Here is a 72,089-nt window from a genome sequence, read left to right on the forward strand (position 1 = left end):
CGTCGAAGGGCCAGGATTCTTCTTGTAAAGCGTCGCCCAGGGATATCTAGTTTGCAGTGGCAAGGGTGTCCTATCTTATACCAAAAGGAAGGGAGGGACTAGCTTTATGACCACTCCTCTGGGAGGGCCAGGGTAGGGGGTGATTACACCCACTTCACTTTGTCCAGTTTCACGCAGAGCAGGGGCAAGTAGCCCCTGAACCGGTTTGAGCTGGCATATGCACAGAGGAGCCTACTGCTCCCCCAGTGCAGGACTTCAAAGCACTCTAGAAGTGCACCCACCCAGCCCCAATATACTAAATCCTGTCTGGAAGGTGGTGACACCTCCCTGTGTCAGGATGCCTATTGTTGGGCCTCCTCCACTGCGAGTTTCAGTCAGCAGCAGGAGGACAGCCCAGTGTCTGTGCTGGTGTCATCCATTTTGTGATGCCAGGACTCTTTCAGATTTCTACTGTGTTTCCACAGTGGGTACATGTCGTCCCCTCTAGAAGGGTGGGATCATACTCCCACACCAGTTACTGGTGTGGGGGTATGATTCCAAGTTGTTTGACACCAAACACGACATGTTTTGATGCAGTCATTCCAAAGTTAGCATTTACTGGTAGGTTTTAATGCACTTAAGAGTATATGGTTTAACCGCATCCACAAACACCCACAGAGAATAGACTCTGCCAGCTGCAGAGGGGTCCTGCTCATGCAGAGGCACCCCCTCACATTGTAAACCAAGCACCCTGCCCTCAGGATTGATAGGGCCTGCCTTAGGGGTGACTGATAGGTTTATATGTGTGTGTATGGTGAGATATAGGAACCTATACCTCAGTGAGGAGTGCTAACACTAGCTCACCCAGGCTGCAGTAGCAGGCCTGTGGTGTCAGATTTAGTCTGCTTCCCAGGGGTGGCATAATACATGCTTCAGCCACTGGTAGGCCTGTGAAGTACCTATGCCCTTGGTACCTAAGGTACCATATACTAGGGGCTCATAAGGTACCACAGTATCCAATCACTAGTTCATCTAGTATGCACACCAAGTCATTTAAGGGAGTAAGCAGATAGGCTGGGGTCCTGGATAGTAGGATCCCAGCCAGACTAGTCAAAAACCATTCAAACACCAGGAAAAAAGTGGGGGCAACCATGCAGTCAGATTCCACCTTCCTACATAACACCCCCCCACCCGAAATGAAAGGAGATATGGCTAACCTTGTCTAGATAAGCCTTTATTTCCTGAGTGGCCATATAAAGAAGAACCTGCCCTAGTATGGTTGCTCCCTGTCTCATGGCCCACTTGGGAAATCCTACACCAAGGGGTTCTAGAGTTTATCCAAAGTCTAGGGAAATTACCTGTATTGTGTTTTGGTACAGAAGTAGGCTGGTGGGGTGTCTGAATCTGGAAGTGAGGCCCTATTTGGGGTGGTCTAAACTTCCTCAGAACACTGGCCACCGTGGAAGCCTTTCGGTCCATGACTGTCATGTCTGGCCCTAAGGGTCAACCTATGGCTGCCTACAGCTGGGGGTTGGGTCCCTCTGGTTGGAGCAGTGGAGGGCATTGGAATGTTTGGGGCAATTATGTCCCAGGTTTCCCTGTGCACAACAGAGTCCATCTGTGGGATACCTATACCTAGGGGTAAGGGGGATCCCTCAGTATGTAGAAGAATATTCACCTGGCTAGAAGAACACAAGTTACTTACCTGTAACTTTGGTTCCCCAGTATTGGTAACTTTCATAGATTCTCATGCTTTGTATCATTCCCCGTCATCGGAATGGGAGCCTCGGTAAATAAAAAAATATATCATAACCATAGAAACAAAAGAGAAAATAGGCTTAGGCCTCATCTCATTTTGTAGTATATCACCCTCTTTGTGTAAAAGAGCCCAAACTTTTGCCAGGACCAATCAGCATAGCCTCACCCTTTGGAACCTTCCTGAGAGAGCTCAGAGCCTCAGATTTTTGTAGCCGTTGTGCAAACAGCCACTACCTCAGTAAACCGGCAGAGCTTTCCCAGGGGAGGTGGGTGGGCGCATGAGAATCTATGAAAGTTACCAATACTGGGGAACCAAAGTTACAGGTAAGTAACTTGTTTTCTTACCCCAGTATTGGAACTTTCATAGATTCTCATGCTTTGTATCAGAATAGTTAGCAGTAAATCACAAAAGCACATTTTGGTAGACACTTGGCCTTACATAACCATCTCAGTTTACAGTAAAAACTAGTACAAGGTAATCAAGAAATAACAATCATTACTGAACCAAATGTGCTTACCAGGATGGAGGGATTGTAGGGAAAGCTCACCTCTCAATGAAAAAGATTCCTGAGGACTGCTTGACCAACAGCAGCGTCATCTCGTCCCACCGATTCCAGGCAGTAGTGTTTCGTGAAGGTGTGTACACTGCTCCACGTTGCTGCCCTGCAAATGTCTTTGATAGCAACTCCAGCAAAAAGAGCCACTGAAGACGCCATCGCTCTTGTAGAATGAGCACGGGCCCTTCTGTCCAAAGGTTTGCCCGCAGCCTGATGACAGAATTGAATTGCACTGGAGATCCAGCGGGAAATGCCACTCTTAGCGAGAGGCAATCCCTTCTGTGGTGCACTGTAAGAAACAAATAACTGTGTAGACTTCCTGAAAGATTGTGTGCGCTCGAGATAGAATTTCAGACATCTCTGGACATCCAAAGAATGCAATGTTCGTTCCGCCTGGGTAGAAGGACGTGGAAAAAAGGAATTCAAAATCAAGGGTTCATTCAGATGAAAATCCGAAGGCACCTTCGGGATGAATTTTGGGTTGGTTCTCAATATTAGCACATCCTTTTTGAACTGAAGAAATGGCTCCACTATGGACAGAGCCTGGAGTTCACTAACCCTCCTAGCCGATGTCAACGCTAAGAGGAGGGCTAGCTTCCAAGAGAGGAACTTCAAGTCCGCCCTGTGAATTGGCTAAAAGGGAGCTTTCATGAGCTGAGCCAGTACTAGGTTGAGTTGCCAGATCGGTGGAGGTGCTCGGACCGGAGGATACATCCGAAACAACCCTTTAAGGAACTGTTTTACAATCCTCGCGGACCATAGAGATGGCCCCGATGTCTTTCGTCGAAAACGAGATATGGCAGCCCGATGTACCTTGACAGAAGAGTGCGCCAGACCAGATTTAGCCAGCGACAGGATGTAAGGTAAAACCTGATGTGGCAGGGATTTATAAGGATGGAGTTTATTCCTCTGGCACCACAGACAAAACCTCTTCCATTTTGCCCTGTATGTCTTATTAGTGCTTGGCGCCCGCGCCTGAGACAAAACATCCCTGCACTCCCTGGAGAGATTCAGATGACGGAATTCTCTGTATTCAGGAGCCACGCTGTCAAGTGTAGTGACTTCGGATCCGGATGGAGCACCTGTCCCTGATCCCGCGACAACAGAGATGGAATCAGCGGCAAGTGAATTGGGCGATCCTGGGAGAGAAGCAGGAGTTCGGTGAACCAGAACTGCCGGGCCCACGCTGGAGCAATGAGAATCATCTTGCACGGTTCCGCCTTGACCTTCCTGAGAACTCGAGGAATGAGGGGAATGGGAGGAAAAGCGTAGCAAAATGCGCCGAACCAAGCAATCGAAAGGGCATTCCCCAGAGATCCTCGATGGGGAACCCTGCTTGCGTAAAACCGACATTTGGCGTTCTCCAGGGACGCAAATAGGTCTATGGTCGGAGTGCCCCATATCTCGAACACTCCCTCCAGCGTGGCTTGGTCTAATTCCCACTCGTGAGTCACTTCCATCTGACGACTCAGAGCATCCGCCGTGATGTTGAGGCATCCTGCTAGGTGCTCGGCTTGTAGGTTGATCTTGTGAGAAATTGCAAAATCCCAGATCGTCTGAGCTTCCTTGGACAGAGTTCGCGATCTTGTTCCCCCTTGCTTGTTGATGTAGTGCATGGCCGTCGTATTGTCCGTCCGGACCAGCACTGCACGATTCTGAATTCTGGGAAGGAACGCCAGCAAGGCTAAGCGAATGGCCATCAGCTCCAAGAGGTTGATGTGGTTTAGGCTCTGTGCTGGACTCCAGTGACCGCTGATTTGAAGCTCCTGGAGTACCGCTCCCCAGCCTTCTAAGGAGGCATCTGTGGTCACCACCATAGGAGACGGTGGAGTCCGGAATGTTAATCCTACTGCGATGTTCTCCTTTACCAGCCACCACTCGCAGGCCTTGCGCATACCTGGTGTTACCCACACCTTGTCGTTGAATGACCCTTCTGCCTGGCGCCATTGTTTGTCTAACTCCTCCTGCAGAGGACGCATATGAAGCCTGCAATGAGGTATTAATGGTATGCAGGATATCGATCCGAGTAAGGACTTGTACAGGCGAACCGACAAATATTTCCTCTGCAGCACTTGACGAGCGGAGGTGATCAGCTTGCTTTGACGCTCCTCCGACGGACGAGCGGTGCATAGTGTCGTGTCCAGAATAGCTCCAAGGAACTTTTGCGACCTGGAGGGTATCAGCACCGACTTGGACCTGTTGAGCTGAAGACCCAAGTGGGCGAACAATTGAATGCAAGTTGAAACGGCTTGAGAAGTTGCCTTGAGCGATGAAGCCTTGACGAGCCAGTTGTCCAAGTATGGGAACGCTTCTAGGGATTGCTTTCTGAGAAAAGCAGCGACTGGTGCCAGCATCTTCGTGAATATCCGAGGTGCAGACCGAAGGCCAAACGGAAGCACTTTGAACTGGAAATGGCTCTTGCCTACTGTGAAGCGTAGATATTGCCTGTGAGCTGGGTGGATTGGAACGTGGAAGTACGCATCCTCTAAATCCAGGGACGCCAAAAAATCGCCCGGATTCAGTAGACGGAGAATATCCTGGAGAGTGACCATCCTGAAGGAGAGCTTGATGAGATAGGTGTTGAGCTCCCTTAGGTCTAGAATAGGACGCCACGTATCTGCCGTGTTCCGAACCAGGAAGAACCTGGAAAAGAAACCCCTGCCCCTCTGTGAAAGAAGCACCGGTTCTATTGCCCCCTTGATGAATAGTTGGTGGGCTTCGAGATGTAACAGTCGGAGATGTTTTGAGGAACGGGCGTCCGGAGCTCTCGTTGGAGGAAGATCTTGGAATTCCAACGTATGGCCACTCTGAACAATATTCAAAACCCACCGGTCCGATGTTATACGGACCCAGCTGTCCAGACAATAGGAGATCCTGCCCCCAACCGGTGTCTTTGGTAGGGGAGGAACAGTAGTCAGAGCCAGGAGGCCGCTATTGCCTCTTGGCATTGTCTCACCCCTGACGATTCTGACGTCCTCTCTGGGACCGACGAGAGAAAGACGCCGATTGACCTTGGCGTTGGTTCGAGTACTGAGCCTTGTATGATTGTCCTGACTGCGTTGAATACTGACGCTGGTCGCCTCTGTAAGAAGTGAACCCTCATCCACGAGCTCCTCTGAATGGAACCTTCCGATAATTTAAGGATCCCAAGGACTTTGCTGTGTCTGTGTCCTTCTTGATGCTCTGCAGGGCCTCATCGACATGCTTGCCAAAAAGCATTTCCCCGTCAAATGGACGGTCCAGGATCTTATTTTGGACCTCCTGACGGAACCAGGTTGCCTTTAACCAGCCTTGACGGCGCAAGACCGCTGACCCTGCCAAAGCCCTGAAAGCGGTAGAGGCTATGTCCATAACACAGTCAGATCTCAGAGGAACATCTCTCTCCTTCCATGAGGACTTGCTTGGCCTCCTCCTGATTAGAGTCTGGTAGTAGATCCATAAACGGCTCCATGTCGCACCACATTTGGCGGTCGTACCTGCCTAGAATGGCTAATGAATTTGCTGCCCGAACCATCAAACTGGCCATGGTGGAAAATCTCTTCCCTACATTGTCCAGCCGCCTGCCATCCTTATCCGGAGGCGTATTCAAAGGTGTTGAAGGATTCTTGGACTTGCTCTGTGCGGCCTGAGATATCACAGAGTCAGGCTTTGGTTGTCCAAGAAGACATGCAGGACTGCCCTCAGGGGCCTTGTATTTCTTCTCCAGCCGGGGAAGAACCGGGATGACAGTGGCCGGGTTCTGCATAATCTTGATTCCCTCATCCCACACATGCTCAATGATGGGAATTGACCTGACGGACTTTTTGTATTGTGCCTTAAAGTCATATAGAAAACAGTCCGACTGTTCCACTGTGAGAGGCAGACCAAATCTTTTGGATGCACGCTCCATAAGATTATGGAACCCCCCAATATCTGCCAGAGGCGACACGTTCGTGTCCCACCCTGCAGCATCCGGATTTTGCATTCAAGTATCATCAAGATCCACATCCGGATCCCCTGGATCAGTTAGTGGGACCACGTGCACCTCATCCTCTTCATCTGTATCAAGATCCTGTGTATCTTCATTGGTAGGTTCCGGATACGAAGTCTGAGGAACCACTACTGGTACCACCACTGGTGAGGTACGCGGTATATTTGTAGGGGGAGGTGGCAAGTCCACTGACGGCCCTCGCGGAACCACTGATGTAGATGGATGCACTGGTTGAACGTCAGGGCGTGATGGAAATCGAGCTCTGAAGTCCTGCAACATCATCTGCAAGTCCGTAACCAGAGCAACTGGTATAGCTATCATGTCCTGTCTCAAAGTGCGAGGACGTACTTCCTGCTGAACATATTGTTGTTCCTCCTGCTCATCTTGTCCATAATAATCCTCAGTATCAGTCTCTTGCTGCTTTACATGCAGATCTGAGGGACTGTAGGCATCCCCATACTGCTCAACCTCATCCTCCTCCTCCGACTCATCTAGCAGCATAGATGGTGGTAAAGGCGTAACCCGCCTAGGTGATGTCATCTCAGGTGTAATTTTCAACCTCTGTATAGAAAAAACGGAAATTTGAGCCGTCGACGGTCCCGTCGACGGAGTAGTCGTCGAAGGAATCCCAAGCGTCGACGAAATGGACGATGAAATCGTCGACAGCACGGTAGTCTTCGTCGACGGAGTGTGAATCGTCGTCGACAATAAGGTCGTCGACGATGCTTGAATCGTCGTCGACGGTAGGACCGTCGACGGAGCCTTTTTCTTCGTCGACGGCAAGCTCGTCGACGGAGCTTTCTTCATCGTCGACGGGACAACTGTCGATGGTCTCGTCGACGAACTCGTCGTCATCAGCATCGACGACAACGTCGCCGTCGTTGTCATCGTCGTCGTGGTCTTCGTTGTCGAAACTGCCGTCGGCAGGAGCTTCATGGAAACCGTCGTCGACGACGAGAATGAAGCTATCGTTGACGAGGAAACAGGAGCAGACATCGGGACGAAACCAAGGAAACAGTTTTCACCGTGGAAATCGTCGTCAACGTACCTGCTTTAATCACCATCGACGGACGCTGTTTCTTCACAGGAGCCATCTGTGGAGTTCCTGCAGAGTGTTTCTTAGCAGGCTTTTCCTTCTGGGATGGAGGAGAAGATATAGAAACCTCCTTTTTGTCCCTAGAGGCTGTGTCCACACCAGCAGCCTGTCCCTGCCTCTCCTTTTCACTTCCGTGAGGAGATTTCATGGGACCAGCCTCCTCAGACCTTTCAGAGATCCCGTGAGGGGCTTTGACAGGGGGTTCTGCCGAGATGGAGGGAGATGACCTACCCCTCTTCTTTGATCTCCTGGAGGAAGTGCCAGAAATCGAATCTTCCTCATCTGAAGAGAGAACCTCCTTCCTGGTCTTCAGCTTTTGCAGCCATGTCAGCAATCGACCCTCTCTGTCCCGCAAAGTCTTAGTAGATAAGGTCCGACAAATCTTGCAGTCTGTGGCCTTGTGTTCAGGGTATAAGCAGTAAATACAACTCTCATGCTTATCCTCAATGAAAAGTCTCTTCTTTCCACAAGAAGCACAGGGCCTGAATAAGGCTTTCTTTTCCTTTTCTGACATAATGCCACTATAGATGTTAAAATGTAAATTTCTGAAAGAAACGTTTGAGAAAACTGAGCAGAGCTCAGTGGAGACACGCTAGCACAACGTGCGGTAGAAAAATCTGAGGCTCTGAGCTCTCTCAGGAAGGTTCCAAAGGGTGAGGCTATGCTGATTGGTCCTGGCAAAAGTTTGGGCTCTTTTACACAAAGAGGGTGATATACTACAAAATTAGATGAGGCCTAAGCCTATTTCCTCTTTTGTTTCTATGGTTATGATATATTTTTTTATTTACAGAGGCTCCCATTCCGACGACGGGGAATGATACAAAGCATGAGAATCTATGAAAGTTCCAATACTGGGGTAACTATTCTGCTGAGTGTCCCTAATCTGTTGATGAGGGGGTTCCTCTGAACAGGGGCCCACTAAGGGTCCACTGACCTCCCTGACCTTTGCAGCCCTGGGCTGACTGAGGCAGGGTAGAGAGGGGCAGGATACCTGTTCCAGACTTGGTACCACCTTGGAAGGATCCCCTGCCATCAAAGCTGTGGCCAGGACAGGCCTGACCACTTCTGGGGCAGTTACTTCACAAGGGGTAGGATCAGTTCCCTTAGAAAGCTGACCCTTACCTATAGTCTGGTGGGGGGAGGACTGTTCCTCACCCCCTATGCTCTGTTTGTGTGGAGTGATCCATTGTTTCAGGCTTCACTCCCCTTAATTTCTCCTGGGGTGCAGGTGAGGCCCTCAGGGTCTCATCCACTCTCTCAGGGATTCCTAACATTCTTAAATGGGCATTGTGATCTACCTCAGCCCAGGCTGAGATTTCCAGATCATTCCCAAATAGGCAATCTACAGGCAAGGTTGGGGACACTGTCACTCTCTGTGGGCCAGTGACCCCTCCCCAGCTGAGATTTACCACTGCCATGGGATGGTCTGTCCTAATTCCATCAATATTGTTCACCTGGTACCTAAACTCAGGTAAAAGCTGATCTAGGGGCACTAGTCTCCTTGTTACCATGGTGACACTAGCCCCTGTAGGCCACAGCCTTCTGACCATTGATCATGGGTTCTTGTCTGTACCTGCCCAAAAGATTGGGACTCATGGTAAAGCTGGCAAACCCCATGCCACCATCACAGACTAGAGTTGCTTGTGTAGGGGACCTGGTTAGGCCAGAGTCCACCTGAGTTCCCCAAGTAAACCCAACTAAGTTTTTGGGAGCACTCCCACCACCTGGGGGATTACTACTGGTAGTAACAGGAGGTGTTGGAGCTGCACTGGGAGGAACATTTTCTTTATTGCCATTCTTTGGACAGCTGGAGTCAGTTTTCCAGTGGCCAGGTTGCTTGCACACATGGCAATATGGTTTCTTATTGGAAGAGGAAGGATTTTGGGGCCCACCCCCAGAACTGGATTTTTGGGGCCCTTCAGAGGACTTTTCTGTTTTATTATCCCCACCTCTCTCTTTGGGATTAGTGGAATCTTTCTTCTGGTCACCACCTTGGTTCTTGGGCCTCACACTGCTTCTGACCCATTTGTCTCCCTTCTTTACCAATTCTTGGGGAGAGGTCAGATCAGAGTCCACCAGGTACTGGTGTAAGAGCTGGTCTTGACAATTGTTAGACCCGGCCTTGTGGCATGGCCATCCCTGACCCCTGGCCACACCCCCTGACCCGTACACCTCATTCAGTCCCCAGTACACGGCCTAGCCGGTCCTGCCCACCAGGACCCACACACACCTGACCCGGACTTCCCTGTCCGTGCCCTCCATCTCCCAGCACCACCGGGCCCGCGTGCCCACTTCCTGCACCTACGATGGCCGCCCGGCCCCAGCACAACCCCGGCCTAGAGGCGCCACCCCGGCTGGGGAACATCGCGCTCCCATAGAGTGAGAGAGGGAGGAGCAGTTTCCATCACACCTCTGACCTCCCCTCGGGAGATGGGTTTCGATCGGTCCTCTGGCCTCCCTGAGGGCTGGCTCCACGTCTGCTGGGTGTCTGGGACTCCTCCTGACCTGACCCTGAAAGGATCAAAGGACGACATGGCAGGAAGCTCCAACGAGCGACCCCCAGGTGCTAAGACCCCTGCCTACACAGACTCCGGACATCAAAGAGGAGTTGACCTACATCAATGGGTGCTCTGGGGCTATCTGGCAGATTCGACTCTGGAACGACGAGAGCCCTGCTGACGTGGTCGCGGCTCCCTTGCAACCTTGAAACACCTGAGCCCTGCTGAGTGACTCACGGCTCCCCTGAAGATCGTAAGACCTCCGAACTTGTGCTTGAGCCCTGCTGAGTGACTCGCGGCTTCCCTGAAGATCGTAAGACCTCCGAACTTGTGCTTGAGCCCTGCTGAGTGACTCGCGGCTCCCCTGAAGATCGTAAGACCTCCGAACTTGTGCTTGAGCCCTGCTCCATCCCTTGAGGACATTCTACTGTTATGCAGTGTTGCACTACCTACACTAGTTTTTGGCCTACTGATCCTAGCTTGAGCTGTAGCAAGCGTGTGCTATCCCTTCACAAACAGCTCTAAGTTCAGTAGAACTTATTGATACTAAGCTTCACTTTTATACTTACCTTCAGTACCTTTAGTGGTTTTCAGTTAGTAATTCAAATAGAGATTTTCTGGTAAAACAATGGCAAGCTGGAATCCCACACGCTGCCCACCAATGTGAGAAGTAGGCCTGGCATATGCTGGTCACTAGTTATAGTGGCCACCTTGCACCAGTCCAATTCGACTCTTATGGTAGATAGGTTTAAGACAACCTTTTAAAGAAAGTTATCCTAGTGGTAGCTGTGGAGAGCAGCCTTCAGGCTAAGTCTCTGAGGAATGTAAAGCAGCTTGTTTTACCTTATAATCTCTTGAATTACCAAATGAAAGGACACCACACAGGTATATATATCAAATATATATGTATTTATTTCTAGACACTCTACTAATCTCTTTATGAGATTAGAAGTCAGGAACACATTAAAAATCAACATTTCACAATAAGCTAAGCACAAATATGGCTGGGGCCCTAGGGGCGTACCAGACCATATACTAAAAAAGAGGTTTAGGAAAGTCAACTTGCGGAGGGACAAGGCCTAGGGCCTGTAGAATCGCTGGGGTTTCACTAATGCAGCAAAAGCAGGTAAGTAAAAGACCCACGGGAGACGCGTTCAGTGCGAGAACATAGCCGCGGGTTCCCTATGGATTTCAATGTAGCAAGTCGCGGTTGGATTTTTAAAGTTTTAGGGTACTTCGAGGAAATCTACAAGCAAGCCACTTACAAGGTAAGTAATTCGAGGGCCAACACACATTAGGGCACTGAAGTGCACGAGTTACCTCACCCAGGGAAGCCGGGCGCATAGGTGTCTTTTGGTGTCGGGTCGCGTCGCTGTTTTCTATGGAAGCCAAAGAAGATTTGCTGCTTGCGAAGACTGAAAAAGTGTCCGGTGGAATCCAAGGCTAGATTCAAGATTCAAGATGAATATGACCTGAAAGCAGATGGAAAAAATATGAAAAAAAGGGTGTCTCTACCTATAAATTTCAGAACGTACAATGTATCGTCTTTTTAGTACATCAACACTTGGACTAAGACAGCAAAAGGGAAATACAGACAATAAGATTCAAAACATAATCGAGAACAAATTTATAAGAGTTTTACTTTTAAATTAGATCAATTTTGAAAAGATAAATTCAGTGCATTGGCTGATTTGCTATAGATACAGAGAAAAATTTCAAATAACAATAAACATGCTTAACGGGGTCCCAGACGTACTCAAACACACACTGACTTACTCACTCATACCGGAATCATTCCAAACCAGAAGGGACAGTGTTCACAGTCAATTGCCAGTGGCCAGGAAGATGGATGCCCACGGAAGTCGGGTGATTTCAGGTGATCAAGGGTGTTTTGACTCTTCACTCACGAGGACCAGGAGGCATTGACGATAACCAGCCGCTGGATTCGAAGTGTACCACGATGTCTGCAGCTTACTGAGGTGTCGGCAACCGGATTGGAGCCAACCAGCCTTGGCAACAGCAAGTCTCGTGGAAAGTGAATAAAGTCAATGGTGCAGACCAGCAAGGTCTGAGGGACTCACCCAGTGAGGATAAGTGAGGGCATGCGTGGAGCAATCAGGAGAGCCCTTTGGTTTGATCAGGAAGTCTTCAGGGGACCCACAAGCCAACAGGCAAGGGATCGCAAAGATACCTCGTGAGGAAATGCTTCACAGGAGCCCACGGTCACTCGGGATGGGGTAGGCCTCTGATTTTCGCTGCAAAACCTGCTGGAGGCTTGGGCCACAATGGTCCAATGCACAACTTCGCAGAGCGTCGTGAAGGGGTTGCACTCGACAATAGTGCACGGTACACGGGTATTGCTGTTCCTCGTCACTCGTGGGGTCCACTCGCCTCAATTCTACTGGAGACTCACAATGCTAGTCGAGAAGTCAGGAAATCCACTTCTGGGGCTGCAGGGACTTCGGACTCCGGCGGGAAAGTTTGCGACCGTTGATTAGAGTTTTTGGTGCCTGCCAAGCAGGGGAGTCACTCCTTGACTCCAAGGGAGATTCTTCCGTCTTCCAAAGGTAGTGAAACGTCGAAGGGCCAGGATTCTTCTTGTAAAGCGTCGTCCAGGGATATCTAGTTTGCAATGGCAAGGGTTCCCTATCTTATACTAAAAGGAAGGGAGGGACTAGCTTTATGACCACTCCTCTGGGAGGGTCAGGGTAGGGGGTGGCTACACCCACTTCCCGTAGTCCAGTGTCGCACCAGAGCAGGGACATGTAGCCCCTGAATTGGTTTGAGCTGGCATATGCACAGAGGAGCCTACTGCTCCCCCAGTGCTGGACTTCAAAGCACTCTAGGAGTGCACCCACCCAGCCCCAATACACTAAATCCTGTCTGGAAGGTGGTGACCCCCCCCTGTGACATGATGCCTATTGTTGGGCCTCCTCCACTGTGAGTTAGTCATTAGCAGGAGGGCAGCCCAGTGTCTGTGCTGGTGGCATCCATTTTGTGATGCCAGGGCTCTTTCAGATATCTACCGTGTTTCCATAGTGGGTACATGTCGTCCCCTCTAGAAGGGTGGGATCATACTCCCACACCAGTTACTGGTGTGGGGGTATGATTCCAAGTTGTTTGACACAACATGTTTTGATGCAGTCATTCCAAAGTTAGCATTTACCGGTAGGTTATAATGCACTTAAGAGTATATGGTTTAACCGCATCCACAAACAGCCACAGAGAATAGACTCTGCCAGCTGCAGAGGCACCCCCTCACATTGTAAACCAGGCACCCTGCCCTCAGGATTGATAGGGCCTGCCTTAGGGGTGACTGATAGGTTTATATGTGTGTGTATGGTGAGATATAGGAACCTATACCTCAGTGAGGAGTGCTAACACTACCTCACCCAGGCTGCAGTAGCAGGCATGTGGTGTCAGATTTAGTTTGCTTCCCAGGGGTGGCATAATACATGCTTCAGCCCCTGGTAGGCCTGTAAAGTACCTATGCCCTTGGTAACTAAGGTACCATATACTAGAGGCTCATAAGGTACCACAGTAGCCAATCACTAGTGCATCTAGTATGCACACCATGTCATTTAAGGGAGTAAGCAGATTGGCTGGGATCCTGCTATCCAGGACCCCAGCCTGACTAGTCAAAAACCATTCAAACACCAGGAAAAAAGTGGGGGCAACCATGCAGTCAGATTCCACCTTCCTACACCCTCTCACATAAAAACCAAGCACTCTGCCTTCAGGATTGTTAAGGCCTGCCATAGGAGTGACTTATAGGTTTTATATGTGTGTGCAATGGTAGTGATATAGGTAGCCTATACCACTGTAAGGGGTGCAAGCACCACCTTACCCAGGCTGCAGTAGCAGACCTGTGGTGTCATTTTGGAGTGCTTCTCAGGGGTGGCATAATAAATGCTTCAGCCCCTGGTAGGTCTGAGGTACCTATGCCCTAGGTATATAGTATACCATATACTAGAGGCTTATAAGGCACTCCAGAATCCAATTAGAAATGTACCTAATGTACATGGAAACTATTTTAGAGAGGAAGCAGCTAGGCTGGGGTCCTGATTAGCAGGGCCACAGCCAGACTAAGGTCGAAAAACAGTGAAACACCAGCAAAAAGTGGGGGTACCCATGTGAAGCATATCCTACTCTCCTACACGGAGATACAGAAAAAAGCATGAGAATGGCAAAAAAAAGCAACAGAGGTGCAGAAAGAGGGATGAGGGGTAGAGAAAGAGGCAAAGGAAGTACAGAAAGAAGCAACAGAGATGCTTAGAGGGGTACATGTGGGGAGAAAGTGGCAAGAGGGATACAGAAAGAAGCAAGAGAGGTGCAGAAAGAAGCACGAGTGGTGCGGAAAGAAGGAAGAGAGGTGTAGAAAGAAGCAAGAGTAGTGCAGAAAGAAGCAATAGAGGTGCAGAAAGAGGGAAAAGGGGTGCAAAAAGGGGGAAGAGGGGTGCAGTAAGAGGCACAATGAGTACAGAAAGAAGCAAGAGATGTGTATAAAGAAGGAACACAGGTGCAGGAAAAGGCAACAGGGGTGAAGAAAGGGGGGAGAGGGGTGCAGAAAGAAGCAAAAGAGATGCAGAAATAAGTGAGATGTGCGGAAAGAAACAAAAGAAGTGCCGAAAGAAGGACCAGAGGAGCAGAAAGATGCAGAGGGGTATAGAAAGAAACAAGAAATGCAGAAATAAGCAACAGAGGTGGAGAAAGAGGCAAGAGGAGTGCAGAAAAAGGGAAGAGGGGAACAGAAAGAGGCACAAGGGGTGCAGAAAGAAGCAAGAGAGGTACAGAAAGAGAAAAGTGGGGTGGAGAAAGAGGCAAGAGGGATTCAGAAAGAAACGAGAGGTGCAGAAAGAAGGAACAGAGGTGCATAAAGAGGCAAGAGGGGTGCAGAAAGAGGGAAGAGTGGTGTGAAAGAGGCACAAGGGGTACAAAAAGAAGCAAGATGGCTTCAGAAAGATGCAAGAGAGGTGCAGAAAGAAAGAAAAGTGCAGAAAGAAGGAACAGAGGTGCAGACAGAGGCAAGAGAAGTGCAAAAAGAGGGAAGAGGGATGCATGAAGAGGAACAAGGGAGCAGGAAGAGGGAAGAGAGGTGCAAAAAGAAATAAAAGAAGTGCAGAAAGAAGGAACAGTGCTGTAGAAAGGGGCAACAGGGGTGCAGAAAGAGGGAAGAGGGAAGAGGGGTGTAGAAATAATTAAGAGGTGCAGAAAGAAACAAAAGATGTGCAGAAAGAAGCAACAAAGGTGCAAAAGGGGTAACATCTGTGGAGAATTTGGCAAGAAGGCTGCAGAAAGAAGCAAGAGAGCTGCAGAAATCAACAAAAGAAGACCAGAAAGAAGGAAATGAGGTGCAGAAAGAAGCAGGAGAGGTGCAGAAAGAAGCAACAGAGGTGCAGCAAGAGGCAAGAGGGATGTAAAAAGAAGGGAAAGGGGAGCAGAAAGACGCACGAGCAGTGCAGAAACAGGCAAGAGATGTTGAAAAAGAAAATAAAGAAGTGCAGAAAGAAGGAACAGAGGTGCAGAAAGAGGCAAGAGGGGTGCAGAAAGAGGTAAGAGGGGTGATGAAAGAGGCAAAAAGGGTGCAGAAATAAGTGAGAGGTGCAGAAAGAAATAAAAAAAGCGCAGAAAGAAGGAACACAGGTGCAGAAAGAGGCAAGAGCGTTGTGGGAAGAGGGGTGTGAAAGAGGCACAAGAAGTAAGAGAAGTGCAGAAAGTAACAAAAGAAGTACAGAAAGGGCAAACATAGGTGCAGAAATAGGCAAAAGGAGTGCATAAAGAGAAGAGAAGTGCAGAAAGAGGCACACGGGGTACAGAAAGAAGCAAGAGAGGTACAGTGAGGAACTTCGATTTTCGATCACGATCGAATCGACCCGCCATTTTGTGGCCCGCCGCCATTTTGTGTTGCCATCACTCAGGCAGCACGGCGAACAAAGTCTATTCTGCTTTTTCTGTAGCTCGGTGTCGAAATACGCCCTCGGCCTCTATTTGTAAAGCTGGTGTTAGAACTAGCCGAGTACACTAATCCCTGTCTGGCTTTTCTAATCCGCGTCTCAACTATCTGTTGGCTCACACTATTCTTTCCTGACATTATCTTATCGACTGGCCTTCACTGTCACCTGCTAGCATTCTCTCGTTTCACAACTGTCCTCCAACACACACAAACGTATCTCGCCACCTGCAAGTTAGTTATGAATCTGTTAATGTAATAGCTTGAGGGTGGGGTGACAAACACAGTTAGAGGAAGGTCTCTTCGAGTCATCTGATATTTCTGTTTTCAAACCTTTCCTATTGGTTCCGCCTTGTTTTCCAACTTTCCTTATTGGCTCTTTCTTGTATGCTCTGGGAGTGCATTTTGTCAATGATTGTGTCATTGTATAGTATTTAACATGATGCGCCACAGAATGAAGTGGCAGTCTCCTGAGAACCTACTTTGTGTACTTCTAGGATAACTGTACTAGCTGCAGCTAAATAAATCCAATCTTCTAACGCCAACAGAGTGTCCCGTGTCTCTGTGTAGCGAAGCAGGAGAACTCCGGAGACTTTGGGCGTACCCTGCGCCGCCAGGCCCAAAAGGTTCTGGTTCTTCAACAGAAAGACACAAGATAAGTGCAGCAATAAGCAACAGAGATGCAGAAAGAGGGAAGAAGGGTGGAGAAAAAGGCAAGAGAAGTGCAGAAAGAAGCAATGGACATGCAGAAAGGAGGAAGAGGGGTGGATAAAGAGGCAAGAGGGATGCAGAAAGAAGCATGAGAGGTGCAGAAAGAAACAAAAGTGCAGAAAGTGTTGTAGGGATTCTGCGTATGCACAGAACTATGCGCAGGAAACCAGAACCTTAGAGAATTGTGGTGTACCAGAAACTCCCCTCAGAACTAAGAACCCCTTATCCGACTAGCTTAGTGTCACATTCGTTATCCGAGATTTCGCTCGGCGGTCCCAATGTATAGACAACCCAGAACATGCGACTTAGTTATTCTCAGGAATGGTGGGAACCCGAAATACCCGTTTGCACATATATATCAGTCCACAACAGAATAACTAAGACACAGTAAAGTTTAAAGAATTTATTCATAAACCTCGAGTCCTGTTATAGAGTACTTTGGCTAACATAAGCAGACAAATGGTTAAGATCATTACCATTAGCATTGTTACAATTCCATAGAAAATGAAAGGAGCGATCATATTAATAATGACAGTGGAAAACAACCACCCTCCTTTCTCTAGCAACTAATAAAATCTTATTAGACTATTAGAAGGTCTCATAGGCTTGCACAGGGGACCCCATACCGTATAAATCAGCTTAGGTGTATCACATCACAGGATCAGCTCAGTGTTCTCTGCTTCAGCTCTTCTATCGAATGCCCTAACAATATGCTGCGCTGTAATATTAAAGCCCACGACTTTCTGGTATTTGCAGCTGCGTGCATGTTATGACTAAACAGTGGTACGATCACCCTGAACACAATCAGCCGGCACCGTCTAGTGTCCTAGAACAGTTCTTTACTCGATGTACAGACCAAGGGCACTAGCAACTGTTAAGGATGTATAAATAACATTCACTTGAGACAAGAGCGAGTCTGCATTTCTCAAATGAATAACATGTAACAACAGTGTCGGGTGCAAAGGCAGCAAAAGCAACAAGATGGCTTTCCAACAGCTAACGTGATTGAGCTAACTTAGCACTGTAAATAGGGGGTGGCCTAAAACCACGCGACATCCCCCTTTGATCGAACCACGGTACAACCAGGGGCGAATATTTTTAGTAGAACGCAGAGTTCAAGATCAACGATGCAGACTAAAGAGCTTGAAATGTGAGTTCAGAAAAAGAGAGGAAACAAAATCCAAGAGAGGAAAAAAATGTTTTACTCCCCTTGACTCGCCATCAGGCATTGTGAGGACAATTCTCAATTTAGGAAAGTATAAGCAGCATATGTAGCTGCAGCTTCCAGTAGAAAATTATTGGAGTCATCCGCAAAATTGTCTGTCATCCAATTCAGCAAAGAGAAAGAACATACGTGTTCCACAGGGAAATGAGTATCCAGTACTCCACGTGGACAAGAAGCAGGCATCTCGATGTAACTTCGTGCCAGGAAGTCAACTGCTGCCTTCTCGATATCCCATAATCCAAGGACTCCGTGCGCCGCACCCAAGGCCATAAACCCGACTCCAGAACAGTCAAACTCATGAACCACTAAGGGATACATCAGTCGATCAAAATCCAGGTCAGGCGACACCAAGTTTGACAAACACATATCCAGAGCCCATTGGAAAGGACATTCGAGACAGTGAAAAACAGGCTGTACACAAGTGAAAAACGGGAACCGGAAGGATAATCCATAAGCGACACTCAAGGTAGCCAGTGGTAAAGTCCCATAGGATTCCCACATCCGGCTACGCAGATGGAACAGGCTGAATCCGTGGTCGAGTAGCGCAAGTCGTGCATCCATAGCGTAGAGCGCAGACCAACAGGAGTATGCCAGCAATTAATGCGAGAATCAGAGGAAACCCTCCGAAAACCCCAGAAAAAATAGAATGGAAAATAGTCGGTATTATACCAAAGATAGACTGGAAAGACGTCACAAGGCCAGAGCCTACAATTTTAAAAAAATGGACCAGACCAGTCGTAGAAGAAGCATTGAAGATAGTGTGTATTAATGTGCCAAAATGTAGGGGGAGGTCAGTATTCAAAAGAGCTTGAACTTCCGTGCGAGTGTTCCCCACCTGAAGGAGAAATGTTTCACGTGACGAAGTCAACGCAACCTCCTTTTGAGACAAAAGAGCCCTTATTCTGCTCATCCTATTGAACTCTGCTTTCAAGGTCGGAATCGTCGGCCAGATGGATATATCCAGTCGGCCTTGCGGGGGTGGGAAAAGCACGTTATTACAGCAAATTACCCTCTGTGAAACTGAAACAATATAGGGAATTCCAGCTAACATCCCACAGCAAGCCTCACTATTTAGAAGCAGATAACTACCATTAGCAAGCAGCGTAAATGACGGCGTTATAACTGGCACAGGAATGCCCTTCAATAAGCAAGCTAAATTAGGGGCATTCATATTACACGATCCATGTAATTGGATATGTCTACATACTACGGAATGATCAGGAGCATTCGTACACTCCTCACCCTTCAAATAAACTTCTTTGCCGTCTCTCTCACATCGATATGTAAATGGGAGAGACCAGACCTCATGCAAAAATGCAGAACCAAGTTTTTCATATCTGCCCAAGGCATAATGTTTCATGCACGAACTAAACCTATACATAGAAATCGGAAGAGTGACCATCCCATGGATAAGCCATACTGCATATTCAGACTCAGCCACAGAAAAAGGCAAAGGCTCTAACTTTTCTATATGCAGTATGGAATACGTAGCATCTTTCATCGACATGAATTGCTGCTTTGCAGTCAGATTAAATGGGCGGAATAAAGAAGAAATATTCATGTAATCCCAAGGTACTTTCCCCGCCTTTAACGTCTGCAAAGTCCAAGCAAATTGCATAATCGAACGTAATTGATTTTGACCATGATACAACACAGACACATCTTCCTGGACAATATCTACAACAGATGAAATAATGTTATCCAATGTATATATTCTCGAAGATAAGGTATTAATACTATTATCTATTACTGCCAATACTTTTTCCATATTGGCCTGGTCAATAGCACGGAGCCTGGAAGCAGCCTCAATCTACGACAACTTCCAAACCTCGTTGTAAACCGCATACACCCATCTTTTGGATCTTCCCAATGCGGGACCTTTAACAAAATCATTCAAATCAATTTTGTCATGCAAACGTGATAAGTGAAATTTAACTGATTCTAATGTGGAATGTTGCAACCATGACTGAGACAATTTACCTACCGAGTAGGACAAAAAACGAGGGTCTACTCTATCCTGTATGTACCCGGGAATCAACCCCAAAAATCTACGTTGACAGGTATCCGAACTTTTCTGCCATACCAACCAACCTTTAGGGTCCAATGCACTAATATTAAAGGTGGAGTTGGAAATAAAAGACTGCAACATAGTAAGGGACAGATCTGTGCGATTCTCCCAACCAGGATAAGCACCCAGATCCGGGATCGAGGGGGAATTTAATTTTTTAGAAATGGCCAATCCAAAACAGGTTGTCTGAAAAATTGTGGAATTTAAAAATAACATGTGGTTTGGGATGAGGCAGGCACGATGTAAAGCCTCTGTGCCTTGTACTTGCCAAGACTTAGTTCCCCAAACCGATTTGAGATCAATAGCATCTTTCCAAACGTCATACCCTCCAATTGCCAAATCGTCCATAAAGGACTTGGAAAACAACAATTTAGTGTGTGTCAAACGCACCTTTGAAATAGATTCATCTCTAAGTTTAAAATAAAAGGATGCATTATTGGATACACTGAAATCCGAAAAATATGAGAATTTGTCGACTAATGTTTTTGAACTACCAAACATCGGGGCAGGGCAATGTTCCCACTGAGTAAAGTTGACTAAACTACGAAATGTGTTAGCCCTATGAAGAAAATGAGTACCATAATGTTGATAACAAAACTGCTCTGCATAGTTTTCAGTATTCAAATACAAATCCTCAGCATCAAATGCGGCATAGTATTTCAAATCAGAAAACAGTGTCTCTATAGTTTTTACATCCCAATCATCAGACCGAATGTTCTGTTTAACCACATCACCCATAGAAACACGATATACAGATGGTACATTAATTACTTCTGTGGGCCCATGAATTTGAAATTTAACTGCATCCCATGCTATTCCATCACGGACAGGCCAGGCAGTGATGTTTACAAAAGTCTGGTCCCTCTTCATGATGTGTGACGATGAATGTGGGGCCAAAGTTCCATTAATTAATCTAATTGTAGAACGTTCATTCAGGTAGTGTCCATTTATAAGCCTAAAAAATACCACCACAAAACCAATGGACATGAACAAAAAAAATGCAAATGAGCACCAGCCAAATGTAAATCCAGGGGGGAACCAAAAATTGTCTCTTGAACCATGCAAAAAATTTTGAAAATTTGGAAGGGGCAGTGGAAGTCAATGATTCAGTTCCAAAGGAAGAATTAGACTGGATTAGTTCAGGTGAATGCAAAAGTGGCAATGGAACATCAGCAGGATATGAATACTCAGCATCATCTGGCAAATCACCCGCCGCAGGTGACACAGCAGACTCAGAAAGTACTTGCATTTCAATGGCAACTTCAGGCACGATGTCAGATGGTGGAACCACAACAGAACTGCGCATCATTGAAGGGCAAGAAACTGAAGGTGTCAGACTATGGAGTATCGGCCACCCTGTGTAGCTTGACATTGTCAACTGAAATGTACCTGTTGTCTCTGTGACCAGGAAGTGGAGGCAAAACAATCGTACGGGTACCCTCAACTCCAAGCACCGGCACTGGTGCACGATAAGAGGGGCCAAACTCCTTTTTCTTCTCCACCTTCTCACGGACCAGATCACCAACTCGGGGTAGCCAGCCGACTACCGGAATCTGTAGTCCAGCCTCGGATGCAGAGGATATGTGTTCTTTTGCCAGAGTGTCTCTTGCTTCTTGAAGATTCTGTAAGACAGTACAGTGGTCATCTAAGTCAAAAGGCGCGACTGCCGCCGCCATGTCGAGACCCTCAAGGTCTGGGACAAACATTCGAACTCCGAAGAGCATCATGTACGGGGTCCTCCCACCCAGAGACCTTCTAGGGAGATTATTAAGTGCACGTTGGACGTCATACAAATGGGCTAGCCAGTTTTTGCCAGTACCTAACACCCTGGCTGTCAATGATTGCTTTAGGTCACGGTTCATTCGTTCCACAACACTATTGCCCTCAGGCCGGTATGGAGACGAAAATTTGACTTGGACCCCCAAACTTCTCATAGCTTCTTTGTACGCCTTAGAGGCGAACGCCGGGCCCTGATCAGAGTGAAGGGTTCCACATGCAAAACTCCCTATAAAGACACGCAATGCTTTGATGACAGTCCGGGCGTCAGCACTCCTGTGTGGCCACACCCAAAGAAAACGTGTGCACGAATCCACTGCAACCAAGATATACTTGTACGCAGTGTCAGAGGAAAAAGGACCGCAGTGATCTAAATAAACACACGCTAGTGGTTGATTAGATATATGCAGCTGCGTTTGTGGTGGACGCGCCACAGAAGACGGCTTTATTTGTTGGCAAATACCACAATTGAGGACATAAGTCCGCGTATGTTTGTACAAACCGTACCACCAATAACGCTGCTGCAACAATGACACAGTTGCGGACACTCCGGCGTGCGCAGACGCGACACCCTCGTGCGCAGCTTGCACCAAAGCAGGCCTGCAGTCTGCATTGGGAATAACTCTATCCCCAACATCATTAATCCTCACTAACGGGACGTTATCAGGACTTAAGTGATAATGGTATCGAGAAGGGAAACCTCTAGGGAAGTTTGTCCCAGTCTCTGAAGCAGCAATGGCTGCCAAGATGTCATCATCGATCTTACTTTTGGATCTTGTAACTGCTGCTACCAAGTATGTTGCCACTGCTGTTTTAGCTGCCTCGTCAGCCAAACTGTTACCGACAGCATGGACGCCAACTCGTTGGTGTCCAAGAGTGTGAATTACATTCACAAGGGGTCGACTGCCTTTGAGTTCAGCCACCCTAGCCCAAAGCGTTTTATGCTTCACTGTGCTACCTTTTGAATCACGAAAACCATTCGTGATCCAAAACATCAGATTGTCGTTGTAAGACTGAACACAATAGTAAGAATCACTCACTATAAGAGTTGTGACTCTATAATCAGCAAACTCCAGTGCAAGCACCAGAGCACGTAGCTCCGCCAATTGTGCGGTACAATCACCCAAAGTCTGCGTATGCACCGCATCCTGTACGAATTCTCCATTCACGAAAGTACCAACAACAATTGCGCAAGCCGCTGAATAAGCGTGCCTTGATCCAGTTGCGGGCTGCGCGGACCCATCAGTGTATATGACACAATGGAACTCCTCCAACGGGCGCAATGTAAGTGGAGCCGGATGAACTAACTCATACTCCAAACTTTCCTGAGTCTGTAGTCCTGCGTCAAAGATATATTCGACGTCAGGAGAGGCTAAGGAGGTAGCCCATTGTATCCACCTTGGATGCAAAGCTTTAGAATTCAGCACACTTGCTTTAGTGACTGCCTCTAGGGCAGGAAATGGTGCCACCACCATCATGCGTTTCCCCTGTGATAGTGCTCTTTCTTTCAGGATGGCCATCTGAACTGCTGTCAAAACTTTCTTGACAGTGGAGAAACGCATTTCAGCCGAAGTATATAAATGAGATTTGTAAGCAATGGGGACTGTGTCTCCTTCATTGTATGTTAAGTACGTGAACCCCTCCACACCCGGTACAATTCTTATGACCAGGTTTGTGTGGTTATCACGAGTTTGTAAATATTTCGCAGTAAGAAGGTCAGACTGCAAAGAGTGCAATGCAGCCGAATGCTCTGGCAGCCAGCAAGATTTGGTAAAAGTAGGTTGCACCAAGGCATATAGTGTCTTGATACGCTGGGCATATTCAGGAATGTAGGTACGACCGAAATTCAGAAAGCCCAGCAATGATTGTAGTTGTTTCAGTGTCGCAGGGATACGAAGGCGTGCGCATTTCTCAAGGAACTGCGGAGCCAAGCCTCGGCCCTCATTGTTGAGTTCGTACCCCAAGAATAAAACTGTGTACTCGGCAATGTGGGACTTCTTAAAGTTAAACTTGTAACCAAAGTCCGCAAACATAGTAATTATGTTGTCCACGCGAGCAAGGTGTGGAAGCAACTCGTCGTCTGTTAAGTAGATGTCATTAACGTACGAGTACGCCTCCGGGTCTACCATCTCTAAGAGAGAGACCACACGGGCAGCAAATACCCCAGGACTATTTTTATAGCCCATTGGAAGCCTTTTGAACACTTTTTGTTTACCACCCGAAGTAAAAGCGGTCCACTCATAACTATGAGGGGCTATGTTATGGCAATAAAAGCCATTGGACAAGTCAAGTGTGGTTTTGAACCTTTTTCTCACAAGACTATTAACGAGAGCCGAACTATGGGTATTTTGCACCGCACAATTCCGGCAGTGCGAGTTTAAGTGCCGGTAATCCAAAACTAGGCGGTACGATCCATCAGGCTTCGTTACAGTGAATAAAGGATTATTCATGGGTGACACACACGTTTCAATTACTCCCTGATATTCCAATTGTTCAAGAATAGCCGCGACATGAGACCTAGCCTCCCGACGCATAGGGTATTGGGGTTGAGGCTGGGGGTCGGACCACAATGGAATTTCGTGGAGGGTAGAACATTTATCCCACCCCACCTGATTACGATACAACGCAGGTGCTAGCACCCGCGCCCACTCCTCGGCCAACTTCTTAGACTCCTCCTTGGGCACTACGTGTCCAAAAGAAGGAAGAATGACTTCTTCCCCCCTTGGAGCGTTTAGAACGAAAGCCGGGGGCCAATCTTTCTCCGCCAATAGAATATCATAGGTGGTCGTCAGATTATCCCAAAATACCGCGTTAATTTTGCGTTGTATGTCACCCTCAATATTGAGGACTACGTCAAATAATCTCTCAGGGGGGGCTACGCGAGTATCAGCAGTTTCTACTGTTACATAGATTTTAGTTGCTGTCGCCTCCAGAAATGGACGCAGTGCTCCCCGCACTACTGTAACTTCCGCCGCGCTGTCTAGCAGCGTCAGCGCCCATTTCATGTTCAGAAGCTGTGTCCGTACCATCTGAGGCATACTTCGCTGAGATTGCAGCAACTTTCTTTTTCTGAAACTGAGGACGTGGACGTGCAGAATCTTCTTGCTTGCCTTTTCCGTCCGCCTGTCGGGGCTGGTCTCGACCTTGAGTACCCCGGCCTCTCCCACGGTCTCCGCCACCAAAGTGTGAAGCCGCTGATTCCTGTGAAGAACGAGGAGAGCGCTGGTCAGGAACCTGAAACCTATCAGGTGACTTAATACGAGAACGATCACGCAAATCATAAGTGCGTTCAACATACGCCTGAACAGGAGAGGCAGGACGAGTATCCTGTTTCTGTTGCTGTTTTTCTTGTTTTTTAGCTCGCCAATTTTGTTTTGGAAAGTTGGGTTTATCGTCTTTTGTAGACGAACTCACTTTAGTTTGCTGTACTACATCAGGAATTTTGATGACAGGTTTCACGCCTAGAGCACTACGTCCAACCATCCTATAGGCTTTCGCAATAACTTTTGCAAATTCCCTCGGCTTATCGTCATCTGCAATTAGTGCCATCATGTTTCCCACTTGAAACTGCATGGCATCTCCTTTGAGATTTCCCATAATCATGGAACATACTATATCAAAGCTGTCGATAAGCCGCATTCCCAACTCAATAGCTGCTTCCGCACCATGGTCCTCCTGGACCTTTTTGATAACGGAAGGTAGTACCGACATAGACGTAGTGCCGAAGCACTTCGAATAGGTCGCGGCAAAGACCTTGCCCCAATTGTCACAATCGACAATGTCTGGGACTAGTTCTTTCGGCAAAGTAATAGTGAGTATCCTGTGTTTTTCCACAGGACTTGTGTTAGGAAACACGGCTTCTAGTTGATCGAATTTTTCTGCAAGCCAATAAGGAAACTCATCCTTATTCTGGGGCCGTTTGCCAACAACCGCGTTTACCATTACAGGACTGATCACTACCGCATGATGGTGATCAGCCCCGTGTCCCGCAACTACAGGTGCCCCCACCTGGATAGTGCGCGACACATACTGCACTAACGCCCTATGGACCGTAATCAGGGTTGTGTGTAGTATACGTAAGCTATCCACTCCTACCGTCAGGTAGCATGGATGAGGTGTATGTCCGGCCAGCACCAGCCAAGTAGCTCCTTCAATAGACAAAGGACCCAGTCTTGCCGGGGTGACCGTATGGGGGAGGGCGCCATTAAACCAAATAGTGTGCTGCCAGGTTGAAATAGGAATTTCTAAAGCCATATATGGGGTATAATGAAGAGGCACCTGCGTAGCAGTGTATTTGTGGAACGTTTTATCGACATCTTCCACAGCCTCAAAGGTAACCCAAGAGTAAAACAACTCATAAGGGTAAGTGGCACTTGCACTTACGACAAACACCACTGCCATCCCGTCATCAGGCACCCCGTACGTCCTCAAATGAGCACGTAGAGACACCCTACTATGAGCGGGAATTTCTACCGCCATTAGGACTAAAAAGAAGATACAACGAGATCTTCAGTAGCACTTGGGCTTAGATTAGTGTAACCTTTTTAATTATCAAGCTTGAAAGAACCTATAGCCTAAAACCTAGGTAGGTTAAACCGTCACTCCCGTTATCCGGAAACCAGAGTGAGGGCGTTGTGGACTAATAAAAAGCACTACTAAGGCATCTCAGATATTAAGACCAAACGTTAGGTGCGCCATGTTGTAGGGATTCTGCGTATGCACAGAACTATGCGCAGGAAACCAGAACCTTAGAGAATTGTGGTGTACCAGAAACTCCCCTCAGAACTAAGAACCCCTTATCCGACTAGCTTAGTGTCACATTCGTTATCCGAGATTTAGCTCGGCGGTCCCAATGTATAGACAACCCAGAACATGCGACTTAGTTATTCTCAGGAATGGTGGGAACCCGAAATACCCGTTTGCACATATATATCAGTCCACAACAGAATAACTAAGACACAGTAAAGTTTAAAGAATGTATTCATAAACCTCGAGTCCTGTTATACAGTACTTTGGCTAACATAAGCAGACAAATGGTTAAGATCATTACCATTAGCATTGTTACAATTCCATAGAAAATGAAAGGAGCGATCATGTTAATAATGACAGTGGAAAACAACCACATTCCTTTCTCTAGCAACTAATAAAATATTATTAGACTATTAGAAGGTCTCATAGGCTTGCACAGGGGACCCCATACCGTATAGATCAGCTTAGGTGTATCACATCACAGGATCAGCTCAGTGTTCTCTGCTTCAGCTCTTCTATCGAATGCCCTAACAATATGCTGCGCTGTAATATTAAAGCTCACGACTTTCTGGTATTTGCAGCTGCGTGCATGTTATGACTAAACAGTGGTACGATCACCCTGAACACAATCAGCCGGCACCGTCTAGTGTCCTAGAACAGTTCTTTACTCGATGTACAGACCAAGGGCACTAGCAACTGTTAAGGATGTATAAATAACATTCACTTGAGACAAGAGCGAGTCTGCATTTCTCAAATGAATAACATGTAACAACAGTGTCGGGTGCAAAGGCAGCAAAAGCAACAAGATGGCTTTCCAACAGCTAACGTGATTGAGCTAACTTAGCACTGTAAATAGGGAGTGGCCTAAAACCACGTGACAAAAGAAGGAACAGAGGTACAGAAAGAGGTAGGAGGGGTGCAGGAAGAGGGGTGCAGAAAGATACAAGAGAGATGCAGAAAGAGGCAAGAGGAGTGCACAAAGAAGCAAATGGAGGTATCAATAGAGGCAACAGAGGTGCAGAAAGAGGCAAAAGAGGTGTAAAGTAAGAGATGTGCAGGAATAGGCAAGAGAAGTACAGAAAAAAAGAAAGGTACAGAAAGAAGCCACAGAAATGCAGTAAGAGGCAAGAGAGGTGCAGAAAGAAGCAAGAGAGCCTTGCACACCATTAGTGTCAATTTAACTCCCACATTTAGCAATAAGTAAGAGGTGACACACAACGTTAATCCACTCCACTCCAAAAAACATTAGTAAAAAACATTTACATTTACAATGCCAATGGCTCTAACTCTGCAAAACCCAAGGCGGATCCGAGGGACCTCAAGAACTTCCGGCCCATCTCCCTGCTCCCTTTCCCGGCGAAGGTCATCGAGAAGACCATCAGACAACTGACCGGCTACCTCAAGGAGAACAGCATCCTGGACCGGTCCCAGTCCGGGTTACGCAGCAACCACAGTATCGAAACTGCCCTCATCGCCGCCACCGATGACATCAGGGCCCTGCTGGACAATGGCGAAACAGCAGCCCTCATCCTCCTGGACCTATCAGCCACCTTCAACACTGTGCCACCACACCCTACGCACGCGCCTCCACAACGCAGGGATCTACAGGTGGATCCCCACCTAAACAAGAAGAACGGTCACCCAGGCCCTCGTCAGGCTGGACTAGGGAAACGCCCTCTAAGCAGGAGCCTCAGCCAAACTCCTGAAACGACCACAACACATACAGAACGCCTCTGCACGCTTGATCCTCTACATGCCTCTCCACAGCCACATCACACCCCACCTGAGAGACCTGCACTGGCTTCCCGTTAACAAGAGGATCACCTTCAAGCTCCTCACCCACGCACACAAGGCACTCCACAACACCGGACCGGCATACCTCAGACGACTCACCTTCTACACCCCGAACCGCCAGCTCCGCTCTGCTGACCTCGTCCTCGCCACCCTCCCCAGCATCTGAAAAGAGCGACCACCGGCGGCAGATCATTCTCCCACCTCGCTGCAAAAAAAAGGAACACCATCCCCATCCTCCTATGGCAGACCCAGGACCTACTAACCTTCAGGAGGCTACTCAAGACCTGTCTATTCGAGCAGTAGCAGCACCCCTTCCCCCCCAGCACCTTGAGACCCTCACAGGTGAGTAGCGCGTTTTACAAATGTTCTGACTGATTGATTACATGGCAAATGCTTCTTTAACTAGTAGTCGTGTTTGCAGAGTGGTGGAGAAGGGGGTCTGGGCCACCGACTGCTCAGGAATTCAGCTCTGTAGGACTTATAGGAGGTACCAGGAGGGCATATTGGCCCCCAAATTCCCCCAGGAGTAAAGTGGACTTCACCCCCAACCCGTAGTGTGCCAGGAGGTGCGTTTGAAGAGTGGTGGAGAAAGGGGGCATGGCCTCCGAAGACCTATTAGCAATCTAATTGTGTGGGACTTACTGGAGGTAACAGGAGGGGTAGTTGGCTCCCAAGGACATCTTTGGGGGCCAATTGAAGGAAGTGACCCAATTAGGGCCACCCGGTTCACTCTCGACATCCTTTAGACTTCTTAATGAAGAGTCGATGACACTGTAGAGAATACAAACTAGTTTATTCACAAAGTACACTGCAGTTGAGTCCAATCTGACCAGCCTCCTATGATGGCTGACGAGGGACTGATTCTAACAAATAGAGTTACATTATGTATGTTGCGGAGCCCACAAAGACCTGCCTACTATGGAAAAACACTGGTAGCTGTTGTAATACAATGGGGGTACAGAGCACAGGTTTAAATTCCGCTGCCTGGAACAAGCTATCTACTGCCCAAGGTCATCTGGCTTATCCTTCCCACTAGACAGGTGGGAGATGGCCTCTATGTAACAGAAAAGGCATGTGTTAGTGAGGAAGATTCAACATTGGAGAAACTAAAGTTCCCAAGGACCATTTCTCGTAAATGATTGATGATTGATTGATTGATGTACTTATAGAGTGCAGCTATCACCCTACGGGCATCTTGGCGCTTGCATTGGGAACCCGTCCTGGTTTTTCCCTGTAAGATAACCCGTACTGGGCATCCCCAAGGTGAAAGCCAGGCATCCCGCTGCGGGGGGCCGTTGTGGAGATTAAGCAGGCTTGTTGCCCAGAGCTGCATAGTGTGAACTCGTGCTTAGAGTGGGCACCGAAGCGAGAATTATCGAGTCCGTGGACGATTGGGCTCTGGACCCTGCCGCGTCGGGAATCGAACCCAGGTCCCGGGTCTGATCTCTGCTTCAGGGTATGCCTCCTCTAACCAGTGAGCTACACTTCTCCAAGTAACGGTTTAGAATATAATACAAAATGGCGTCTTTGAGAGGTAAAATGGTGGCACAAATGTCAACCTAACTACCCTAACGTCCGCATTTACTAGTTGCGTATGCATATAGCAAGGAAATATAATGAATTAGCTGCATACATGCTAACATAATAGGAAGTGAAATACGAGTAATATGGCAATAATACATTCAAATTCTAACAGACCCTCATTTTAGCATTTATAAGCTAATACAGACACCTTTATTCTTGCATAAGGTAAAGGTCTTTACAATTCTAAAAGTAGAAAAAATATATAAATGCAGGCAGTAACATGTCAGGTATAATTGTATATATGTATTATATGTGTAATAAAACATTTGGAAGAAAATGTCACTAAACATCAGTAGTACAAGTAGCATCAGGAACAGAACCTGAAAGAGAAGTAGGTGCAACAAAACACCCTCATCAAAATGCATTATGGTATCTAACTCCTTTTGAAGCATTATGGTTGCATTTGTATCATGAACTGAAATCCTTTTGGGAGAGAGATAAGTAACTCAGTATGAGCAGCATAAGGGAAGACACTGAATCAAGACACAGCAACAAATTAAAAGGACAATGATATATATCACCTTTTCTAGAATCTAACCCCAGCCACCAAATAAGGACCAGCTCCAGTTACCACTCTCCATTCCTCATTTTCCCAAATGTTTAAAATATGTTGTGTGATATTCTTTTCCATATTCCTGATACCGACCACACACTGCTCTCCTATTATTGTGCATACACCACCACTTTTGGCTAAAATAAAATCAACCGCATATCTCATTTGCTCAGAGGATATGTGCATGCTTTCTAACTGCGTCGGGATGTCACGGAAAGCTGCAACTGTACAATTAGACAAAATCTGCAATTTGCACCAAAAATACTCTAGCTCGCTTACTTCTGGCCATAGCAGTGCCACCAAATGTGATAAGAGTAAAGTATATATTCGAAAGTGATACCATTACTGTAATTGTTGACTTCCAAGTCGGTAACCCCCTCACAAAATTCCTTAGCCAACGTTCTTTACCCATCTTGTAATTGGTTTACTATACTTGCAAGGTACTCCAAGAGGTAACACCATTCCCAAAGCCACATCCTCTGTGCCATTGTACATATTAGAATAGGGTACCATTTGATAGAAAATAGAAACCTGGGTGTGCATAAAGCTGACCCTGATAATCCAATGCAGCATATCTAGTATTCATGCCCTTCATACTAGGGTCATCCATTCTTCCTAACCGCAATATATTTTTGTACACTATTGATTCAGAACAATTCAGATACATATAAGCGTCAGTGCTATTTACTACTGGGCAACACAGGATAAATACCTGCCTCTTGAGTGACTGTCAGATCTTGATAATGCCAACCTGTCAGAGTGACATTTTGTTTATCAATATACAGATTATCACAATACAGTTCAGGCATGCAACCTGGGTACCATGTCCCGCTGGGTTTTCTATAATATAAACAAGGGCCAGGATATCCCATACCAAACTCACGTTTCGCCACTACAAAATGGGGAGGACGAACATATGTATAATTCACCAACGATAATGGATAAGCAGTGCATAAACCTGTAAATGAATAAGTGGGATGGCAAGCTGTGTTATCTCCGAAAAACGTCCTGTGTGTATCCAAGATAATACTTTGCATAGCTCTTTTACTACGATCTGAAGAAACAATTCGATATAAAGCACACAATGGGCTATCACCAGAACACTCCAGGACCCAAAACATTCCCCCTCCCACCAATAAGAACAGTATTATGAAAACAATACAAAACAACTTCTTTTGGAATAACTAATCAAAACTGAGCTGCCCCAGCTGCCAGGCAACAAAAGGCTTTTCATGTTCTACAATGGGATGACATTTTCACTATAAATTTACAAATAGAATCACCAGAGAAAGAGACGCCACGTAATGGAAATGATGATGGAAAGGACACAAAAAAGGAAAAAAATATAAAAAGGTTGAGAAGATCAGGGTCCGTTACAAGCCTCCCTGGCTGGCTTCTATTGTTTAATCCTCGGAGGTGCTACTGAGCACTTCACAGTGGAGCCACAGTGATGCAGCCCATCAGCAAATGTTCATTGTTCTCAGGATAGGGCACTCTCCCTCCTTGGAAAATACCCTCAACTTATCCTGTCCTGCGTCTCAGGAAGTGCACCAATCTTTGTATCCCTACTCTAATAGGAGAAAGCAGAAACAAGGGGGCATTTTACTAATCTTATGCATGAAGTCCATCCCTGCTAAACTCACTTCACTTTTGGTGCACTATCCTTCCATCGAGGACACAAATTGTACCTTGCTACTCCAGGCACTGTCTTATTACAGAGAAGAATCCGAAATTCAGGGAGTGTCGGAGACCGGGACTTAGGCTTCTGCGGATCAGATGAAGAAGACTGGGCAGCCCTAATTTCTGGGAAACGGCCGCTTTCAGAGCTGCCTCACTCCCTTCCTCCGTCTGCACCCAAGTCAGTTGGGCATCAGAAAAGGGAACAAATGTGGTACCTTCTCCGTCTCATGGTCCCCTATCCCCTCGCAAACCCATTGATCATAGGGGAGTGGAAGCGGCACTCGCCGACAGTGAGAGGTATGGATCCAATGCTTCCGTCCGTCCACTCTCACTGCCGTCCTAGTCATGATGAGGACCAGATATGGTCCTTTCCATCTAGGCTCCAAACCGTCTCGCCTCTGGTAGTTTTTAACAAGGACGTAGTCTCCAGGCTGTATGGTATTCCCGGGCCCCTCTGGTGCTGGAGGCCAATCTTCATGTATCTGTTGATGAACAGAACATAAACTTTTAGTAAGATCATATAAATAATCAACAGAGGCTAATCAATTTCAGAAAACTTTCGGTCTAGGGACGCCCCACAGATTTGCGGGACGGCCAAAGACCACCTCGTATGGCGATAATCCAGTTCTAAAATGGGCTGTCATTCTGGGGGACAATAGAGGAAGGGGTAATGCATCTGGCCATTGCAACCCAGTACTTTCCTTAATCTTGGCCAATTTTAGCTTGAGAGTACCATTGAACTTCAACTAAACCTGCTGACAGGATGATTTGCTGCATAGAATTTTTGCTTGGTGGGCAGACCATCGCACACCAATTGGATCACTTTTGCATTAAAGTGACTTCCATTGTCACTCCAAATCAAATAGTGCAAACCATAGGGCGGGAAGAACCTTAATAAGAGCCTTCGCCATCACCATGGCTGTATTTTCTTTCATTGGGTAAGCCTCAATCCATTTACTAAATGCGCAAACAACCACTAGCACATATTTTCAAATTATTAACTTGTTGCATCTCAAAATAATCCATCTGAAGTACCTCAAATGGGAGAGAATGTGGCGCAAGGTTACCAGAAGGTGTAGGGGTACCTTTTCCAGGATTGTGCTTCATTAAAATTACAGTGTTTCACAAGGTGCGCAGCAACCTTTGGGATATTATCATTTTGCCACATAGGATCCAATAACCTACATCTTCCCTTAGCACTAATATGAGCTGGACCATGTGCCATTGTAACTATAGGAAATACATATGCATCGGGTAACATCCATCTCTGCTTCTTGGATTTATCAGTTCAAAACCCTTCATCATCTAAACTCCCTTTACTTTCCTGCTACACCGTCAACTCCTCAACTGTTGCCTAACTCTGTATTTCCTGAACACACTGTAGTGAATTTTCAAACATGGTAACATCTGGAACCCATCATCTAGCAGATCCTGCCACAAACATTTTCGTAATCTTTGACCTGGCTGTCTCTTTTGCTATCTGATCTGCAAAGGCATTTCCCTTCCCCACATCAGTGATTGCTTTATGGGCACTACACTTCACTATTGCCAATTGTTTGGGAAGGGTCAAGGCTGTCAAAATCTTTTCTATCAGCGGACCGTTCTGAATCTAGGTGCCATGTGAAGTCAAGAATCCTCTCTCTGCCCAGAGGTGTCCAAAATGATGGCCCACCCCGAAGGCATACTGGCTGTCAGTGTAAATATTGACAGTCAGTCCTTCACTCAATTCACATGCTCGCAAAAGGGCTATCAGCTCCACAGCTTGTGCGGATTGGTAAGGAATACGTAAGGTCTCAACTATAGTGCGCAGCATGGTAATAGCATACGCCACTGTGGTGGTGCCATCTGACAAATTGAAACAAAAACCATCGATATATAGTTCCCCTTGTGGATCAGATAAGGGAACATCAGTCAAGTCTACCCATCCCTACATCTCTTCCTCGGTGCGGAATAAACAATCCTGGACATCTTTGTACTCATCCCCTGAAGGGAGGGGTAGTAACGAGTCTTGGTTCAGAATGGCACATCTTTTGATAGTAATATGAGGTGCAAATAGGGTAAATTCGTAACTGGTCACACAAGCACTGGTAAGGTGCTGCATCTTTGTCTTGTTAAAAGTACATTCACAGCATGAGGTACCATTACTGTGAGACCATGATTAAGGACGAGCCCTGCCGACTGTCGTATAGAGACCACCACAGCCGTGGCTGCTCTTAAACAATTCGGGAGGGCTTTAGCGACAGGGTCAAGCGTAGCAGAAAAAATAAGCACACAGCCTCTTCTTACCTCCATAGGCTTGTGTTAACACCGAAAGCACACACCCAGCCATTTTGTGTATGTACAACACGAAAGGCTTCTTATAATCATGTGTACCAAGCACAGGCGCAGAGCAAAGCGCAACTTTTAATTGCTCAAAAGCATGCTGACATTCATGGGTCCAAGGGAAAGATTTATGCACATCTTCAGTTGTTAGGCAAAGCAAGGGCTGTATTAATAGAGAATAAGCAGGTATCTGGTGTCGACAATATGAGGCGATGCCTCTGAAAGCACGCGCATCCCTCTGAGTAACAGGGACAGGCATCCTGACAATGGTATCAACTCGTTCAGGTGCTAGCCTCTGACCCTCATTCGACAGCAGGTCACCTATATAGGTGACCTGCTGTTGACAATATTGGAATTTAGAAAGGGATACTTTACGTCCTTTGTTTGCTAAATGCTTTAATAATTTAACCGTAGTGTCCCGACAACCCTCTTCGGTATCGGCGGCTATCAAAATATCATCCACATACTGCAATAATACATTACCTGCGGGAAGAGAGAGAGAGTCCAATTGACTTTTTAAAGCCTGGCTATAAATACTGGGCCTTTCAGTATACCCCTCAAGAGCTCGACAGAATTGGAAGCTCCTACCAGCCAGAGCCATGTTCAAAAAGATACCTACTGTCTGGATGAATAGGAATACTAAAGAAAGCATTTTTCAAATCAACCACAGGAAATAATTTGGCTATGGAAGGAATCATCATCATCAGGAGAACAGTTATATCTGAGACCACCGGGAACTGGGGACCTACCATCTTATTAATTTCCTGGAGATCATTCACAAAGCGATAAACTTCAGGATGTGCATCAGGGGAATCCAAAGGTGCCTTCTTGAGAATAGGGAGAAGGGGGCTATTGCATACATTTGCTACTGTCTCCTCAACCACCCCCGATTTGATCAAGTCCTGTAAAATCTGCATCAAAGCCTGCTCCCCAGCTTGTGATATTTTGTACTGGGGAATACGAGGGAGCACAGCGTTCTCCTTGACCCTTTATAGAAACTGGTGATATCTGCAACAACCCCACATCCGTATCCCCTGTGGCCCACAATGAGGATGGCACATCCTTAAATTAAACAGGAAGTGGCTCATCCTTTGCTAAACACGGTTTTGCACTAACCACATTAGGTCCAAGAGTCATGTAAACACCATCTGGGGAATAAATAGTAGCATGTCGCTTTTTCAACAAATCCAATTCTAATACATTTTCCCCACAATTCACCGTTAACAAAAATGGGGAGTCCACAGTGAAAGGTCCAACAGTTAAAGCAAGAGGTTTGGAAACGGGGCTCACAACCGGTACACCTGAACAACCTACCAAAACATTATTATGGCCAGACAGGTCTGCCCCGGGGACCAGCGAATGAGAAACAGAGCTATTCATTGCACCTGTATCCATCAAAAATGTCTGTGGCGACCTATGCAAATCTGCTGTGACATAAGGACCACGCTGATCTACAGGAATTTGGACTAGTCCCTTTCCCTGTCCCTGGCTGCCTTTGTGGACTTTTTTCTGAGACCACTAGTGAGCCAGATGCCTACCTACCTCCAAGACACCAAAGATGTATTACGTCTTCTTCCAACAATCGATTTCGACTCAGAATTAGACTTATTGGTTTCTTTTGATGTTGAATCTTTGTATACGTCCATTCCACAAGATGAAATATTAGACACTATTGCCTCAATTTTGAGCGAGACCGATCTAGATTCCATTACCCCAGTTCATTTCATTATGACTCCAGCACAATTGGCTATGAAGGAAAATTTCTTTAGATATGAAGACAAGATCTATTTGCAAATCTCAGGTACGAGCATGGGAAGTGTTTTTGCACCGAGTCTGGCTAATCTTTATGTCCATAGATTTGAACAAGAACACATCCTTCATGAACAGAACCCCTTCCATGAGTCAATTAGACTATGGAAGAGATACATTGACGATATCTTAGTGATCTGGCGAGGTGACTTAGAATCGGTTGTTCTATTCCAGAGTTGGCTGAACACGCGCAACAATTTTTTGAAGTTCACCCTGGAGGCACACAAAACGAAGATAGCCTTTTTAGACCTTTCTATTTTCATAACAGATGCAGGGCTAGCTAGTGAACTTTACCGTAAACCGATGGCCCGCAACTCTTTGCTCAGGTATGACAGTCAACATCCGAAGGTCTTACGTGACAATCTGCCGTTTGGCCAATTTTTGCGTTTGAGACGAAACTGCTCTACCTTGGATCTATACAAACGTCATGCCAGTGATCTATCTAACCAACTTACAGCGAAATTATATCCCAAGAAAATTATCAAGAATGCATGCAAACGGGCTAGTAACAATCATAGGGATGCGCTGTCAGAAAAGAAAAGAGAGAAAATATCTGTGGGGCGCTTGACCTTTGTTAATACCTTCAGCACACTTACGAATGGCATTCAGAAATGCATTCGATAAAATTGGTGGATCCTGAACACTTGCAACCAAAAGATCCCAAATGCCTCTCTTTGCCCTCAAACGAGGTCCTAATTTGCGAGACAAATTGGTTCATACACGTACAAGAGAGCAAGAACCAAAGAAATTAGGCACTCTGTGGGATCTACCGCGTGTACAAGGACATTTACCCTGTGGGACATGTGCCATTTGCCCACAAACAAAACAATCCAAAACAATCGATCTAGGCATGAATAGACCATGGATCCAGTAGACCTTTTCAAACTGCAATAGTGATAACTTGATCTATTTACTCCAATGCCCGTGCCAATATCAATATGTAGGCATGACAACCCGGAAAGTCAAATTGAGAATGCTCGAACACAAGAGTACTTTCAGATGTAAAAAAACGAACACCAGACTAACAAGACATTTTGCTGAAAAGAACCACCAAGCAGATGACTTCACTTGGACAGTTCTAGAGAGACCATTTATACCTACCCACATCAGTGACAAAGCGAGATTTTTATTAAAGAGCAACGATGGGTCTTTAAACTGCAGAGTGACAGGAAGTGCTTAAATGATTAGATTCCCTGGTCGTCCTTATAACAAACCCTACTAGAGCACTTGTTTATGAGTTCTGTCAGATCATACATGATAATACTAGCGAGTATCCCCTTCCCCAGACTGAATCTTCACCATTACCTACACCATGAGGAAGGGTTTGCTAAAAAACTGAGCAGTCCACGATGAGTGGATGATATCTGGACATTATGGATGCTTATTAAATAGGTATTCTATATCTCGACAGTATCGACTCTAATATAATAAGTTGCCATCCTGACATTCTCCAATTCTAGTGACCATTTCCCCTATGTGACAACTCTTGCAGTGGACGGTCTTGGTGAATTCTTTTACCTTGTTACCAATCTAGTGTGGCACTACTGTCCATCCATTACAACTTAAAAGTGCGAATAAAGTTTTTTAAATGTAGGTAGCGAATGTACATAAAAACTACAGCTTCCTATATTGATGACGACTTTTTGTAGTTCTACGTGACCACACGTGATGGCGCCACTAGTCACGTTTCACGAGAACTACAGAGCACGTCTACGAGTTTAAAACCAATGAGAGTCGAAGCCACGGCACCTCCCATAAACTTAGGAGAGACCGAGGCACCGACGGATAGGTAAGCGGCGGCGACATGGATGCCTTTTCCTTTCCGTTTTGATTCTGTTTGGCGTTGTAATACAACTTACTGCTAGCCAGAAATGTTCCAGGTGCTCTTATAGGTCGATATCCCTCTTTAGGACGTTACTCTAATATACGGGCCAGTTCCGCTCCGTTCACTTCTACAGGGTGTGCGGCTTTGACTTGCACGCTACAGTTTATAGCGTCTTGGCAAACATCCACATGCCACACTAAATATATTCTAAGTTCGGGTTATACACTTGATAACAATTTTCAAAAATAAGAATGGATTTGAATAGATGTTATTCGAACCTGACCATATACATTAACGCATTTGGTTTTGCTCTCAACATAAGCAATCAAGGTTCTGTATGTCTATAGGCTTATTCTAATTCTGCCTGAACAGACTTAATTTAGAACTCCAAAATTTGAGTATGGGTTCTCTGAACGAATACATCTGCACCAGGACTTTGTCATCTTTTTAATTTGGTCTTTAGAGAGCAGAGCACTTTGATAGTTCTCTTTTCCACCCAGCCATTAACAAGCAATGTTAACTCCTTATTTTATCGTTTCCCAACCACAAAGGTGTCTTTGTATTGTCTATTTTTAAAGTGTTTGTCTTCAATTAGAAGACATAGATGTTAGAGTTAGATGTAAGAAATACAGGAGGATTCTTAGTTCTCTCATTTGATCCACTACAATTAATCAATTTGTTTGTAGGGCGGGGTCTCCAATACCTGAGTTTTTTACCAGGTGAGGTGAGGTTTGAATCTCACACAAGACAGGTGAGTTCATCTAATCCTCATTACTTGATATTGCCATGTTACATCCTAACATGTGATAGTAATATGCAGAGTAATATGCAGAGAATAACAGAACCTTGATCTAGCCTTTATACCAAGAATATACCGGTTTGTATTTTGATCTCTTACAGGAGTACCCTGCTTGTTTAGAGATCTCACCATATCAGGTTGTACTGTTCGACAACTCTGAAAGCACTTTTTTCTTATTTCTCACTTTATATTTTACACACGTTTTGCAGTAGCTATTCAATCTGTGGGTCCTGAAGAAAGCCGGGAGCATAATCCCTTCAGGCTGTAACTAGTCGACCAATCTGTAAGGCAACCTATTTGCTGAAAGTGGTCTTTGCACGTTTTTAACAGGATTGCTGGAGAGATGTATATTAAAGTGTTTTCTCTCTCTTCCAACTCCTTTTTTAATCTTCACTTATATGCACTGCACTAGAATTGCCACTGCACAAGAGTTGATTTATTAAATAGGACCACGTAGGTCAGTTATCTTCTCTGAATGCTTTTTCTTCTGGTTCTATCCCTATTGTCCAGTTGTAATCTTTGCTACTTGGTTCACCTCTAGGCTTAGAGGAGTAGTAGCAAGATTAAAGGATGACCAAGTGATGACACTGGCCTCTCTTGGCAATTTGTCTTTTTCTCAGTCTGAGTGTATGTTACAATAAAGGTAGTTATCTTTGGCTGTCAAGATTTAGGTTCTTTTTTTCCCTTGCACTAATTCTTGTGACCACCAGTTCTTTTCATAGTTTTTAGACTGTATTGGGGATTTGGACTGTTGCTTGGTCGTTAAACCATTCCCTAAGGCCCCCCCTTTTTCCCACCAGGGATTTGTTGTTTTGATGCCTTAACCAGAGAACATCCCTGCAGCTTCATTCATATCATAATCATCATGATAGTGAAGGAAGTGGCCCTTAGGGGCCACTCGGGTTACTTACAACCACCTGCTATGCCTTACCATCAGACAGTAGAGAATACAAACAGGCTTTTATTAGCAATACTCTGCAGAGAAGCCCACACTGACCTGCACCCTAAGATGTCCGCTGAGGAGCTGACCCCCCAACAGCCCAGAACACATAATCATTCCTCCCAGAAGCCTCCAACCACGCCCACAGTGGAAAGTTACTGGCCTGGGCTGAACATGAACAAAGGAGGCACAGAAGGATGAGCTACCACCTGCCTGATGGGTACATGCTATCTGTAACTCAAGGTTACCACGCCGATTCTCAGCGCCTCCTAACATGAGAGCAGAACTACACACTCAGTTGGTATGCGAGGGCAGAATGGCCTATTCATTATTAAATCAGGAAGCTGCCTTGAACAGAAGAGAAAATAATAACGAAATACAGTGTTCTGCTGAGGCAAGCAATACGAACAATGAGGCTTAGTTAAGACTCTCGCTAACTAAAGCATGCACATTACAGGGATAACTCAGTGGGTTGCATAACGTAAATACAAATGGCATCTATTTAGCCACGCACTGCTAACCTAATATAGCATAGAATGAGTGCATAGCAGAAATTGGATTTTCAAACATAATAATACTGCCTTCCCTGGGTCATCAAAATAGTTCTGATCAGAACGACCTCCCGAGGATGTATCTACTTGAGCCTCATCCCGACCAACCTCATAACAGCCCCTTCCACCTGAAACCCCGCCCTCTAGGTTTCTGTAACAAATTTAGGCACTAGCTTTTCCTTTGTCCCTCCGTTTTACAATACGCACACTGATTCGGCCCTAGGGGCACCACCTCTACCTGCACCCCGTGACCTTTGAGCCGGACCAGTCCCTCTTCCCCTTCCAGACCCTCTTGCAACCTGCCACAGCAACACCCTTGTTTACAAATCCTTACTCTTCTTTTCCACCTTGTCCTTTTCCTCATTTTCTCGATGCTCATAATACTGAGCCATACTCAATATCACCGAAGGGGAGGAGGTAGTCCAAGTGCTCTCAGAGGCCTGAAACTGAGCCACAATCTCCGGAAGCAAATTTGTGACAAACCTTTTAATTAACAAATGAACACCACCTTCAAATGACAAATCCTGGCCACTGAATCCAAAAAAATCACCCCTTCAAACCGAGTAAAAAAAATCTGAAATACTCTCCTCTTTCTTTTGATGACATACCGTCAGCTTATCCCAATCTACTGGTCTGTGTGGGATAAGAGGCTGCATATAAGTGATGATTCGACTTGGCAAGGCCAGAATCTCAGCCCTAGGTTTTTTACCGGGCTTTCACTTCTTATCCCATGCCTTAATCTCATCCCATTAGTCACCCAAGTCCACCCTGTGATCCTGCGTATGCACCTGCCTCTATATATCCACCGGCACCAACAGCCTGAAAAACATCTCTATATCTGCTAGGGTCATAACTGAAGAGGAGGCGGCCTCTGTTAACTCTTTATAATACGCCTTAGGGTTTTTCCTAGGATCCGGTACTGACTCTTAAGAGCTAGCACCTCACTTCTCTTCCATGGGGCATAAACCCACTGTTCCTGAAAATGAGCTACTATGCGCTGTTGAACCACCTCTCCACTCTGGTTACGCTGTCTGGAATCTCGAGATGGAAAATAGGATGCACCTCCCTCATCAGAAATTGGGACACACTAGCCGAAGTACGGTGATGTAATCTTTCTCGATAACTGAGTAGTGTTCCAACCTTACTAAGAAGTTCTGCAGGGGCCATACCAGCTGAGTATACACGATCTTGAATGTCATAAATAATTTGAGGAGCTGTGCCTTAAATACACTGTTCCCACAAACTAATCAATGTATCAGACATATGCTGAAGGGCATGCTGCTGTACAAATGGATCAAAATCTTTCATCACACTCCATATATTCTCCACATTATAAATCGGACTACGAGCCCACTGTGCTGCCTGATTTGCAACCATCCTTTTCTCCTCTTCACTTATATCAGATCAACTCAATACCCGCTCTATTCGCTCATGTCCGGCCGCCCAATTTCCTCCATCAGACCCTTGGGCCGGTGTCCCAACACTACACAACACTGCTGATGATATATCGGGGAAAAACACAAGAGATAGACGCAGGTGACAGTGTAAGCAATGGCTGTATGTTAGGTGTAAGAGAAGGAGGAGAAACATGAACAGAAACAGCAGAAACTGCAGGGGTGCCTGCAGTCACCATACTCACAGGTTGCAAAACCGGAGGGGAGATGGATAGGGCTGGAGCCGAAGCAATGGAATCTGCAGAAAGACAGGAGGAAGGTGGAGGATTAACGGAAGACTGAGATGACAGAACAGCGGGATAATTTCTCTGCGGGCATAGGGAGGTGGTGGACGAGTTTCCAGCAGATCCTTAACAAGAGGATCCTCATCCTCTCGAACAACATAAGACTTAATACATTGTACTCATAACTTCCTATCTGCACACTCAATGCCTTTCTCGGTTTGTTCTCTATTGTTAAACCTGGCACCATTTGCGTGGGTCTCCATTCCATTTTTTGCTGTTGCCTCCTGTGTTTTTGCTATGTTTTGCTGGTCTAGATGCATTGGGCACTGTGCCACTGCTATTCAGTGCCACAGTGCAATTTCTCCCTATTGTAAAGTGTTGTATTGGATTAGTGACTCCATGATTGGCTATTTGATGTACTTGTCAGACCCTAGTACAGTGCACCATGTATGCCCAGGGCCTGTAAATCAAATGCTGCTGGTGGGCTTGCAACACTGGTTATGCCACCCACAGAAACAGCTTGTAAAGTGTCTGAGGCCTGCCATTGCAGAGCCTGTGTGCAGTCTGTGACTGCCATGTCGACTTGGCAAGTTCACCCACTTGCCAGTCCCTAAACCTTCCCTTTTCTACCTGTTACTCACCCTTAAGGTAGGCCCAAGGTACCCCCATGGGCAGAGTGCATTGTAGGTAAAAGGTATGGCATGCCCTAGTGTGTGTAGCATGTCCTGATAGTGAATTACAGGCAATTTCGTTTTTCACTATTGCAAGGCTACCTGTTCCCATAGGCCAGAATGGCAGTTTGATTATAGCATCTTATAATCCTAACTGACTCAAGGAACTAGGTAGAAATTCGAGTTTAGTATGCCTGAACTCAGAATGATAAAATACATCTTTTTGTGAAGTTGGTTTTAACATTCTGTGTTTGAAAATACCACTTTTAGAAAGTAGGTACTTTACTTGCCTAACCATCCAAGCCTGCCTCTGCTAGATTGTATATTCCATGTCTGGTTTGTTCAGTGACAGGGGCTGGGGTGGCTCCAGGAGACATGGTGAGTCAGCACAAGGCTGAATAGACCTATCTGCATGAGGAATGGTAGGAGGAGCAGCACCTGGGCCTGTATAGGGCTGTGCCTGCCTTCCACCTCCTGTGGTGTGTCTGATGGCCCTGGCCCACACTGACAAAGGAAGAAGTTGTGCACTGGCAGAATGCACCCAGAACTGGTTTGGACTAGGTACAGACAGTCTCTGCCTTCAGAGACAAGGGATTTGTGTGTATAAAAAGGGGGCGCAGACCCCAGAACTTTAAAACACTTCTGGGAATCAAGACGACCCCTTTGCCAAGGAGAAGAACCAAGGAAGCTGAAGGAGGAGGCTCCCCCTGTGATGTGCTGTTGGGGTTGGGCTGCAGTGCTTACTTTAGTGCCAAGGTAAGGAGAAAAGGAACTTTGTGTGTACTTTTGCAATCTTGAAGGAGAATCTCCAAGGGCTTGAACTGTGCTTGCCTCCTGTCTGAAGTCTCAGGGATACAAGACTTTACCCCCAGCTCCCCTGAATTCCCTTGCTAAGGAATTCTGCCTGCAGGGAGGTGCCTACTGTTGTTTGGGCCCTCTGAGAAGACTGCGAGTCGCTGGGAGCTGGAAGCGCAATGCAACGAGGAGAATCGTGTCACCCCCGCAGCAGTTGCCGTCACATCGCCGAGGAAGCATGCCGCCGCTGCAGCTGTTTGCAGTCGCATTATCGATGAAGCATGTTCCATCACCGGATAAGCGTTTTGCCGCCGCAGAGGTTGCCGTCGCATCACCGAAGAAACGTGTCGTAGGGCCTGTCAAGGCTCAGAAGTTACCAAGTTCGCCGCACGGCCATCGGGTATGCACGCATCGCATCCAACTTTGTCACATCGCATTAAGAAGCTACTTTTTCGCATCGCACCAGATCGTCGCCTCGCATCTAAGCGCCATCTTGTCGCATCGCACCGGATCACATTAAGAAACAGACGCATCACCTCCTCTCTGGTAAGGAACCGACGCATCACCACCCCTGCGTTGCAGTAAGGAACCAACGCATCACCTTCCCCGGAGCAAGGAACCGACACATCACCTTCCCTGCGACCCTTTTGATTGTATTGCGTGATGCATCCAAGGTACTTTGAGAGTAAAGTGTTGCATTTACCATCTACATTGAACTAAGCTATTTCTACCATTTTAAAGTTTATTTTTGATTACAGTATTGTGGATTTGTCATTTGGTCTTGTGTTAAGTCTGGTAAAGATTACTTATTTTTCTAAACTGGTGTGGTGCCCATTTATAGTGTTTTCACTGTATTACTGTATGTGTTCACAAATGATTTACACACTGCCTCTGAGAGAAGCCGGTCTGCTCGTGCCAAGCTACCAAATGGGTGAGCAGGGATTATTTTAGAAGTGAAGCCCTTTACCCTGACTAGAAGCAAGGGTCCCTATTTGGACAAAGGTACCTGCCTCTGCCAACTAGAGACCCCCTGTTCTAACATTGGTGGTCAGCAGTGAGGAATTGGACTTGCATTTGTGACTCATATACAGTGACTGGTGTACACTACTAGTGAGTGCAGACCATAACGCGACCACATACTTTTTGGTAGAATTTTCCTTGGAACTTATTTTTGCTTTTTGAGAACTACCAACTGTTTTTCACCATGAGCAAAGCAGCATCCAACGCATCTATTGATCTACAGTTTGAAGAAGATAGGGTAGATACCTACACTGTGCCACAGCTTAAAACCTTCTGCAAAAGATTTAAAACCCTGTGAAAGGCGTAGCCAAGAAGGAAGAGTTCCAAAAGGCGCAGAGGGCCTGGTTGGAATCTAGAAATGCTATTGAGCATCCCGAAGAGCCCAGGGATGAGGCAGAGGATGCAGATGGGCAGCTGGATGGGCCATTGGGCCTGACCGGTGAGAAAGTACCTTCAAGGCCAGGCAGCAGTGTTTTTTCAAAGGGCCTGTCCCCAGAGGAGCTGGAGGACAGGGAAAGAGATAGAATGCATAAGATGGAGAGAGCCAAGCTCAAGATGGGTGGTCAGGTGGAGTTAGAGAATAAGAAGTTAGCCTTGGAAGAAAAGAGGATGCATTTAGAGCACGAGAGGATGTTGAGGGAGTTGGAATTGAAAGCCAAGAGTTTAGAAATTACTCCCTCTGGTGGCAGCATACCATCCGTGCCATAGAAACAAGAGTGTTCATTCCCAAGGATGTTATTAAGGAGTTTCATAAGAATGAAGATATTGGGTAATGGTTCAAGGCCTATGAGATAGCTATGTCCTTCCACTGGGTCCCTGAGAAGGATTGGGGAGTGGGGTTGTGGGGGCGGTTCCTCAGTGATGGGCAGGACACCTTATTAGATTTGCCTTCTGAAGATCAGAATTCTTATATACACATGAAAGAGGCCTTAATGTCCAGGTATGGGTTGACCCCTGAGCTTTATAGACAAAAGTTTAGGAATTGTAAGACACTGGAGTCTAGCACTTGGGTAGAATATGTTTCTTTATTTGGCAGAGCATTGGATGGTTGGGTGAAGGGTAGCAAAGTGAATGATTTTGAAGCGCTCTATAATTTGATTGCATTGGAGCACTTGTCAAATAATTGTTTTCCAGAGCTACCCCAGCACCTTATTGATAGCAAGCTGACTAAGCCTAGGAAGCTTGCTGAGGAGGTACACCACTGGGGGACTACCCGGGTCCACAAGGGTCACGTGGTAGACTCCGCCATAGGTGGTCAGGATCCCCAGCAGAAGAGCGGGGGAGACAAGGGTAAACAGAGGTAGTTTTAGAAAGGGCCCCAAAGTAATCCCATATGGCACCAAGGGAAGGGTTCCCAGCCTTCCCCTTAGAAGAAGCCCGGGGCCCCGACAGGTAAACCTGTTCATAGGGGACCCATGAAATGTTTTCAGTGCGGTGAAGTGGGCCACTGGTTCTATGATCCCCAGTGCCCACAGAGAGGCAAAACAGCACCCACTGGTGCACCACCCAGGCAGATGGCGAGTGTAGCCCTGGGGGAGGAGAATGGTGCCCAAGGTAGATGAGGTCCTGCAGAGATGTCCCTTGTCTCTTTAGGAGCCCGTGGGGTGGTCCCCAGGACCCAGCTGCCTGATAACACTAAAAAGTACAGGCAGTGGGTGACCATCAATTGCCATGGAGTGGAGGCTCTTAGAGACACTAGAGCCAGTGTGACAGCTGCCAGTTGTTGGCTGGCTTCTGAAGAGCAGGTGGTCCCCAATGAATTTTACCCAGTTGTTGCCACTGACAACACAGAGCCACTGCAAGGTGGCTTAGGTTCCCTTTGAGGATGGGGGGGAGTCTCTGGTACTCTTCAAGTAGCTGTAAGGCCAGCCATGCCTGTTGACTGTATGTTGGGTAACGATTTGGAGAGCTCCCCTTGGGCTAAGGTGGAACGAAGTACTCATTTGGAGATGTTGGATCTCCCTGAGTGGGTATGTGCGGCCACATGGTCCATGGCAGCCAGTAATGGTATTCAAGAGGACCTGGAGCCTAAAAGAGTGGCCCAGGTGCCTGCCTTAAAGAGAAGAGGCCAGGGGTGCGGGAAACACAACCCCACAGTTCCCACGGTCCAGGAGGAGGCAGACCTTGAGGGGGATGCCCTGGAACCTACAGGAGAGCAGGTAGCTGAGTTGGGGGACCTGCCTGAGCTGACCCATTGGCGGCAGGAAGGAGGGCCCTCCAGGGAAGAGTTCTGTGAGGAGCAGAAAAATTGCCCTTCTCTTGTAGTTTGCGGCAACAGGCTGCAGACCAGGCAGCAGGTGATCAGACCGGATCACATTGGATCTATTGGGAGAAAGGTCACCTGTATAGTGAGCCTAAGGTTGCTGAGCCTGGGTCAGCCCGTGCACTGGTGGTACCCCAGTGCTTCACAGCCTGTGTATAAAAAGGGGGTCCAGACCCCAGAACTTTAAAACACTTCTGGGAATCAAGATGACCCCTTTGCCAAGGAGAAGAACCAAGGAAGCTGAAGGAGGAGGCTGCCCCTGTGCTGTGCTGTTGGGGTTGGCTTGCAGTGGTTACTTTATTGCCAAGGAAAGGAGAAAAGGAACTTTGTGTGTACTTTTGCAATGTTAAAGAAGAATCACCAAGGGCTTGAACTAGGCTTGCCTCCTGCCTGAAGTCTCAGGGATACAAGACTATACCCCAAGCTCCCCTCAATTCCCTTGCTAAGGAATTCTGCCTGCAGGGAGGTGCCAAATTTTTGACACAAAGTATTCAATGTTTAGAAAAAGAAGAGAATTCTTCGCTCTAAAATACAAGGTGTGTGAAGTTTAACAATCATTACTATAGTTTATTGGAAACTGTTAATTTATTATGTTTATAGAAGTCACTGTTGCCTTTTTCATTTGGTGAGGGGTGCGATATATCATTAGTATAGGAAGTGTCTGTATTAGAATCAGGTCATTTAAACTAAATGTTTGTTGCATCACATGGTTGTGGTATAATGTGAAAATCGGGTGTAAATTGTATGTTTATTTGTTTATTATTACAGCCCTGATGAAGTCCTAAGGGAAGGACGAAACGCGTAGGCAGAAAGGCTGTTGATCTATAGAAAATGCAACTATGATCTACAAATCGATTTTGTATTGTCGATTGAAGCAACTCGTTGAAGAGTCAGCAAATTTGAAATAAGAAAAAAATAAAAGGTTACTGAAACCTGAAGGAAAGATTTCATGGACTATTTTTTGATGTTCCTTCCTAACTGTACTCTCTTATTGATTGTGGTTTTGATGACAGTGAACCACAGGAAGTTGAGCATCTAACATTTTTCAATTGGGTGGTACTGTATGTGTTAGTTGCACACATTGTGTTCCCTTACTGTCATTGTTCTCAGAGTCTTGTATTAAAGAAAGGGTGTGCGGCACAACACTCCGTGATATCAATTTAAATATGGGGGATAACAGAGAGTTATTAGCGGCTGAGTTGTTTGCACAGACTAAAAAAGGCAACATTGAAACAAGAAAAGATTCTAACAGTTTGAAGGCAACATTTTTGAAATTAGAGAGACTAAAAAAACAAGAGTTGTCTAAATGGTGGGATGGGGTAACGCTTAAGAACTATCTAGATCAAAAAAGAATTCCCAGGGGGTTGAGAATTTTAATCTTCCCTACATTTGAAGATCTATTAAAGGAGTGGGAGGATAATCTACACTCTTCTTCTTTCTGTATGATAAATATTTTAATCAGAAATGCAGAAAGAAAGGTTCAAAAATTAAATGGGCAGATTTTAGAATTGGAGAAATAGATTAAGGATTTAAATGTACCTGAATTGGCTGATAAGAACTATGCTATATTGAAAGATGTAATTAACAGACATCAATTACAAATTAAAGATAAAAAACTTAGTAAAATCAAGAGAGATGAACGGGACTACAGTCAAGGCAGGGTGTTTACTTTCGGAAAAGCCTTTGATGAGGCACCGAAAGGAGTATTAAAGACAGGAAGTATCCAAGAGGAATTAAGCTCAGTGAATTATACAAGCTCAGATTCATCATCTAGCGAGGATTTAAGGGTAGCGAACCCTGTTGGAGTTCATACTAATATATGCTCCTCTTTTTCCGAGGAGCTTCAGAAAATGAAGAGAGGAAGAAGAAAGGCCGTGCCAGAACTAGGCGTAGCAGGCGCAAATGTAGGGGTGGCAAGAATAGGCATGAGGAGTCAGGACAATACCCAGAAGTAGTAGTAGGGGAAACTAATGTGCGAGATAATCTTAAAGTGATTAATCTTTCTGATAGAGAACTTGTTCTGAATTGGTGGTTTTGCAAAAAGGATTGACGTTTTGCCCTGATAATTCATGTAATATTACTGATTTAGAGATGGACCTGTATAAATTTTCCAGAAAGCTGAAATTAAAGAGTTTTTTTGCAACACTCGATTTGTCTAGAAATATGAATATTTAAAAAAATGTGTCTGGGATGTCCATTGAGAATCTGAAACATGTACAGTTACTTATGTCACTAACGGAAGGTGATCATCTTAGTTTAAAGGATGTAGCTACTATGTTAAATGTACCAGTGGATTATGACTGTACTAGTGGTTTACATCCAGCATCAAAGTTTGTACCACAAGGAACACAATATGCAGCAAATGACCTGTTTGTAACTAGGACTGTTGAAGAATTACATAAACTTGAGGATAGGAGGATGAACAACAGCTGTAAAGTTAACCCACATAGTAATCTAACAATTGATGAAATAAGAGCCATTAGAAGTTTAAAACAGGACAACAGCATAATAATACGGAAAGCTGACAAGGGTGGGAATATTGTTTTAATTAATAAAACTAACTATGTTTCAGAAGTGAAGATACAATTAGACGACAAGAACTGTTACCTAAAACTAACCTTTAATCCCATTCCAGAGGCGAGCAGGTTGATCTCAGGGAAGCTGTATGATTGGAAGGAAGCAGGGTTACTTGATGAAAAGGAATTTAAATATCTTAATGTGACTCATCCTGTACATCTCTTCATATACGTATTACCTAAGGTACATAAATCTCTGGTCGATCCACCAGGAAGACCTACCGTGTCAAGTATGGGTAGTATCACTGAGAATGTATCAGAATTTGTGGACTTGTTTTTAAAACCACTGGTGTTAAATTTGCCGTCGTACGTTAAGGATACTACTGATATTTTGAATAAACTTCAAGATATTGTATGGGACGAAAGTCTAATGTTAGTAACCCTAGATGTAGTAGGGTTATACACTTGCATCAAGAGTGACAGTGGGAGACAGGCATTGCAACATTTTTTAAGTCAGAGAAGTGCTAGCCATTTAGAACATTCAGATATGATTTTGGAAATGTGTGACTTAATTCTAAATAATAATTTCTTTCTGTTCGGTGGTGAATGGTACCATCAGATAAGAGGGCCTGCAATGGGATCCAGGTTTGCTCCCTCTTATGCCAACCTATTCATGGGTTGGTATGAGAGGAGCATGCCTGGTCACGACGAGCAGCACAATGGATAGACTTGATCGTCTTTTGGGGCAGATTTAAAGATGACGTTCTGATGATTTGGCGGGGTACAGTAATGGAATTGAAAGAATACTTTGACTATCTAAATTCCAATGACTTTAATGTACAGTTTACTATGTGTCACAATGAAAGAAAAATTGCCTATCTGGATGTTGAGTTGTTTATATGTGACAACTCCATTCAGAGCAGACTATTTTGGAAAGATACAGCGACTAATTCAGTTTTACGAGCAGACAGTGCTCATCCCAAACCAGTGGTTAAGGGAATTGTGTGGGCGAATTTTACTCCAAATTTATGAAAGATTTTGCGAAGACAACAGAGTGTTTTAGAGAATTGTTAAAGAAAGGATCGACTTTCAAATGGTCTGAAGAGTGTGAGAAAGGTTTTCAATCCATCAAGAATCATATTGTGCAAGCTCCTGCTTTACAAGCTTTTGTTGAAGGTAAATTAACAATTGTCACCGTAGATGCTTCGGAGTATGGTTTGGGTGCTGTTCTTTCTCAACGATCTGATGGGAAAGAGGATACTGTTGGATTTGCATCCCGCTCCGTCCTGTTGAAAGAAAATATTCGGTGATCGAAAAAGAACTTCTTGCTTGTGTATGGAGCATCGAAAAATTTAAACAGTATGTGTGGGGTAGATCTTTCATTCTCAGAACAGACCATCGCCCCTTGGTTGACATTCTTTCAGGAAGAAAAATCAAGCGTACAACAGCCCGTCTGCTCCGTTTGTCTACAAAGTTATTGGAATACAGTTTTAATGTGGAATATATTCCTGGGGGAAAAAACTGCAGAGCAGATTGCCTGTCGAGACTCCCTGTTTCTGAAACAGATGACCAAGAATGGGAAACGGAGGTTGAAGAGTGCTTTATTGCGCAATCAGTCAAAGCAATCTGTCTTTTGCAGAAGTCGACTGGGTCACGAAAATCAACAAAGATGCTGTTCTCAAGGAAGTCATTTCATTGATCAAGAAAGGTTGGCCAAGGGAAGAGTGTCTTCCACTTGATCTTCAAATGTACTGGAAAGTTAATGATGAATTATCGGTAGAGGATGAAAAGGTTGTTAGAGGGGATAAACTTATTCCACCATCCTGTTACCGAGAGAAGATCACCCTTGCTGCACATTCAGGTCATCTTGGTGCAACCATCACGAAGAGGAAAGTCAGGGATGATTTCTGGTGGCCCAGAATGGACAGTCAAATTGAGGAAATAGTGAAGCAGTGTTCACGATGCAACTCGAGTGACAAGGTCTTGGTACTTGAAGGTGTAGTTGATTCCCCTGTGCAATCTCCTAGCAGAGCTTGGCAAAAACTGGGCATGGACTTTCTTGGGCCTTTTCACATTCTTCTTTCAAACTCAAAATATTTTTTAGTTCTCATTGACCATTTATCAAGATGGGTAGAGGTTGAACCTATTTCAGTGCCAGATTCCAAAAGTGTCATCAACTGTTTAGAAAATATTTTTCGTAGGGAAGGTTACCCGGAGGAAATTCTCACCGATAACGGTGTTCAATTTGTTTCTCACGAAATGACTTCATTTTTAAATTCTTGTAACATCAAACACACAAGGACCCCACTTTATCATCCTCAGAGTAATGGGAAGGCTGAAAGGTTCAACAGAGTAGTGGTGGAATGTGTACAAGCTGCGTTTAGATCAAGGTCCTGTGTCTTTCAAGCTGTTAAGGATCTAGTATGGTCTTATCGCACTTCACCCCATGTCGCTACCAACTTTTCACCCTTTGAAATGATGAGAGATAGAAAAGCCTCTTCTCAGGTTTACCCCTTTTGGATGGTGAAATAATTTCATCTTGGTTGCGACATGAGGTGTATGTGGGATTCTGCGAGGAAAACCTCGAATGAAGTTTCTTCCAAATCTTGTAAATTTTCCTCCACTAGTAGCACACACAAGCTCAATGTAGGAGACTGGGTTAGAATCAAGAATCCAGTGTCAGTGAGAAAAGGTTATTCAAAATTCCTTGATTCGTTACAGATTGTTGACATGCGAAAGAATGCAGTGAAATTGTCCAATGGGAATTGGTGGAGCACTTCGCGTGTTGCTAGAGATCCTTGTATTCCCCATGAGGGCGTTAAAGTCAAATCTAAAGCTGTGGGGGAAGATAGTGTTAGGAAAAGTTCTTGGATTTGTGCAAGACCACGGAGGTTGCAAGATTATGTGTAAATTCATTCAACTTGCATTAATATTGTTTCTCATGTTCTTTTTGTTCTTTTTCTCTTATACTTTCTTCACCTTTTCTTCTTTGTTTCTCTGATCTTGTTAAAGGGGGGAGGTGTGGTGATGTGTTTTAGTTAGTAGAATGTTTATATCTTGTGATGTCATTAAGAATGTTCTTGAGCGGACTTTGAATAGGAGAGCGACAGTTGCTTGCTGTACTTTCGCGGTGCTTGGGACGGCTCTCTGTATGTCTCAATAAATCACTTTGAACTTCAACCAGCTTGCACCTTACTTCAAATTCCATATGGAGAAATGGTTCGCTTAAGAAGGAACTGCAGTCAGGAAAATGATTTTAGATCAGGTTTAGATGAATTGCTAAACCGCTTAAATAGAGGCTACTCTAAACAAATTCTTTCTCAAGCAAGAAGTAAGATAGAGAAAATTACAAGAGAGAGCACTTTAACAACAATTAAGAAGTCTAAAGCTAAGGACAGGATTGCGTTTATATCGACGTACAATAGAGAGACTAATCAGATATTCAGAATTTTAAATAAAAACTGGAGTCTACTAAAAGGTGTGCCTGGATTAGTGGGCGTAATTCCGGAAAAACCGGTAATCACTTATAGAAACTGTCCAAATTTGGGGAGCATGATTTCGAAAAACTATGTAGAGAAGCCACAGGATGAGGGCACGAATTGGTTGCCATCTCCACCCAAAGGCTTTCATACATGTAATAATTGCAATATCTGTGCTCTTGGCCTTAATCAAACTAAATCATTCAAATATAATACAGATCAAACTTATATTATTAATGAATTTATGAATTGTAATAGCACAGGTGTTGTGTATGTGATCATTTGTAACTGCTCCAAGGTGTATTTTGGGAGTACTAAGAGGATGTTGAAACTACGAATACAAGAGCATAGACGGGCAATCATGAATGAGGATGTGAAGTCTCCCTTATAGCAACATATTCAATCTGAGCACAGTGAAAAGAAGTCATTTAAATTTCATGGTGTGCAGAAAATTGTATTAGGACCAAGAGGAGGAGACTTAGTGTTACGTCTGAGACAGCAAGAATCCAGATGGATTAGTAGATGTAGAGCAGTGCGTTTTGGTTTGAACATTGACTCTGAGTTGCACTATTTCACCACATAGTTTACCTTTTAGAGTGTGTACAGACAATGTGATGTTGTTGAACACTGGGACGAGTTCGGGCTGTTAGTGTCTTAGGCAACATTAATTAGACAAGATTTAAAGTCTGTATTCATATCGACTGGTATAATCTTGCCAGAGTAAAACATTGGGTCATCAAGGGTTTGTGTTTAACGTGAGATGCCAATAGTAATTATTTCCAGTGTGATATTTCAGTTGAAAGATATATTTTATAAGTAATTCATGATAATAATGCAGTTAAGATATGTGTTAGATTTTATTTTTGAGAATTAGAAGCCTATGTGATATTAAAATCTGAATGGAATATTGTTGTCGGACATTTGTTATAATAGACTGTTTAGGAGCAGTCTTGGATCGTGTGGTGAGTGTTAGCTCCTTGAGATAATATGGTGTCAATACAAATTTGGAGGTCGCGAGTTCTAGACCGGCATAGTAATTGAGGCGCTACTGGGCAGTTGATATACAACGCGAGATGCTAATAGTAATTATTTCCAGTGTGCTATTTCAGTTGCTATATATATTTTTTATAAAGTAATTAATTATAAAAATGTAGTTAAGATATGTGTTAGATCTTATTCATGAGAATTAGAAGCCTATGTGATATCACAGTCTGAATGGAATATTGTTGTCAGGCATTTGTTATAATAGATTAAGAGCAGGCATAGATTGTGTGCTGTGTGTTAGCTCCCTGAGATAATATGGTGTTAATACAAATTTGGAGGTCGTGAGTTCTAGACTGGTTTAGTAATTAGGGCGCTACTGGGCAGTCGATATATAGGTTTTAAATAATTGAGTACATAAGTTGAGTTTAGCTAATAGATTTAGCATGTTTTTGAGAATCAGATAAGTCGGACTAGTGGCGCAAATGGTAGGTGTGGAATACATTGTTTTACACATTGTGAACATTTGGAAATTCGTGAGTTCGAGACCGAGTTGGGGATAATTCCATCTTTGTGTGATTTTTGTTCAAGTAATGGAGATTTAACATTTTAGGTGTTTTTCAGTTTATATCATCATATATTAAAGGTTTTTTAATGTTGTAGATTGATATTAATGATGTAGTTTGTAAAAGGTATCTATTAGGCTGGTCCACCATGGCTGACCAGAATGGAAGCAGCAGTATGGTAATCACTGGGATAGTATTTCTAGAGTGTGATTGGCTCAAATTTCATTGCTTTAATGTGATTGGTCAGTAAACAGGTTTAAATAGGGAGTAGCATCCAGAGACGATTACCGCTTGGGATTTATCGGGCCCGCGGCAGGAGAGAGGATCGCTGTGAAATAAGATTGATAGGTGAGTAAGATTATGGGAAGGTCTTGAACTCATAATAGTAAAATATAACATTATCTTTATTAAAAGTGGAGGGACTAATAGTCTTTCTTTGGTACTTTGTGCTTTTTTTGTCGCAGAGTGAAAGATTTCGAACTTAGTGAAAAGAGGAGGACTGAAGGATTTCAGAAAAATAATAATTAATTATTTTCAAGGTATGTTTCGAACTCTTGACTGTCAGTTAACAGATTCAGTATGTTTTTGAGAATAAAATGTTGATGAGATATTTCAACCGTGAACTGACTAGTGGATAAGTCTGATCAGTGGCGTAATTGGTAGGTGTGGAAAAATTGTGTCTTACACCTTGTGAAAATTTGGAAGTTTGGGTGTTCGAGACCGAGTTGGGGATAATTCCATTCCAGAGAAATAATAATTGATTATTTTTAAGATATGTTTTGAAATCTCGAATGACAGTAGTTGAGGTAATGGATGACTTTAGCTAAAAACAAACTAGTTGAATAATATTTTTGGGTGGCAGTATTGTGATTATCTGGTTATTGGATTTTGATTTTTTACACAGTGATTATCTTTTGAACATAGTGAAAAGAGGAGTATTGAAGAAATTATGAGAAATAAGAATTGATGGAATTCAAGGTAGGTTTGAGCTTTCCCATTGTTCACCTCCCGATTTTAGTAAATACTGCTAGGTACTAATTAAATGGGGACCTTTTGATTTCTTATTTTTTAGAGACTTAATAAGGAATTAGGTGTGAGACGTTTCTATTTCAAAGATCAATTTAGGTTAGTGCGACCTTTGTTAATATAAAAGTAAGGAGTTCTTGAGTAGCCTTAATTGGAAACTATCAATGATATTAATGTTTAAGACAGGTATTATTCCTCATCCATCACAGAGATTTGGGGGCACGCTGTTAATTAGGGACCAGTAATATTTCATTTTCAGAACAAGAAGAGGGATCTTTATTATAAAAACATAATTATGTATGTATTTATGTAGACATAAGTTCATATATCAGGTTACACTGGTTCAACGTTAGGGAATGTAATTTTCTAACATATAAGAAGGGGAGATGGATGAATTCTTTTGAACTAAATGGAGAAGAGAATTTGATACATTTCCCATTGACTACAGATATCTGGTTGCGCGTCGCAAATTTGACACAAAGTATTCGATGTTTAGAGAAAGAAGAGAATTCTTCTCTCTAAAATACAAGGTGTGTGAAGTTTAACAATCATTACTATAGTTTATTGGAAACTGTTAATTTATTAAGTTTATAGAAGTCACTGTTGCCTTTTTCATTTGGTGAGGGGTGCTATATATCATTAGTATAGGAAGTGTCGGTATTAGAATCAGGTCATTTAAACTAAATGTTTGTTGCATCACATGGTTTTGGTATATTGTGAAAATCGGGTGTAAATTGTATGTTTATTTGTTTATTATTACAGCCCTGATGAAGTCCTAAGGGAAGGACGAAACGCGTAGGCAGAAAGGCTGTTGATCTATAGAAAATGCAACTGTGATCTACAAATCTATTTTTTTATTGTCGATTGAAGAAAAAAATAAAAGGTTACTGAAACCTGAAGGAAAGATTTCATGGACTCTATTTTTTGATGTTCCTTCCTAACTGTACTCTTTTATTGATTGTGGTTTTGATGACAGTGAACCACAGGAAGTTGAACATCTAACATTTTTCAATTGGGTGGTACTGTATGTGTTAGTTGCGCACATTGTGTTCCCTTACTGTCATTGTTCTCAGAGTCTAGGTGCCTAATGTTGTTTGGGCCCTCTGAGAAGACTGCGAGTCGCTGGAAGTGCGACGCAATGAGGAGAAGTGTGTCGCCGTTGCATCGCCGAAGCATGCCGCCACTGCAGCTGTTCACCGTCGCATCATCGACGAAGCGTGTCGCATCACCGGAGAAGTGTTTTGCCGCCGCAGAGGTCGCCGTCGCATCACCAGAGAAACGTGTCGCAGGGCCTGTCGTGGCTCAGAAGTTACAGAGTTTGCCACACGGATGTCGGGCGTGCATGCATCGCATCCAACGTTGTTGCATCGCATCACAATGCCATTTTGTTGCATCACACCGGATCGTTGCATTGCATTGAAGCGCCATCTTGTCGCATCGCACTGGATCACAGAAAGAAACTGACGCATCACCTCCTCTTCAGTAAGGAACCAACGCATCACCTCCCCTGCGCTGCAGTAAGGAACCGACGCATCACCTCCCCCGAAGCAAGGAACCGATCCATCACCTTCCCTACGACCCTTTTGTTTGTATTTCGTGATGCATCCAAGGTACTTTGAGAGTAAAGTGTCGCATTTACCATCTACATTGAACTAAGTTATTTCTACCATTTTAAAGTCTATTTGTGATTACAGTATTGTGGATTTTTGTTGTTTGCTCGTGTTAAGTCTAGTAAAGATTACTCATTTTTCTAAACTGGTGTGGTGTTCATTTGTAGTGTTTTCACTGTACTACTGTATGTGTTCACAAATGCTTTACACAATGCCTCTGAGATAAGCCTGTCTGCTCGTGCCAAGCTACCAAGGGGGTGAGCCGGGGTTATTTTAGAAGTGTAGCCCTTTACCCTGACTAAAAGCAAGGGTCCCTATTTGGACAATGGTACCTACCTCTGCCAACTAGAGACCCCCAGTTCTAACATCTATCATAAGCTACAGCTTTCTGAACAACTGTTTGCATTGCCTTCTTCCTATAATCCTTCTCAGCTTGTTTACACCTCTGCTTAGCTTCCTTCTGCCATACCTGCAAAGTATCAAACATTGACTCTCCACTTCTTCTAGCAAATAATTTGTCCTGCAAATAATTCAAATTTTGTTCCTCAAAAGTACCATCCAGTGGCCACTAAAGCCCAGCATTGTCCCTTGTATACTTGCTCCATAATGTACGAAACATAATAGGGCCAATACAGTTCTTCACATACATCTCAAAACTCAGAGTGCCTTCTGGAGCCGCAGGCTGCCTTTCCTCCAGCCCTATCTATTCAATCAACACACACACAATAAAAGCACATACAAACAAAAGAGCTCACAAAAGCAGTCCTCAGACTGTACCAAGACAAGATGGGCTCTAGCCCCAGGCCTTTTCAAGAATAAACCAAATTCAACAAGTGGCCTGGCAGAGCATTCAAAAACGCTCCGTAACACAAGAGTCCACAGACCAACCAAGTTAATCAAGACGGCGCCGCTTTTACCAGAAATCAAGATGAACTCACCTGGTGCACACAGGTCAAACAAGATTATTTTCCACTGCCGACTCTTCTGAAAAGGCAAAACCCTTGGATCTGATCGTTTGGTCCGGAGTCCAGCCAAGACGACCACTAGACGAGGAGCCGCTTCATCAGACAGGTGGGGCAGCCGTGAGAACCAAGCTCTATCATATGGGAATCCCCGATCCGCCCATCTGACCGGACGCAACCCTGACCCCACAACCCAACTACGGGCGGGATGGGCCACCTGGTGGAGTTCCTGTTCAGGAACCAACTGAATGAAGTGACCCAATTAGGGCCAACTGGGTCACTCTTGACCTCCTTTAGCCTTCTTAATGAAGAGTCGATGACGCAGTAGAGAATACAAGCAAACTAGTTTATTCAGAAAGTACACTGCAGTGGAGTCCAATCTGACCAGCCTCCTATGATGGCTGATGAGGGACTGATTCTAACAAACATAGAGTTACATTATGTATGTTGCGGAGCCCACAAAGACCCTCATACAATGGAAAAACACTGGTAGCTCTCGTAATACAATGGGGCTACAGAGCACAAGTTTCAGTTCCGCAGCCTGGCACAAGCTATCTACTGCCCAAGGTCGTCTAGCTTATCCTACCCACTAGACAGGTGGGAGAAGGCCACTTTGTAACAGAAAAGGCATGCGTTAATGAGCAAGATTCAACAAAACTTACCATGGACCATATCTCGTAAATGATCTAGTAACGGTTTTGAATATAATACAAAATGGCGTCTTCAAGAGGTAAAATGGTGGCACAAATGTCAACCTAACTACCGTGACATCCATACTTACTAGTTGCGTATGCATATAGCAAGGATATATAATGAATTAGCTGCATAAATGCTAACATAATAGGAAGTGAAATGCGAGTAAGATGGCAATAACACATTTCAGTTCTATGACATCTACCCCTCCTATTATCTCCAGTAGATCCCACACCACAGGATTGCTAAATTATTCTCATAGCAGGCTATGCCCCCTTTGCCCACCACTCTGCAAAGGCGCCTCCTGGCACGCTCTTGGTTGGGGGATGAAGTTCCCATCGCTTGTGGGGATCCTTCGGGGCCAAATAGCCTACCTGTTACCTCCAGTAAGCCTCACACAGTGAGATTGCTGAGATGTAGACAGAGGCCATGCCCCCATTCTCCACCACTCTGCAAACGCGCCTACTGGCATGCTCTTGGTTGGGACATGAAGTCCCCTTCCATCCGGAAGGTTCCTGGGAGCCAACTATCCCTCCTGTTATCTCTAGTAAGAACCACACAGCTGGATTGCTGAGAGGTGGTCCGTGGCCACGTACCCATTATAGACCACTCTGCAAACGCGCCTCCTGGCGCACTGCTGCTCGGGGGATGAACTCCACTTTAATCCTGAGGTCCTCAGGACACAAGAGGACCTCATCGCCCCACCAGCAATGCGCCGAGAGGCGTGTTTGCAGAGTGGTGTAAAAAGGGGCATGACCTTGGACCACCTCTCAGCAAATCCACTGTGTGGGGATTACTGGAGGTAACTGGTGGTTTAGGTGGCCCCTTAGGATTGAAGGGGACTTAATCCCTCAATTAAAAACGCATCAGGAGGCATGTTTACATAGTGGTGCAGGGAGGGGACAGGGCCTCTGGCGAGATGCCAGCTTTTTTATTTGGTTTTTGGAAGGGAGGCTCTGTGTCCCCCTTCCCTTAATTATTTTTGGGCCCTGTGGACCCCATCTCCCAGGGCCTGAGCATTTTTTTAATAGAAAAAAAAAAAAACAGGTAGGGGACCGCGTGGCCCCTCTTCCTTGGTCCACTATTGGCCCTGGAGACCCCATCTCCCGGGGCCTTCTGGCACCAGGGACCCCATACCCCAGGGCCTGCCCTCGTTCTTTATATATATTTTTTTAATTTTCCCGGGAGGGGAGCAACATGGTCCCTGTCCCACTTCTGGCTCCAAGGACCCCATCCCCCGGGGCCGGTCCTCAACATTGGAGATTACAGGGGAGCCCCAATGCCCCCATGGTCCCGGCCAGCTTCCCGCCTCCTGCAGGAGCCGGCATTGCTTTTAGAAAAGGGAAGCTGCTGACATGCATCTCCCCCTTGTCCAAAAGCAATCTGCTTTGCTTCATGGAAGCAAGAGCAGGTTTTCTGCTCTCACTTCCATGAAGCGAAGCAAAGTGTGCAGTGACAGGGCAGCAGCCGTGCTCCCGCCCTGCCATTGCAAACTGCAACATCCCGGTGTGGGCACCCCGGGACATTGCTGGAGCCAGCCCTGGGGGCCATAGAGGGCTCCAGGAGGGGGGCCGCTCAGCACCCTTCCCTTCATGTAAATAGCCTTGGGGATTGGAGATCCCCCGGGTCGGGGGTCCGCAACGGACCCCTGCATTATCTTAATTAGCACCCCGGGGAGGTGGAGGTCCCTGGGGCTCCCCTCACCCATAATTAAACAAAGCCCCAGGAACAGTGAGGGGCCGCGTTCCCCCATGCGTACTTAAAGAAAGCCCCTGGGAGGTGGAATTCCCCAGGGTTTGGGGGGCCTGTGAGGCCCCCCACCCCTAATTAATTAAAGCCGTGGTGAGGTGGCAGTCCCTGGGGCTGCGGGGGACCGCGTGCCCCCCGCACATAATAAATAAAGCCCTGGGGAAGTGGCGGTGCCCAGGCTGAAGGGGACCCAACGGACCCCACATAATTTCCTCATGGCCCCCGGGACCTGGCCCATCTTGGGGCTCAAAGAAACGAAGCGTGGGAGACCACGCTTAATTTTTTTTCAGCCGGATTCGGGCACCCAGTGTGAATTCAGCCAAAAATATGTAAGAAATGCTTTTGTTGGCCCTGGGGGTCCTTGTGGGAACCCACGAGCAGGCCTAGGGGGTCAGGGTGATTCTACCCTAACCCCTTTTCTTGTTTTTTATCCTTTTTTTAACAGTTTTCTTGTGACTCAGTTTTACAGAGTCACAATATGGCTGCCAACATTTCCAGGTTTGAAGTGTTGACAGCCAATTAAAATGAAGCTCGTGCTTAGGAGGGTTTGTGAATCCTCCTCGGCCACCAGATTGTTATTTTTTTTTTTTTTTAATTCTTATGAACTACTGAACGGATTTACACCATTTAAAAAAAAAAAACACGCTTTCTGAACCAAGACCTACCTTTTTGCCAAATCTGGTGTAATTCCATTCTGCAGTTCGGGCTCTAGCTTTGTCTAAAGTTTCCTATGGAAATTAACATGGAGAAAACACGTTTTGGCTCCCCCCTTTCTCGGGCCCCGCTTCACCCCAAAACTTTAAAGAAAAAAATCTGACCCAAACGCTCCATTAGTTTGGAAAATTTCACGAACATTTGTCAACCGGCACCAAAGATGTCAGCAAATCAAAAAATGCTTTTTTCTATGGAAAGTAGGTCCTAACTGTAACTACCCACTGGCGACTGCCAGTAGGTAATAGATATATATTGTGAGAAGGTGGCTTAGTATATGCTGTCCACTAGTTAAAGTGGGCACCCTGTACCAATCCACACGACCCTTATGATGTAGGAGGTCAAAGATAACCTTGTTGAAAGCTATCCTAGTGGTAGCTATGGAGAGTTGCCTTCAGGCTTAATCTTGAAGGAATGTAAAGCAGCTTGTTTTACCAGAATATCACCTCCTGAATGACTAAATGAAGGAGAACCAAACAGTAGTTATATAAAAATATGTATTTATTAATATAACACTCTATTGTCCTCTACACAAGGATAGAACACAAAGGACACAATAAAAGATCAATGGAACAGTTGTAAGTACAATACACACTGAGCTCCAGGGGGAGACCAAACCATTTACTAAAATAGTGGTATAACAGTCACGACTGAGATCAAGACAAGGTCTGGAGCAAGTAGAATTGCTGGGACCAAAAAGAACCACCCACGGTGAGTAGACAGGGACCCCACAGAGACCTGGTGTAGTGTGGGAACAGGACCGCCGCTCCGTACAATTCTACGGGAAAGTCGCGGTTACACTTTTAATGTTTAAAGACCCTTCTAGGACTTCGAGCGAACCCTTTGGAACTTAAGCGTTTGAAGAGCCACCCCACCAATGGATACCATAGTACCAGAGTTACCTATCCTAGGGGAGCCAGGTGCATAGGTGTGAAGTGGCGTCGGAAACTCTTGTCGTTCTCAATGGAAGGCTGAATAAGTACTGCTGCCATGAAGGTGAAAAGGGTTCGGAGGAATCCAAGAATGGATTCTAGATGGAAGGAACCTGAAAGCAGAGGGGACAGAGTCTGGGTCACTTTAGAGTGACCAGGGGCTCGGGAGTCGAATGCCCACCAATGTCGGGTGCTTCAGGTGTGAAGCAGGGATGCGTGACTCTGCAGCCACGAGGACCAGGAGACAGTGGATGACCAGGAGCTGGAGGTGAGCTGTCCCACAAAGGATGTCGAGTACTAAGGGTCGGTGTCTGGCGGGAGCACTAACAAGCCTTGGCAAAAGCAATCCGCGCAGGAGGGTCAAGCAGGTTACGGTGTGGACCAGCAAGGTCCAAGGGACTCACCAAGCTATGGGAAGTCAGGGCATTTCTGGAGCAACTGGAAAGCCCAAGAACAATCAGGATGACCCACAGGCTGAATGACCAGGAGTCGCGAGGGTACCTAAAGCAAGATTGCACAGCACCAGCCCACGGAGCACACAGTGTGGGAAGGCCAGGGTTCTGTAGTGCAAATACTGCTCAGGGTCAGGACTACACAGAGTCCAATGTGCAAGGTCAGGAACTGCCAACAAGCATATGTACTTGCAAATGGACGCGATGCACAGGGTTTCAGGTTATGCAGCCCCCATGAGGGATACTGGCCTCAAACTTGGGGAGAGGGCAGAGCGACCTCAGGGACCTTTAGGAACCCACCTCCTGTGTTGCTGAAATCTTCAGAGTGTGCAGGAGCTCAGGAGAAGCAGACTGGTCAGTTGCACTTTAGGTGCCTGTGAAGCAGGGGAATGACTCCTTCACTCCAAGGGAGATTCTTTGGTTGTCTTAAGTGCACCACAGGTCTTACATGGAGCCTGTATGGAGCAAAGACACAAACTAAGCTTCGGACGGAAAGGGGAACAAAGTCGAGCCTAGTCGAGGTCCAGTAAAGTCCAAGGTGTCCAGATGGTCGAAGGTCAGGGGTTTCTTCTTGCAGAATCTGGTCCACGTAAAATCTAAAGTCTTACAGCCAGGTAAGCCCTTTTGTACCCACGGGTGAGGGTTGGACAGATTCAGGGGACAGAGGGGTGGCTACACTTATATCCTTTGTCCAGTTTTATGCCAGAGCAGGAGCCAATGGCTCCCAGAACTGGTTTGAGCTGGACTATGCACAGGGACACCAAATGTGGCCCAAGTGCAGATTTTCAGGCACTCACAGAGTGCATCCACCAATCCCCAATACACTAAATCCTGTTTGGGAGGTGGTCACACCTCCCTGTGACAGGATGCCTTTGTGCTGCCTTCTTCTGCTCAAGCTTGTGTCAGCAGCAGGAGGGCAGAAATATGTCTCTGGTCGGCAGCATTCATTTCGTGCAGTCGGGGTCGAGAATGCTGGCACCGTAAGACCAGTGACCCCACAAAGCTCACTTCAGAAGGGTGGAATCATACCTCACACACCAGTTACTGGTGTGGAGGTACAATTCCAAGGTATTTGATACCAAACTCGATATGTTTCTATGCAGCCGTTTGAGATAGCATTTACCGCGAGGTTATAATGCACCTCTACCTATATGTCTGGCTGAGTCAGACAACCCGGGAGAATTGTCTTCGAAGGCTGCAGAGAGGCTCTGCTCAGGCAGGGGCACCCTCTCACATAAATACCAGCACCCTTCCTTCAGGATTGTTAAGGCCTGCTATAGGGCTGACTTATAAGTTTCAAGTGTAGTGACAATTGATATAGTGAACCTATATCTAATGTAAGTGGGTCAAGTACCATCTTACATGGGCTTCAGTAGCGGACCTCAAGTTCCATTTTGCATGGCCTCTCAGGGGTGGCATAATGCATGCTTTAGCACATGGGAGGACTCTGTTGTACCTATGCCTTGGGTATATGGAGTACCATATACTAGGGACTTACAAGGGTACCCCTGTATCCAATATGGAGTGTCCAAAGTACAGGTATGTCAATTTAAGGGAGAAAGCAGATAGGCTGGGGTCCCGATTAGCAGGATCCCAGTCAGACTAATAAAAAACAGTGAGACATCAAGCAAAAAAGTGGGATTAACCATTAGAGGCAGATATATATATATATATATCTCTCCTTGGCACCGTTTGACGAATCTTCGCAAAATGTTCAAAACTAATGGTTCGCTTAGGCTAGCTCCTGTCTTTAAGCGGGGTTGAGAAAAAAGGGGGGGTCCCAAAACTCATTTTCTATATGTTAATTTCCATAGGAATCTTTAAACAAGGCTACAACCCGAACTGCTGAACAAAATTACAACAAATTTGGCAAAAAGGTAGGTCTTGGTTCAGAAAGCGACCTTTTTAAATGGTGCAAATCCATTCAGTAGTTCCTGAGAAATTTATATATAAAAATGTATTAGTATCTGGTGACCACGGTGAATCCGTGAACCCTACCGATCACGAGCTGACTTCTTATTGGCTCCCAACACTTCAATCCAAGAAATATTGGCAGCTATCTTGTGACTTAATTGAACTGAGTCACAAGAAAAAAGTTGAATAAAGAACAAATGGGGACAGGGTAGAAACACCCTGACCCTCCAGGACTGCGCAGGGTGTCCCACAGCGATCCTGAGGGCCAAAAATGCTTTTTTTAATTGTCTGCGCGATTTCCGTAGGATCCGTGAATCCCATGGAAAATCTTTTTAAAAGACAAAGCGCGGTCTTCCACGCTTCATTTCTTCTAAGCCCCCGGGTGAGCCAGATCCTGGAGGCAATGCTTAATTATTATGCAGGGGCCCCTGCAGGCCCGGGGACCACCATCTCCTCTGGGCTTTGTTAATTAAATGCTGGTGCATGTGGCCCCCATGCAGCCCTGGGGACCGCCACCTCCCCAGGGCATTATTTTTATTAAAATGCACGGGGGCTCCTGCCACCCCCGTAGTCCCAGGGACCACCACCTCCCTGGGGCTCTGTTTTAAAAAAAATGTAGTGTGGGGGGCTCAAGTCCCTCCACACGGCCCTGGGGAACACCACTTCCCCATGTCATACATAAATATTTCGGTGTGGGGGCCGTTGCAGACCCCCTGTCTGGGGACCAGTACCTCCCCAGGCTTTAAACATGAAGGGAGATGGGGAGAGTGGCCCCCCTCCTGGAGCCCTTCATGGCCCTGGAGACCACCACCCCCCAGGTCCGGCTCCAGCAATGTCCCGGTGCCCACCCCGGGACATTGCAGTTTGCTATGGTACGGTGGGAGCTCTAGCTTGTTCAAAGTGAGTACACTTTGCTTTTTACCCACAGGGAGCTGCATTTTAGCAGCACCCCGAGGGTAAAAAGCATTGACGGCATCCATAGGAGGTGGGAGTCGGCCGGGACCACAGGGGTCTTCATGCTACCCCTGCCGTCCCTTTCAAAATGGCCATGCCCCAGGGGATGGGCCCCCGGAGCAGAAAATGTCCCAGGAGGGGGGGCCACTCAGCCCCCTCCCAGAAAATAAAAAGATATATAAAAAAAAGGCCAAGCTCCAGGGGGTGGGGTCCCCTGGGCCACAATTGGCCTGGGGAGAGTGGCCACATGGCCCCCATCCCTGAAAATGAAATATATTTTTATATTAAAAATGGCCAAGCCCCAGGGGATGGGGTCCCCGAAACACGTCTGGTGTGCAGAGGTGCTGGTGTCCCTTGGCTTCTTTGGAGGTCATGCTTTAAACAAACTGCCAGCTGCTCTGAGAGCATCAACAATTCTCTCCCACTTCAAAAACAGTTGAAAACATGACTTTAAGAACAAAGCCTCCTAGTAGGGCAACCATATGTGAACTGTTAGCGCCGGGACACTCCAGCTGGAGTAGCTGTGCGCTCTATAAGTACCATTCATTCATTCATTCATTCATTCATTCATTCATTCATTCATTCAATATGGCCTGGGAGGGGGTAGCTCGGGCCCCCCTTAAAACAAAAAGAATTATTGGCCTAGACCCGGGGGATGGGGTCCCTAGGGCCCAAAAGTGTCAGGGGAAGGGAATCCACATGGCCCCCCTTCCTAAAATGAAAAAAAAAATGGAAGCTCCGCAACTTGCTGGAAGCCCCTACCCCTTTCACTGCTACTCTGCAAATGCACCTCCTGGCATGCTCTAGTTTGGGGGATGAAGTTCCCTTCCCTATTGAGGGTCCTTAGGGGCAGGCTAGCCCACCTCTTACCTCCAGTAAGTCCCACACAGTGGGACTGCTGAGAGGTGGTTGGAGGCCATGCCTCTTTCCCCATTTTTGTGCCTCTCTTGCCTCTTTCTGCATTTCTTGTGCGTCTTTCTGCATCATTGTTCCTCTTTCTGCACTTCTCTTGCCTCTTTCTGCACATCTCTTCTGCTTTCTGTACCTCCCTTCTTTTTCCACTTCTCTTCCTTCTTTCTGCACCTCTCTTGCATCTTTCTGCACCTGTTTTTTTCTGCAACCCTCGTGCCTCTTTCTGCACCCCTCTTCCCTCTTTCTGCACTTCTCGATTCTTTCTGTAAATGTCTTGCTTCTTTCTGCATTCCGCTTTCCCCTTTCTGCACCTCTCTTGGCTGTTTCTGCACCTCACTTGCATCTTTCTGCACCTCTCCTGCCTCTTTCAGCAGTTCTCTTGCTTGTTTCTGCACTCCTATTCCCACTTTCCCTGCACCTTTCCTACCTCTTTCTATACCTCTCTAGATTCTTTCTGCACCCATCTTCCCTCTTTCTGTAACTCTCTTGTCTCTTTCTGCACCCCTGTACGTTCTTTCTGCACATCTACTGCCTGTTTCTGTACCTCTGTTTCCTCTTTCTGCATTTCTCCTGCCTTTTTCTGTACTTCTATTGCTTTTTTCTGTACTTCTTTTACTTCTTTCTGGACCTCTCCTACTTCTTTTTGCACCCCTCTTGTCCCTTTCTGCACCTCTGTTGCTTCTTTCAGCACTTCTCTTGCCTCTTTCTGCACCTCTTGCCTCTTTCTGCTCCTCTCTTACCACACTTCACTTCCTTCTTTCTGCACCCCTCTTCCCACGTTCTGCACCCCCTCTTCCCTCTTTCTGTACCTCTATTGCCTCTTTCTGCATCCCTGCTCCCTCTTTCTGGACATCTACTGCCTGTTTCTGTACCTCTCTTATCTCTTTCTGCACTTCTCTTAAGTCTTTCTGCACCTCTGTTGCTTTTTTCTGAACTTCGTTTGATTCATTCTGTACCTCTCATAACTTTGTGCTCCCTCTTGCCTTTTTCTACACCCCTTTCCTCTCTTTGTGCACCTATCTTACTTCTTTGTGCACCTCTCTTGCCTCTTTCTGCAGTTTTCTTGCCTCTTTTGCACCTTCTTTGCTTCTTTCTGCACATTTCTTGCCTCTTTCTGCACCCCTCTTGCCTCTTTCTGCACATCTGTTGCAAATTTCTGTGCCCCTCATACCTCTTTCTGCACCCCCCTTCTGTCTTTCTCCAACTCTTGTGCCTCTGTCTTCACCACTGTTCCCTACTTATGCATCCTTTTTATCTGTTCCTGCAACTCCCTTCCCTCTTTCTGCAGTTATTTTGCCTCCTTCTGAGCCTCCATTGCTTTTTTCTGCACTTCTCTTGCCCATTTCTGCATTCCTCTAGCCTCTTTCTGCACCCCTCTTGCTTCTTTCTGTACCTCTCTTGCTTCGTTTTGCACCCCTCTTGCCTCTTTCTCCACCCCTCTTCCATCTTTCTGCAACTCTCCTGCCTCTTTCTGTACCTTTCTTGCGTCTTTCTGTACATCTGTTGCTTCATTCTGTACTTCTCGTACCTCTTTCTACACTTGCTTTCTTCTTTCTGCACCTCTTGCCTCTTTCTACACAACTCTTACCTCTTTCTACACTTCTCTTGCATCTTTCTGCACTTCTCTGGACTTTTTCTGCACCCCTCTTGCCTCTACACTTGCGTTGGATCTTCTTGCACTTCTCTTGCTTTTTTCTGCAACTCTCTTGCTTCTTTCTGCAGCCCTCTTGACTCTTTCTGCACACCTCTTTCCTCTTTCTCCACATCTCTTGCCTCTTTTTGTATTTCTCTTGCCTCTGTCTGCACCTCTGTTGCTTCTTTCTGCACTTATTTTGCCTTTCTGCACCCCTATTGTTTATGCATATCACTGACCTACTTCTGCACGTCTTGCCTTTCTGCACCTCTTGCCTCTTTCTGCACCTCTTGCCTCACCCTGTACTTATTTTGCATCTTTCTAAACCTCTGTAGCTTCTCTAAGAAATTGCTTTCCTTCTTTCAGCACTTCTCTTGTCTGTTTCTCCACCATTCGTACCTCTTTGAGCACATCTTACCCCTTTCTGCACCTCTTTTGCTTATTTCTGCACTTCTCTTGCCTCTTGCTGCTCACCTCTTGCCTGTCTGTGCCTCTGTTGGTTCTTCTGCACTGCTTTTGCTTCTCTCTGCACCTCTCTTGCAAATTTATATAACCCTCTTGCTTCTTTCTGCACCTTCTTCCCTCTTACTGCACCTCTGTTTCCTCTCTCTAGCCCTGTTCTGTTTTTATGCACCTCTTTTGCCTGTTTCTGAAACGATCTTGCCTCTTTCTGCAATTCTCTTACCTCTTTCTGTACCTATATTGCTTCTTTCCTGCACCTCTTACTTTTGTATGCTCTACTCTTGCATTTTTCTGTATCCATCTTCCCCTTTATGCACCTCTCTTGGTTCTTTCTGCACATCTCTTACCTCTTTCTTCAGTTTTCTTGTCTCTTTTTCTACCTCGTTTCCTTCTTTCTGCACATCTCTTGCCTCTTTCGGCACCTCTGTTGGTTCTTTCTGCACTGCTCTTGCTTCCTTCTGCACCTCTCTAGCAATTTTCTGTACCCATCTTGCTTCTTTCTGCACCCCTCTTCCCTCTATCTTTACCTCTCAAGCCTTAGTCTTCACCCCTGTTCCCTATTTCTGCACTTTATGTTCCTGTTTCTTCAACTCCCTTGCCTCTTTCTGTAGTTCTCTTGCCTCCGTCTGAACCTCTGTTGCTTTTTTCTGCACTTTTCTTGCCTATTTCTGCAGTTCTCTTGCTTCCTGCTGAACCTCTGTTCCTTTTCTCTGCTCTTCTCTTGCCTCTTTCTACATCCCTCTAGCCTCTTTCAGCACCCGTATCGCTTCTTTCTGCACTTCCCCTATTTCTTTCTGTACCTCTCTTGCCTCTTTCTGCACTCCTCGCCCATCTTTCTGCCCCTCTCTTGCCTCTTTCTCCACCACTCTTGCCTCTGTCTACACTTTTCTTGCATCTTTCTGCACCTCACATGCTTACTTCTGCATATCTCTTGCCTCTTTCTGCAGTTCTCTTGCCTCATTCTGCACCTCTCTTTCCTCTTTCTACACCTCACTTGCCTCTTTCTACACTTTTTCCTCTTTCTAAACCCCTGTTGCTTCCTTCAGCAATTTTCTTGCTTCTTTCTGCACTTCACTTGTCTGTTTCTCCACCATTCTTGCCTCTTTCTGCAGCTCTCTTGCCTCATTTTGCACACTTTGTGAGAAGTTGGCCTGATATATGCTGTCCACTAGTTATAGTGGGCACATTGTATCAGTCCAAACAACCCCTTTTTGGTTATAGGTTAAAGACAACCTTTATTGAAAGCTATCCTTGTGGTAGCTATGGCGAGCAGCCTTCAGGTTAAGTCTTGAAGGAATGTAAAGCTTGTTTTACCAGTCTATAATCTCTTGAGTCAATAAATGACAGATATCCACACCAGGTATATATATGAAATATATGTATTTATTACTAAACACACCCTCCTAGTCTCTTTATGAGACTAGAGGTCAGAACACATAAGTTACACTTCAATAACCACAGTAAAATAGCACAAATACAAGTCAGGCCCTAGGGGAGAGCCAAACCATATACTAAAATAGTATTATAAGAACCGCTGGGAACCCAAGGAACCACCCAAGGTAGTGACACAGGGGACCCACAGTGGGCGTGCACAGTGTGTGAACACAGCCGCGAGCTCCTGTTAGCTTCTATGGGGAAAGTCACGGTTAGATTCTTAAAGATTAGGGACACTTAGAAATGAGTCAGGACCAAACCCTTTTGGACTTCGGAAGTTCTAGGGATAGCACCCCCGGGAGCACTAGAGTACTCGTTAGCTCACCCAGGGAAGCCGGGGGCATAGGTGTCTTTTGGTGTCGGGTCACGTCGTCGATTTCAATGGGAGCTGCGATGAAGTGCTGCTGTCATGAAGATGCGAAGTGTCAAAAGAGATCCAAGCCTGGATCGAAGATGTGAAGAGCCTGAAAGCAGAGGGGACAGAGTCTGGGTCACTTGCCGATGTCGGGTGATTTCAGGTGAAAGAGGTGAAGCTTGACTCTTCAGCCACGAGGACCATGAGGCGTCAAGGATGACCAGGAGCTGTATTCGAGCTGCTCCACGAAGGATGTCAAGTGCTGCAGCGTCGGTGCCTGGATTGGACACAACAAGCCTTGGCAACAGCAACCCACGCAGAAACGAGAAAGATGCTTCGGTGCAGACCACCAAGGTCTGTGGGACTCACCACTTGGTTGGAAGTCAGGACACATCTGGAGCAACCAGGAAAGCCCAAGGAAATGCACAGTTACCCCCTCAGGGAACCACCAGTCAACGGACCAGGGATCGCGACGGGACCTCGAGACAAAACACAAAATGGTGGCCCACGGGTCACTCAGAATGACCAGGCAACAATATTCGGTGGACTTAGTGCTTGATGTAGGGGCTACAAGGGCTCGAGGTGGGGGATACAAGTCAACCCAAGCACGACTTCAAGAGATGTCGAGAAGTCAATGCACTTGCCGAAATGCATGGTGACCAGGAGTTCCGGTTCCAAACTACTCACGAGGGCTGTGGGTCTCAGCTTTGCTATGGACTTGGGTTGGTCTCTGAGATGTTTGGAAATTCTTTTCCTGACCTGCAAATACTTCAGAGTCCGGCAGGAGCTTTGATGATGCAGACCGGCAAATTGCTTCGTTGGTGCCTGCCAAGCAGGGGAGTCACTCCTTGACCCCAAGGGAGATTTCTTCAGTACTCTGATCTTGAGCAGAGCGTCGAAGGTACAGGATTCAGCTTCAGAGTTTTGTCCAGGGTAATCTAAAGTCCTAAAGACTGGGGTCCCATACTTATACTAAGGTAGGGGGTTGGACATACTCTGGGGACCCACCTATAGGAGGGTTTGGAAAGAGGGGTGGCTACACCCATTTCCTTTGTCTAGTTTCGCACTAGAGCAAGGGCTGAAAGCCCCTGAACCGGTTTGAGCTGGACTATACACAGGGACACCAAATGTGCCCCCAGTGCAGGACTTCAAAGCACTCTGAGAGTTCTCCCACCCAGCCCCAATACACATAAGCCTGTCTGGGAGGTGGTTACACCTCCCTGTGACAGGAAACCTATTGTCCAGGCCTCCCCTGCCGGAGTTTGTCAGCAGCAGGAGGCCAGACCCGTTTCTGTGGCTGCAGCATCCATTTTGTGATGCCAGGGCTCTATTAAGTTTCTACCGGGTATACCAGTGCTGTCATGTCTCTCCCTCTAGAAGGGTGGGATCATACTCCCACACTAGTTACTGGTGTGGGGCTATGATTCCAAGGTGTTTGACACCAAACATGACATATTTCCGTGCAGCCAGTCCACAGTTAGCATTTACCTTTTGGTTATAATGCACTTAAGAGTATATGATCAGGCTACACTACAAACAGCATCACAGAAGGGTCTCCGAATGCTGCAGATGGGCTCTGCTCATGCAGGGGCACCCTCTCACATAAGAACCAAGCACTCTGCCTTCAGGATTGATAAGGCCTGCCATGGGAGTGACTTATAGGTATATATATATATATATATATATATATATATATATATATATATATATATATATATATATATATATATATATATATATATATATATATATATATATAGAAGCGGACAAAACGGCACACCCTCCCGATCTGGAGCACCTTGGAGACACCAGCACCTTTGGAAACTTTGTTTTGTGGCAAAACAAGGCGCCCCCCCTAACAGTTGTATTGCCATCTGGCTTCACGAGCTGCAATGGGGAGGGAGGAGGCATTATGGTGTGCCTGACGAAGGAACCAGCGAGGTCTTTTTACACCCCCGTGGGCACTCGAGCTGGTTTGCGGACTGGGCTCATGAATGTGAGAGCACCACTTGATGTTTGGAGCATCTTGAAATATATTCATTCGCCCACTCGGACTTCAAGTCCCAGCATCCCTTGCCTGTGGGAGTGTCATCGCCTTGCACAGCACATGATGTGGAGGAGGGGCAT

This window comes from Triturus cristatus, chromosome 4_2, assembly GCF_964204655.1.
Source record: "Triturus cristatus chromosome 4_2, aTriCri1.1, whole genome shotgun sequence".
In the NCBI taxonomy this organism is placed as follows: domain Eukaryota; kingdom Metazoa; phylum Chordata; class Amphibia; order Caudata; family Salamandridae; genus Triturus; species Triturus cristatus.